At 37.1% G+C, this 70,695-nt stretch overlaps 6 protein-coding genes across 14 annotated transcripts; 4 read left to right on the top strand and 2 right to left on the bottom strand.

The window, feature by feature from the left end:
* Positions 1 to 9,347: 9,347 nt before the first annotated feature.
* On the top strand, positions 9,348 to 14,866 carry LOC110929715 (65-kDa microtubule-associated protein 1). The gene is made up of 10 exons (XM_022172893.2): positions 9,348 to 9,480; positions 9,868 to 9,916; positions 11,032 to 11,235; positions 11,355 to 11,603; positions 12,180 to 12,395; positions 12,545 to 12,700; positions 12,793 to 13,104; positions 13,926 to 14,013; positions 14,238 to 14,386; positions 14,462 to 14,866. The coding sequence occupies exons 2-10, from the start codon at positions 9,875 to 9,877 to the stop codon at positions 14,684 to 14,686; spliced, it is 1,641 nt and encodes a 546-aa protein (XP_022028585.1). The 5' UTR covers positions 9,348 to 9,480; positions 9,868 to 9,874; the 3' UTR covers positions 14,687 to 14,866.
* Positions 14,867 to 15,992: 1,126 nt separating this feature from the next.
* LOC110929716 (protein HOMOLOG OF MAMMALIAN LYST-INTERACTING PROTEIN 5) lies at positions 15,993 to 19,220 on the top strand. The gene is made up of 6 exons (XM_022172894.2): positions 15,993 to 16,190; positions 16,280 to 16,380; positions 17,155 to 17,264; positions 17,822 to 17,897; positions 18,014 to 18,145; positions 18,298 to 19,220. The coding sequence occupies exons 1-6, from the start codon at positions 16,097 to 16,099 to the stop codon at positions 19,069 to 19,071; spliced, it is 1,287 nt and encodes a 428-aa protein (XP_022028586.1). The 5' UTR covers positions 15,993 to 16,096; the 3' UTR covers positions 19,072 to 19,220.
* An 827-nt stretch (positions 19,221 to 20,047) lies between these two features.
* Positions 20,048 to 22,777, top strand: LOC110929717 (syntaxin-52). The gene is made up of 6 exons (XM_022172895.2): positions 20,048 to 20,242; positions 21,046 to 21,264; positions 21,739 to 21,944; positions 22,059 to 22,159; positions 22,251 to 22,295; positions 22,393 to 22,777. Exons 2-6 carry the CDS (start codon positions 21,050 to 21,052, stop codon positions 22,522 to 22,524), a joined length of 699 nt encoding a protein of 232 aa, XP_022028587.1. The 5' UTR covers positions 20,048 to 20,242; positions 21,046 to 21,049; the 3' UTR covers positions 22,525 to 22,777.
* A 341-nt stretch (positions 22,778 to 23,118) lies between these two features.
* LOC110929718 (V-type proton ATPase subunit e1) lies at positions 23,119 to 25,489 on the bottom strand. The gene is made up of 4 exons (XM_022172896.2): positions 25,367 to 25,489; positions 25,149 to 25,280; positions 24,147 to 24,194; positions 23,119 to 23,387 (listed from the first exon to the last, which is right to left on the bottom strand). The coding sequence occupies exons 2-4, from the start codon at positions 25,244 to 25,246 to the stop codon at positions 23,321 to 23,323; spliced, it is 213 nt and encodes a 70-aa protein (XP_022028588.1). The 5' UTR covers positions 25,247 to 25,280; positions 25,367 to 25,489; the 3' UTR covers positions 23,119 to 23,320.
* A 27,862-nt stretch (positions 25,490 to 53,351) lies between these two features.
* LOC110932076 (B3 domain-containing protein At2g31720) lies at positions 53,352 to 54,035 on the top strand. Its single transcript, XM_022175436.1, has one exon. It carries the CDS (start codon positions 53,352 to 53,354, stop codon positions 54,033 to 54,035), a length of 684 nt encoding a protein of 227 aa, XP_022031128.1.
* Positions 54,036 to 56,861: 2,826 nt separating this feature from the next.
* LOC110929719 (fimbrin-1) lies at positions 56,862 to 66,968 on the bottom strand. Of its 9 annotated transcripts, none has more exons than XM_022172903.2 (20): positions 66,796 to 66,967; positions 66,577 to 66,683; positions 66,053 to 66,091; positions 65,332 to 65,502; positions 64,775 to 64,794; positions 64,629 to 64,686; positions 62,984 to 63,150; positions 61,938 to 62,108; positions 61,617 to 61,855; positions 61,045 to 61,216; positions 60,924 to 60,962; positions 60,366 to 60,434; positions 60,158 to 60,274; positions 59,858 to 60,069; positions 59,101 to 59,256; positions 58,831 to 59,030; positions 57,822 to 57,979; positions 57,626 to 57,722; positions 57,420 to 57,511; positions 56,862 to 57,336 (listed from the first exon to the last, which is right to left on the bottom strand). In XM_022172903.2, exons 7-20 carry the CDS (start codon positions 63,071 to 63,073, stop codon positions 57,085 to 57,087), a joined length of 2,064 nt encoding a protein of 687 aa, XP_022028595.1. In that variant the 5' UTR covers positions 63,074 to 63,150; positions 64,629 to 64,686; positions 64,775 to 64,794; positions 65,332 to 65,502; positions 66,053 to 66,091; positions 66,577 to 66,683; positions 66,796 to 66,967; the 3' UTR covers positions 56,862 to 57,084. The 9 variants fall into 9 exon arrangements, 8 of the variants coding, with proteins under 8 accessions (XP_022028595.1, XP_022028593.1, XP_022028594.1 ...); XM_022172901.2 differs by having other exon boundaries at positions 62,984 to 63,154; XM_022172902.2 differs by having other exon boundaries at positions 65,326 to 65,502.
* Positions 66,969 to 70,695: the final 3,727 nt, after the last annotated feature.

A 70,695-nucleotide genomic window follows, 5' to 3' on the forward strand; every position in this document is an offset into this window, starting at 1 on the left:
CAAGTCAATTTTCGAAAAATAACTTGCCCCTTGTAACTGATCGAACAAATTGTCGATCCTCGGCAAGGGATATCTATTCTTTATCGTGACCTTATTAAGCTCGCGATAATCGATGCACAGACGCATCGATCCGTCCTTCTTCTTTACAAACATGACAGGTGCTCCCCAGGGAGACGAACTAGGTTTGATGAAACCTTTAGCTAGCAGTTCATCCAGCTGGGTCCTTAACTCCTTCATTTCGGTTGGTGCTAGCCTGTAAGGTGTTCTAGCAATAGGTGCTGCTCCAGGGATGATATCAATCCTGAATTCCACTTGTCTATCTGGTGGCAGACCAGGCAGATCTTCAGGGAAAACTTCTGGATATTCCGAAATGACGGGAATGTCTTCTATCTTCGGTTTAGGCTCTTCAATAATCACCTGTGCCATGTATTTGACACAACCTTTCTTTAGACATTTTGAAGCCTTGAGCATGATCACTTGCTCAGGCAATCCGTACTGGGTATCTCCCCGAATGGTAAGCGATTCACCAGACGGAGTCATTATCACCACTTGCTTTCTGTTGCAGACGATTTGGGCCGGGTTGTGAGATAACCAGTCCATACCCAATACTAGGTCAAAACCGGCCAATATAAAGGGAAGTAGAGATAGAGGAAAAGAGTGGTTCTTAATGGATATCACACATCCATCTAACACAGTGGAGACGGTTTCTATGGTGCCATCTGCTAGCTCTACCTCGTAATTCACATTTAAGGTTTTGACAGGCATATTCAGCAATTTGCAAAATTTATGATCTACGAAAGACTTATCAGCGCCCGAATCAAAAAGTACTCTTGCAAAGATATCATTTACGAGAAAAGTACATGTGAGCACGTTATCATCTAGCACTGCTTCTTTCGCCTCCATCCTGCAGACTCTTGCATTGGTCTTCTTGGCTTCTTCAGGCTTCTTGGCATATTTAGGGCAGTTGCTTTTAATGTGCCCTTTCTCGTTGCAGCCGTAGCAGGTTGCATCCTTTATCTTTTTGCAATCCACGGTCTTGTGGTCCTTGGACTTGCATAACCCGCAAGCATATGACTTCGACTGAGTCTGCGAGTTTGATTCGAGTCTACACTTTCCAAAGTGATGTCTTTTGCAATTCTTGCACTTGGGCTTTTCACCAGACTGTTGCCCATCCTTCCTTGACTCAGACCCTCTCTTGTTGTCACCGTTTCCACGGTGCTTCTTGCCCGACCTTCGTGAAGTATCATCTTCACGCTTTCTCTTCTCAGCCTCTTTGTTCCTCAGCGATCTTTGTCGGACCGCATCAAGAGTAAGGGACAAAGATATGTCGGCTACAGATCTAAAGGTTGCTGGCCGAGAGGCCTTCACGCTTGCCTTTATCTCGGGGGCTAACCCACCGATAAAACGAGCTATTCTCTTTGGCTCCGGGGTCACCAGATACGGAACCAACCGGGACATTGTGTTGAAGCTCGTGAGGTAAGCTTGACAGTCGAGGTTCGTCATAACCAACGATAGAAAGTCGGTCTCGATCTTTTCAACCTCATGTTGAGGGCAGTAATTCTCCTTGATGAGAGAAATGAATTCCTCCCATGTCATGCTGTATAGAACAGCCTTTCCCGAGGCCTGAACCAGCGACCTCCACCAAGCCAGGGCCTCGCCCTTGAATGATTGTGAAACAAACTTTACCACGTCCCTCTCTGCACAGCCACTGATGTCCACCACGGTGTCCATCTCGTCTAGCCACGTCATACAATCTACCGCGCCCTTCTCCCCGGTGAAATCTCGGGGTTTACAAGATACAAAATACTTGTAGGTACAGCCCCTGGCGCGAGATGCATCAGTATACACTCTTTCTGGACGGACACTGTTTTCATTGGATGAGTTATTATCATCGTCCTTTTTGGGCTTAGACGGTGGTTTGCTGTGAGATTTTGAGTGGGTTTTCGGCTTTGAGTGTGGTTTAGATATGGTTCTGCTCCGGGATTCAGTATACTCCTCGTATTGTCGATCCAGGGCTGCCTTAACAGCATTGTCGACAAAAGCTTTTAATTCTGCGCCCGTCAAATGAACCTGGGCGTTATCGTATTCGTCTTCTTTCGAATGACTATTCTCCCCACTAGGATCAGCCATGGTAACTTGAATCTGCTACAGAAGATAACGAAAAATTTTATTTAGGAGTTTATTATGGAATTGTCTTTTATGGCAATTCATTAACCATGGTAACAGAGACCATATCTGGTTAATTTGTTACTCACTTTTATTTAGGATTTGAACATACTTATCCTAATTACAAACAATATTGTTATCGGCATAAAAGCCTAGTCACGAGGACGTTTTTATAATATTAGCTGGGATTACAGAGAAACAAGGCATGAAGGTTTGAACCGTAGTTCTTTTACCTTTTCCGACAGGGAGTCATAGACTACCACTGCCTTTTGTCTTATATGACAATAATTATGGCCCGTAGGCACTACATCACTAATGGATGTTTAATAATTTGGCCCGTAGGCACTACACCGCTAATGGATGTTTTAATAATTTGGCCCGTAGGCACTACATCGCTAATGGATGTTTAATAAATGATCATCTTTATTGATGATTTAACCATGATTTATAAATCATTAATTTGGGCTTTGAAATCCTTAGAAGGATTCTTATACAAGAATGACGCGTGCGATTTTTAACGAATCACATCTGCCATGAACGTTAACATGATTACAGAGGTTAACTGGGAATCTGAATCTTTTAATCAGGTCTTACCATCTTGGCCGGATCTTATAAAGACACCTGGCTAGGTTTCACTCTTAAGATTCTTTATTTAGGCATATTTAAATTTAAAAGGAATGATTTTTTGTATTTCATATATAATAACAAAATTGAAATTCATAACATAACATTCCATAACTTTCAAATATGATTATACGCTGCCCTAAACGGGACTTTTTAAATAAATAATTACCTACGCAGAGGCTTATAGCAAAACGTATCCACGCAGGGACCAAATACAAGATAGATGTCCGCGCAGGGACTAAAAGATAAGTCCACGTAGGGACTAAAATACGATAAATGTCCACGCAGGGACTAAATTGTAAATACAATAATACATAAGGAGACTAATGATCTCGTTTCTTCCTCCCTTTTAGTAGGTTTGCTAGGCCCTTGAGAAATCCACGATTACTCTTACGTTCTTGTTCGAAGTCTCGTTCCACACGGTTTAAACGGTGGAGTATTTCTTCTTGCTCCGGTGGAGAAAAACGTGGCTGCTGCGACGGTTGCTGAACCGGAGGTCTAGGAGGTATTGGATACCCATGAGCTGAGTAATCTGGTCTCCAAGAGGTTCCATGGAGGGCATTATAATTTGCCGCTACCACATATGGATCGGCATCATAGTTATAGTTGTAGTGCGTGTGAGTCGGCTGTTCAAACGGATTGTATGCCGTGGAAGCGCCGTACGCTGGTATCGGATTGTCATATCCGAATGATGGCGGAGGTGGTGCAACTGGTGCAGAATTCACCTCTGCAGGGTGACCAGAAGGTTCCCCTAATTGCGGTTCTTCTTCAGGCACTGACGGAAAGTGGCTCGCACTCGAGTGGCGAGGGGTGCTGAAATGAAATTCCCCTCCTCGGGTAGACATCCGTGCGCCTGATCTTCTACGCCTTGGCGGATCTGGAATTACTGGTTGAACCGGTGGCGGTGGCGTAACTGCCACAAACCGCGAATCCTCAGAAGGATCCTGTTGTTGCTGTTGGTCATGAGGCGAGAAATGATGTGAATGTGTGAAGTACCAATTACATTGGTCAAACCTCGCCTGGTAGCTGTCGGGACCTTGATAGGGTGTTCCATGAAAGGACGACCCATCGGAGATCTCGATTGGATGATTGGGAGTACCCCTTGCAGGCTCGACGGGATCTGTATCCTCGTCCATATCCACGGCATTATCTTCAGAAAAGTGATCCTCTGGTCCTAAAGGGTTATACCCTATTGGCTCTTGGACATAATCTGCCGGGTTAAACTGTCCTATGAAGAAAGGTGAAGGATCGCCATAAGAACGGTGCGAAGCAGATCGCTGGAGAGGTATAAAGGATGGTTGAGGGTTATTGGGATTGTTTTCCGAATCTGGTCCAAATGAATGACGGTATGAGGGTGTTAAGCTATGCGAGGTAGAATGTCTCGCAGGTTCAAAGAGGTTTCTTCTTCGTCTCTGTGGTTCTTCACTCCTTGTACTGGAAGGAGCTCGCATGTTCGAAGGTCCAGCCTCGTGATCATTATGAGTAATGATCGTCCCTTTGCCTCTTCCTCCTCTTCCTCGTCTGATTGCTGGTGGCATATTTCCTGCTTTCAAAACTTTAAATAACAATAAAGAATAAAAAGACAAACTGGAATAACAATTCGAATTTGTCCTATGTTCTTGTCTAGACTCAAGTATGTGCAATTGTGTAACTGAGATTAAACACAAAGGCTAGTGTTTAATTCACTCAGTGTTGGCTCTGATACCAACCTGTCACACCCCAATTTCCACGTGTCTCACCGGTGGGCCCGGTGGGGGATTGCCGTGACGTAGTTGGCAACAATATAGTCAAACCACACAATTATGTGAATGCACAGCGGAAGCATAAAGATAAATATATTTCAACGTTAAATGTAATATCAGAGTATCACCATTGTTGAAATAAAATCCACAGGGGATCAATAATAATAATAAAGTATTGTTCAACAGACTTCAGGCATCTTAAGCTTGCGAGACTTCTAATGATGCTAAGGAGAAATCCCAGCCAATTACGCATAGTACCTGCATTTAGTCTTTTTGGGAAAATACGTCAGTTTACACTGGTAAATACATTCAACTGACACTTTTGTAAAATGTTTAATAAAATTGGTTTAAATGCACAATGCACAAACTCTTTATAACTTGGGATAATTTATAATTAAATCTTGTAAAGAATTACATGTTTGCTATGCGTTCGGTCGCCCGGGTCGTGCCGGGTTAAAGGTTAATAGACACGCCACAAAGCATAAAGCCGTGGCGGGAAAACCAACGGTTATACCTTTAATTAATATAGACACAATGCCGGGTGTACGCCTACACCCGGATGTCGAGGTAGTGGCCATTTCGTAAAATGATGCCAAGGATATCCGGGACATGGTCATTAAGCTCCCAAAGGCGTAAAGCCAACAAAACAAGTTTTTAAACGGGTCACATTGATAATACCCAACTACTAATGAGTTGGGGTCAATTGCCCGACCAAACGGTATTTTAAATACCGTAACCCAAGCCCGTATAACGGAAAATAAGTTAAAAGTATTTACCTTTGCAAGTATAAATCCTTAATCGAAATAAATTGCAGACAACTTTTACTGGTCTCCTATTCTGGAACGAAGGTTTAATATAACCTATTAGAATCCTAACGGGTCTTTAATCTAGCCGTAGCTTAGACCGGTCAGTTTCAAAGGATAGATACGGTTTAATCGCGTGAAAGGCGAAAACCGGGAATGGAATGTGATTTTGACCCAACAAGTTTGAAGACTTGTTTTATAGGGGTATAATAATCACACTCTGTATTTTGGGGTCAAAACAATATGGTTTGACCCGTTTCGGCTAGTTTATGTAAACTAGTTACATAAGCCGAACCGTGCGCGCAAAAGGCGCAACGGGTAACCGTAAGAGTCCTACACTGTTTTCTTAAGTCAATATGCTTTAAAGAGGTTGTGGTATCAGTAGGATACCTTCCATAATGCCCGTAACGAGTTTAAGTTTATATTATGCCCCGTAGGGGTATTTCGGTCTTTTTAAAGATTATAAAAGAGGTTTCAGAGTTCTACAGGAAATCTGAGTTTCCCGAATAGCTTATAAAGTCTAAAATACTTTATTTATTATTTAAAATCAGTAGCAACTAGAATCGGGTCAAAAGACCTTGTAGAACTCAAGTTATGGCCGAAAAGGGTATATTCGGTATTTACCGAACCGTTGCCATAACCGCAGGTTATGAGCAGGTTAAAAATAATTAAAAATCTTTAAAAATCCCAAAATATTATTTTACATCAGTGAGTAAAAGGTTTGGTGTCGAAATCCGGGTTTAGGTAGGCGTTATACTAATTGCGCTATTAAATTACTAAAGTTTCCGTAATTTGCGCTATTTAGCTTAACTCCTATTCTGGACCTCGGATTGACGTGAAATTTTAGGGACATGCTTAGAAATCAGTAACTAAGGTTAAGATTCTTTCACATGTCCGAAATTCTCGTTTTAATTTAAAAAGGGCGCTACGATCAACTTTTAAGCATTTAACGGAAATGTGTAAAAGACTCGGACAACCAACGAACCGGTCACAGAGGGTTATACCATTATGTAACTTGGTCCTAAGAGAGTCCTAAGGCATATCTAAAACAATCTTTATTGGGTCAGAACTGAAGTCAAAGCTTTTGCGACTTTCGGCTCCGAACCGGGTCAAAACAGTAAATGGTCGGATCAAACAAGCTTATACTAATTAATATACTTATTATCATGTTTTATAAGTGTTTAAACAGGTTACATATCATTTACATTACCGATTATGCAAGAAATCGCAAAATAGCATTTCTGTTGACTTTTTCTAAGCACGTTTGACTCGACATTCGGACTAGTTAGAGTGGGAATCAGAGGGTGCCCTTTTAGGGGTTTAAAGCCCACATGATTATCAACATATAACTATCTTTGATTCGACAAACCACTGGACCATTTGTGATTTATCGCAAAGTCAATCGTTAATTACGACGGATTAACTTTTAAGCTAAACTAAACAAAAACTAAGCCACAAAAGGGTAGACACACTTACAGAAGCTTGGTGCACGATTAAGGATGATAGAAGAGTGCTTTGGAGCTCCAGAAGTGAATTAGAATGCAGGTTTGAGGTGTGATTCAATTGTGTGCAATGTAGTGCCTTTTATAGTGAAAAATTGGGCTTAGGATCATTACAACTCACCCTACAGTGGATCATGGATGATCAGCAGGTGGCCCTGGGTGCTAGGGGTCATGTAGAGGGCGCCCATGCTTCATTAATTGCCTCAATGATCGTTCACAAGCTCAAACAGCAAGTCTGTCCAAGTATTCTGCATCTGGGACTCGTACGCGGCCCGCATTAGGATTCAAGCAACTCACACGCGGGCCGCCTGGATCCTAATGTCAGAAACCAAATCCACAGATGGCGCGCGGCCCGCATCAGCTCATGCATATCTTCAACGCGGCCCGCTTGAGGATTAAATTCCAAGATTTTCAAATCTTTTGTAATGATTAACCTGACCTTTCGGTTTCGAAGGGGTAACTTTGCGATTTGGCCCTCGATTATTTACAATGAAGGGCCTCGTGACTTTTACCCGTAATGTTAAGTCCCCGGTTAGTTTAATTACTACCCGAAAAGACTTAACTTTTATTGTTGACGCTTTTAACCCCTCGCATACGAATTTGATCATAACTTTCTCGTTTTAAAACGGAACTTCGCGAAATTTATATAGTATATTCTAGTGAGCGTATTTTACTGTTACAAAGCCTCGGGCTCGTCAAAGGGTCACTCAGAGGTATAAATTAAACATGTTGACACAATTAACCCCTGTAGCTTGTAATCTCTCACTTTCTCCCGCGTTTCGCTCCGTACGATCCATGATTTATTCGTTTGAAGGTACGAGCATCATTTAGGGTTACTATACAGTATATTTACCCTTCGTTGACATTTATAACCCTCGAATTTTCATACTTTCAAGGTTTGTCAACTTTAGTCCTTTATTTAATATTTAATGCCACGTGTAAATTCATGACACGTGTTAGCACATTATTGGACACAAAATTTCGAGGTGTTACAATAATCAAAATACTATTTGAGAAAGTGTAAAAAACATCTGAAAATCTTTTACAAATATATGGTTTTTTAAAAACGTCTATAATATATTTTTACGCTTTTGAATTTGTTTTGTAACAAAAAAGAATACTTTAAAAAAATATGACTTGTTTAGGGGGTAAATATGACAAGTTTAAATGTGATTTTATGGAAAGGGGTATAAAAAGTAACAAGTGGGGGTAGGTTTAGTAGCCCCTTTGGGTAAGGGGTTGGGTAATAGGCAAATTACATGACACAATTCAATTCGATTGGGGGAAACTTTGCCTAAAGGGATTAGACATGCACCCCTTACACTCTTATAACATACCATTATCATATCCTCTTTGTATTAGTTAACTTCTTTACTTTGAACTTATTAAATGTGACATAATAGTAACCAAGTTTTAAAAGTGTTCTAATTAGATTACTTGTATCGTTTTTGTCTCAATTAGATAACTTAACATTCAAATCGAGCTATGTCCTTTTTTCCATGTGTCAAGAAAAGAATGGCGCATAAGATGCTGGGGTCGGATTATTTTAATATATGAAATAATATTTATTAAAAATAAAAAACACTTTAATTACATTAAAAATAAAAAAAGCTAAAATCCACGTCATCACTCGACATTTGCATAAAAAAAGGGAAACTGGCTTGTAATAATCTCACCTAGACCTTATTGGCCATTAATAATCCCACCTCAGAATATTCCCCTCACTAGTCTCACCTTTCACCTATTTTTCCTACAATGGTCCCCCGTTAAAAAAATTTTCCAAATTACAAACGGATTTTTAGGGCTTTTAATCAGAACGACGATACGAGTCCATTGATGTAAAACTTGCATCGAAACGACGCTCCAAACGATGAAAACGGCGCTTAAATTCGGGTGTTTAAATTTTCAATTAACAAAAGTAAGTCACTTGGAGCACCATTTCGAAGTAAGTTTTACATCATTGGACTCGTATCGTCGTTCTGATCAAAAGCCCTAAAAAATCTGTTTGTAATTTCGAAAAAAGCTCAACTCCGTTAAGTTTTTTTAACGGGGGACCATTGTAGGAAAAATAGATGAAAGATGGACTGGTGGGGGAAATACTCTGAGGTGGGATTATTAATGGCCAATAAGGTCTAGGTGGGATTATTACAGACTAATTCCCCTTAAAAAAAGGGAAAAAAGAAACAAAGATCCACATTACCACGGTTACCTATGAAATGGAGAAAAATCCTGAATTTTAATGAAAAATAAATGTTGAGTGACTTGATTGAAACACTTTTGAAACTTGAGTGACCTAATTGAAACACTTTTAAAACTTAGTTAGTGTTCTACAAAGTTACCCCGAACTTATAAGTACATTATTTGGTGTATGATTTCTTAAATACTTTTATTACTCATAAAACTGGAAAGAAAAAAGAAAGCAAACAATTTTAATGATATTAAAACTTTATATGAAAAAAGAAAAAGAAAAAAAAAACAATAAAGACACCTATTATTACTGTACTACACATTCATTATTCACAATCACGCTGCATTTTCTTTCTTCTTAAATCTCCCTTTCTTTCTTTCGACACAAAAGCAGGGACACCCGAATAACTCTGACCTCAAAATTGCGCGAAAACCCTAAATCATCGTCCGATTGCTGTAAGTATACCTCAATTGGTTAATCATCTGTACAAATGTATCCATTTCTTGTGCAATTCTGATATGATCGCGTACTTACACTACACTCTGTTTTTTTATTTGATGCTTATTTCGAAATCGATGACGTTTATTTGCAAATTTACCGCTGTTTGGTCGTAATTTGACGTGCATTTTTGTTTAGCGATGAAATGATTTAGTGAAGAGTATTGATTAAGGATTTTTGTGGAGTGTAGATGAAGTAATTTAGATGCTGATTAATGTAGGGTTTTATTGATTTTATTAGTTTTATAGATTAGGTTGGTTTTCTGATTGTAGTATAGTATTTAGATTTTGGATTGTGATTGCTGTTAATCTTTTTTTATGAACATTTATATGTCTCATAAACAGATAGCAGATGGCAGAGCCAACTTGTGGATCTTTATTACTTCAGCTGCAGGTGAATTATTTTTAACTTTAGTTGTATGTTAATTTCATCATTAATGACATCTATGGGTGAGTATTGGCTGGTTCGGTTTTGGTTATTGGCTAAATCCGAACCTATAACCGATAATTTGGTTTTTATGTTTTGAATTAATTACTGTTTTCGTCCTTGCGGTTTGTCAGAAATCACTATTTCAGTACATTAGTTTAAAAATTATGATTTTAGTCCCTATGGTTTCACTTTCGTAACCATTTCAATCCATTTATTCTGTTAGTACAGGGACTGAAATGGTTACGAGGTGTACTGAAATGGTTACGGAAGTGAAACCACAGGGACTGAAATCGCAATTTTTAAACTAATGGATTGAAATAGTGATTTTTGACAAACCACAGGGACGAAAACAGTAATTAACTCTTATGTTTTTTGTGATAACCGATTAGTTTCGTTATAAATGGTTTGGTTGATTCAGTTAACTGCCGACATTAGGCATTGGTGGATTGACTGGACTCAAGCTAGTATTAGTTAATAAGGGGTGGGATCATGCACAAATGTAATTAACCTACTAAACGTACAAATAACTAGAGTAATACACCACAAAAAATCAAGTAGTGTAATAATAATACTCTAGTGTTAGCACTTAGCATAATGTTTGTATGTTTAGCACGTTAAATCTATTTGTATTTGATCCTAAAACTAGTTAATAAACTCAGTTATAGATTGGGCCGAATAAAACATTTGCAGTTCTTTTAATCTATAAATCTATAAAGGAGAATAAACAACAATTAATTTTAATTCATAAAACATAAAACAAAACTTTACCAACTATAACCTATAATTTATAAAAAATATAAATATAAATTAATATCAATATAAATGACGATTTTAACGTCTATTTGATTAGGTTAATTCCGTTATTTATACGTACATAACCATAACCAAACCATAAAATTCAGTTATTAAAAAACAATAATCGAACTATTGGTTTCTCAATGTTATTCCGGTTCGTTTTCTTTTTGTTATTTCGGTTATGGTTTGGTTATTCGGTTTGTCTGCTCATCCCTGTTGACATCATACACCACTTTCTTTCATAAATTCTTGTATAAAGTTTAGAACCTTTTGTGTTAATGCAGCACATTTGGGACGAAGTAGGTGAAAGTGATGAAGAAAGGGATAAGGCGCTTCTTCAAATAGAACAAGAGTGTCTAAATGTGTATAAGAGGAAAGTTGACCAGGCTGCAAAGTCAAAGGAACATCTTCTTCAAACACTTGAAGATGCTAAACTTGAATTCTCCACTCTTCTTGGATCCCTTGGAGAGAAATCATCTATTAACATTGTGAGTAACGGACCACCATCATTTTCAGAAATGATATGCTGGGACATTATGAAATGAATTGTAACATTTGTAATTTAGGACATTATTCATCTTTGTGTGGTTTAATACTTTAATTGCAGCCCGAGAAGACTTCGGGAACCATCAATGAACAACTTGCTTCTATCGCACCAGCTTTAGAACAATTGTGGAAGAAGAAGGAAGAGAGGATAAAAGAGTTTTCAGATGTGCAGGCACAGATTAAAAAAATATGCAGAGAAATTGCAGGGAGTAATGAACTGGCAGGAAGCATTACAGTTGATGTGTCTGATCTTTCGTTAAAAAAGTTGGAAGAATTTCATAATCGTCTTCAAGAACTTCAGAAAGAAAAGGTATATAATTTATCTCAAGTCTATACTATCTCTTGAGAGGTGGAAAAATGGTCGGGCCAGGTAATGGGTTAGGGTCAAATGGGCAATTTAAATATGGTTTGGGTTGTGTTGGGACAGGCCGGTCAGCAAGCACCTTTTGTTTTTGTCTTTTCCTGTTATGAATTGCATAACTTATCAATTTTTTTATGTGATTACAAAAGATTTATGTAAAAAGACCGAATACCCCTGAAAAAGACTGAATTGCCCTTTAAGTTGACGATAAAGACGGAAATACCCCTGAATAACAAAGAAAAATGAATGGAGTTAATAAGCCGGATGAAAATGGCAAGATTTCAAACCTTTTGGATCCAGATATGAAAAAACAAACCTTTGGACGGAAGTCACAAAACTGGCCAAACCTCAGGGACGAAAATGGCATTTTACTCTTGTATAAAACATTTGGGAAGGTTTTATACTTATTATGAATTTGAATACACTTTGAGCTACTAATGTCAACCTCTATTAACTCAATATCAAAGAATGTAATTACTATTATATATATGTCATGAGATGACTAATATCAAACTCTATTTGCAGAGTCAGCGATTGAACAAGGTTCATGAATTTGTGAGCACTTTACATGATATTTGTGGTGTTCTTGTGATTGACTTTTATAGTACAGTCAGCGATGTCCATCCTAGCTTGGTTGATGCCTCTAGTGCACAATCTAAAAGTATTAGCAATGATACACTTGCCAGGCTGGCAAAGAGTGTCATAGCTTTAGAAGAAGCTAAGAAGCAAAGGTTACACAAGGTATATACTTTCACATCTCTATATTTGATATTTAAGAAGCCTGTTAGTGCTATGTGGTAACTTATCATCTGTCGAAAAGAAAAAATCTTAGATTCCTTGTTACCTAAAAGTTCCATGATTTTTTTATATATGTATTTTGCCATTTTCAGCTTCAAGATTTAGCAGCTCAGCTAATCGAACTTTGGAATTTGATGGATACACCCGAAGAAGAAAGAAGTTTGTTTAATCATGTTACCTGTAATATCTCAGCGTCAGTTGATGAAGTGACCGTCCCAGGGGCTCTAGCCCTAAATTTGATCGAACAAGTACTTTAGACTTCAAACTTCATAAGAATTTATCGATATTATATCAAGTATAGTTATTATCAGATATTGATATTATCTGTTTTATTTTTAAGGCTAAGGAGGAAGTTGAAAGACTAGATCAGCTAAAAGCTAGCAAAATGAAGGAGATTGCTCTTAAGAAGCAAGAGGAGCTTGAAGAGATATTTGCACACGCGCACATACAGAATGACACAAAGGCCGCCAGGGAGAAAATTTTGGCGTTAATCGACTCTGGTAATGTCGAGCCTGCTGAGCTGTTAGCTGACATGGATGCAAAGGTCATCAAAGCAAAAGAAGAAGCTCTCAGTAGAAAAGATATCTTGGATAAAGTTGAAAAGTGGATGTCAGCCTGTGAAGAAGAGAGTTGGCTCGAGGATTACAACAGGGTCCGTTTCTAACTCCCTTACAGGTTAATGGGTCAAAATAGGTTCGAGTCAAAACGAGTAATAATCTTTCATACGAATTGGGTTCCACTGACCCACCACAATTTTGGTTTAAAGTTTAATGTTTGTTCATAAATAATTACTGGTTCAAATCATAGTTATTAAAGGCACTGGGCGCACTCAAGGCGCGTATGCCTCGCCTGGGGCCTAGGCGCAAGGCACAAAAAAGGCGAGAGCCTGAGGAAAAAAACACATAATGAAAAAAAATTAAACTATTTTATGTATTAGAGAATTAATACTATTCTTCAAATAAAATAAACAAAAGCTATTGTATAGCATTTAATATCATCTGTTAAGGACCAAAAGTTCTAAAATATTAGTGTAGAAAAGTAGTTATCTGTTTTCTGTAGATAAAAGTAGAAATCTGGCTGAAATCTTGCCGGAATTTAGAGAATTTGACCGAAACTCTCCGGAATCTAGGAATTTTGCCGAAATTTGTGCCTGAACCATCATCTGGAGAATTAAAGCGCAATTGCCTGACTTAAAGAGCAATGGCCTCGCCTAGCTTAGAAAATGGGCCTAGGTGCAAGAGGCGATAACTTTTAATAACTATGGTTCAAATATGATCACGTAAATATATTATTTTAACATTACTCTGATTTTTGAGGTAATCATTTTACTTTTCCTTTTTGACCCGTTACATAAAACATATTATTAAAGTTCTTGTGAAACAGTTGAAAGGCCACTTTTGTGTTTGTGTTAAAGTTGATATTCATTTTTGTAGAATTACATTTGTTCATAGTTTTAGGATATATTTGTGACAGGATCACAACAGGTACAATGGGAGCAGAGGTGCACACTTAAATCTCAAGCGGGCTGAAAAGGCTAGAGTTTTGGTCAGCAAAATTCCAGGTAATAAGAAAACGTTATTTACTTCGGTGTCTAAGAGAATTTTAAGACCATCTGGAACATAAATGTAGTTATTTAGGATGTTTTGTGCATTAAAAATACATTTTGGGCAATTGTCGACTAGTCTCTTTTTAAGCTATTATTTTTAAAATTTCCCGGTAGAGTTTAAACATGACCCGACTTGACCCATTTCATGTTTGGTGCATCCGTCATGGGTGTGTATGCAGGTATCGTTGACACATTGGTTGCCAAAACCCGAACATGGGAATCAGAACATGGAATGACTTTTGCTTATGACGGCGTTCCCCTACTTGCCATGCTGGACGAATATTCAGCGCTGAGGCATGACAAAGAAGAAGAAAAGAGAAGGATAAGGGTCAGTATCGTGATTTTACCCACTATGCTAAAACATTATTTAAACTCACTTTAACTTTAAACTTGTAACTGGCAGGATCAGAAGAAAGAGCAAGAAGCCATGTTTGGTACAAAACCAAGCCCAGCCAGGCCCCTTAGTAGCTCAAAAAAGACGACAGGCCCAAATGGAGCTCCTAATAGACGGTTATCTTTGAATCAAAACGGGGCTAGGTCGGCGAAGAGGGACAATATGAGACCCGTGGCTCCTTTGAACTATGTCGCCATATCGAAAGAGGATGCTGCTGCTGCTGTTACACCTTAAGTTGTCATAATAAGCTTTGAAGCATACAGTCATGGATGATCTTGGTTGTGAAATACCGGTATCTTGTAGTTTAGTTACTGCCTACATATGTAATGGTCTTTCTCATAGTTTACTATGTCCCAATTTAGAGGCGATTTAAAATCATTATCAGCTTATCACAAATATACACATATCTTCATATCTCTACTTAAATCGATCACACACAAGTCTAAATAGTAAATACCAATCAAGAAGAAGATAGGAAACGGGGCGAACACGTTAAACGCAGATCAAATGGTTTATTTTTAATCAAATTCTAACTTGTAAAACATGTAAAGGTATAGAATGTCATACATTTTTATCTCTCACTCTTGTTATCTTTCAAACATATACAACTATTTTCAATGTTAACAACCTTAACTTAGTTAAGTTAATATAATCTAGAATAAGGTGATGTATGCTTCAAAAGATTAGGAATGGGAGAATCAAACTCATAGTGGATGTTTGTTTTAAATTATTGAGCTCAATAAATCTAAATAAGGGTCTTAGAAAATGATAAATGATATATTCTCATAATAAAACTGTAAGATCGTCGTAATCTCATCAAACATAAAAAGACAAAGAAAAGAAATTCATAAGAAAGGTGGTCCAGGATGTGGCATTACTATGCCCAAGTGAGGAAGAAACAAAGAAGGATGTGGCATGATGGTAGGAGCGGAAACACCGCCTCCTCCATTGATGCTGCCCAAAAAAACACTCTTTGTTTCTTCTAACACACTTTCTCTCTCCTTCCGAACCCTAATCTAATAACTAAAAATATGACTTTAATTCTTCTACTCTCTTTCACTAGGTGTAATAATAGTATGATTGCTTTGTAGATTTGATGGATGGTTAATGGTTATTGGTGATGATATAGGTGAAACATTTGAAGACTATTATGAGATTTCGATGAGTTTCGCCAAAGAAGTGTAGTCGGCTAGTTGACTCAACATAATTGTTTGCTACATGAGTTAAGGATACCCAAAAGCACTCAGGCAGACCGCAACCGCTAGAATCCTACTTTCTTAATTTAGTTATAAAGTTAATTATAAAAGTTTGTCAAAAAATTTCAAAATTACTCATATAGTGTTAAATAATTAACATCCCTCTCTATGTTTTTATTTAAAAAGATCAATACCAAATCTTAACTTACTTTTTAAACAATTATTATTGCACATGTTCTCACTTTTTTTACAAGCCAAACGATGTCTTAAAATTATGAAAATAGTCTATGGACTAAACCTCCACATTCATATAACCTTCAGCCCAAAACTGTAACTTGATTTGAACACTGCAACACGACGTCGCGTTGGTCGATATCGTTATACGCGTAGAGTAAGCAACCCCATTATCCATCAAAACCTTTGTTTCGTGTGAACGTTGAACGTAAAAATGGCGAACGAGAACGAACCAGCAAAGTTACTGTTACCTTACCTTCAACGTGCCGATGAATTGCAAAAGCACGAGCCTCTCGTCGCTTACTACTGTACGGATTCTTCTTCATCTCTCAGTTTTGCTCTAAACCCTAACTTCTCTTCATGTCGGTTATTAATCTGTTTTAATTTTGATTTTTAGGTCGACTTTATGCCATAGAACGAGGTATGAAGATTCCTCAGAGTGAACGAACAAAAACCACAAGCGCTTTACTCCTCTCGCTTATGAAACAGCTTGAAAAGGTCCGATTTGTTTTCAATACTTATTTGGTTTGATGTTTTGATTCTATAGTTTAATTTTAATGTTGGTGATTTGATTTTACTCACTGTGATTTCAATATGTAGGATGTATTAAGTTTATTAGATTGTTGTCAATGGATCATAGATGATTATTAATTTATTATGTTGATTTTTTTTTAAATCGAGATATATAAGTCTATCTATGGGTTGAGTTGATAAGTTTATGAAAATATTGTATTTATCTGGCGGTCTTGGTTTTAAAAAGCGAAGCACCTCGAGGTCACAAGGTCTAAAACCGAAGCACAAAGTGCAAAAGTACACTGCTTTTTGTATGCGAGGCGCAAAGTGCTTATATAAGGTTTTTTATGTATCTTATAGATTTTTAGCATCCTCTACCTAAAATTTAGCTATAAATAAGTTTTATATATGATTTATTATGTAAATTGCCTGCATGTATAACCTAAAAAGCCTCTGCACAACATCCCGCTGGACAAAATATTCCATGTACATGAGGCGCGCGACGCCCCTTACCTGCGCTTTATGTACAAGTACAACATTCACCTTATGTAGCCTGAAGTGCAAGACCATGCGTGATGCGCCTGAGGTTGACTTGTGTCTCAAAACAATGCTGGCAGTAGCTATTGATAATTCTTTGTATATCTGTAATAACATAAAGTAATGTTATGTAGGCATTAGGGGTAATTTTGTTTTCTCTGTGTAGCAAGTCTTTTGTTATGTGGTCATCACTCATCATCTAGTTTGCCTGTTCAACTACAGGATAAGAAGTCACTACAGTTAGGGCCCGATGATCATCTCTATCTGGAAGGATTTGCATCAAATGTCTTTGCAAAGGCCGATAAGCAAGACCGAGCTGGGAGAGCTGACCTGTATGATAAGCTTTTCTTCATATGATATAGTTATCTTAACACTGGTTTGCTAAAGATTTCACACACTAAGAATGATTTATTGTGCTTAAAAGGGCTTCCAAAATCTATGCCAAGGACCAATACATCTGCGAAGCTCATATCTCTTTCTAGTAATGCCTCATGAAAAACAAACGCCATTGGTTGAAGTTAAATATTAGAGTTCGCAATGTTTTATATTCAGGGGTTTCTTGATCAATAGCTTTTCAGATGTATTTTTGCTAAGATACCATACAAATAGTAGGCTTTTATCAATGTTATATTATATATGGTATTGTATTTATGATTTGAAAAGGATTTGTTAAATTGAAAATTGCAATATGGATTTTTTTATAAAGGTTCTAATAGGTATTGGCAAATAGTGTTTATTTAAGAATTTGTAAACGTATGACTGTTGCTAAAAACTTTGGCCAATATTTATTTCCTCGATCTTTTTAACCAACCACTGCATATAACTGTAGTGATGGTTTGGTTATTGATTTAGATTTATAATATTAATACTTTATCTAAACTTGTCGCAGCAATACCGCAAAGACGTTTTATGCTGCCAGCATTTTCTTTGAGATACTTAACCAGTTCGGTGATGTTCAGCCTGATGTGAGTCCAATCTCTACAAACATAATCTTCTCCTTATTTTCTTTATTATCTTATAGTAGTTGAGAGAGGAGCAAAAGAAAAATTTCTGATCGATTATAATTGTTGTTTTCTAATAGCTTGAGCAGAAACAGAAGTACGCAGCATGGAAAGCCGCAGACATAAGAAAAGCTATAAAAGAAGGAAGGAAGCCTGTACCCGGCCCCCCTGGTGGTGATAAAGATCTTTTAGATATTTCAAACAATGGAGACGTAAGATCTTATTAAAAAAAGTCAGATTACTAATTACCATAATTAAGTCACTGTGTTTCTATTAAAAAGTATTAACTCACTGTTTTTCTATTAAAAAGTATTATTGGATAAAAAATGGGTTAACCCAACTTTGAATCTTTGAATCTTGACAGGACCTGGAACCTAGTGGGAGTGAGCCACCGCCAGCCACCAGAGATGCACCAGAATCCCATTCTTCATCCCGGTTTTACGACAGAAGTGATTCTGACCAGTTCACTAATAGTCTTCCATCACCGCCACGGGATATTCCACATCCATCATCTTCAAACATCCGACAACCACCACCACCTTCAAACGTCCAACAACCACCACCATCTTCAAACGTACAACAACCACCACCTTCAAATTTCCCACCACCAACTTATTCTTCTGACGAATATCCATCCAATAATTTTCAGCAGCACCCTTCTCAGACGTATCACCATCCATCATCTTATCCACAAGAACCTCAACATCACATTCCCCAAAATTACCCTTCTCAAGATCTCCCTTTCACATATCCCAACTTCCAAACTTACCCTAGTTTTTCTGAAACTACCCTTCCCGCAGCACCAGCTCATTACCCCTCATCGTACTATCAGGGTTCTGAACCACCTTACTCCCCTTCAGCTACTAGACCAGCAGAATATCCATCTGCAGCTCAGTACAAGCCAAATGCAACCAACGGGTCGGGTCCGGTTCAGGCTCCAGAACCTGCACCTGCGACGACATCTGCACAGTCGTATCAGTATGACAGTAATTACCAGCCTGCCCCTGAGAAAATTGCGGAGGCGCACAAGGCTGCAAGGTTTGCTGTTGGAGCGTTGGCGTTTGATGACGTTTTTGTTGCTGTAGATTTCCTTAAAAAATCTCTTGAACTGCTTACTAATCCATCTGCAAGTGTTTAAATTGCTGGTGGGTCTGTTAAAACTTGCATATCGACCTTTTGTTTTGGCGGTTTGTGCTGGTTTTGCGAAGGTGGTTGGATATATTCATATATTATGTATAAACGTTCCTGTGTATTTGAGTGAAAACATGGTATCTTAGAATTTGAGAACTTCACACTGTAGATAGTTCAGATAACTGCAACTATATCTAGGTTTCTGTCACAAAAGGCATCTGCAAATTTAGCATCAAATTTACAATTTATTTATCAACTGTTGTATATATGTATATATACCATTAAACCAAAACCACATCTTAAGTGGTTTACTACTGCTTAAGCACAAGATACAAGTACTTATTGCATCTACATGTGGTTTCTTCGTGCATCTACGCTTGGCATTTCGACTTTCCCTTACCCTATGTTGCCACCGTCTTGGTTCTGCAATTTTTTAACCACTGTCACTCGCTTTTCCAGATCGCTCTTTTTTCATCGCATCTCTTACCCATCTAAGCGACTTGGACAAATATATTAGACCGGCGTAGGCAGTGACTTTTACAAAAACAAATATATTAGACCGGTGATGTGGAGGGTCTGTGATCTTCTGCTGCTATTGCTCTCACAACACATAACAACCATTTATACATGTATAACAAAGTACTTTTAAAAAGTTACATATAATATATATATTTTTTATATTTTTAAAGCTACATGCAATTTGAATACATCTTAGGATAATTGACTTTAGTTTTCTTAATTTTATCTTTTCTACCCTGTTTAATATGTTATCCCTAAAAATATCTTTAGTTTTCTTAATTTTATCTTTTCTTCCCTGTTTAATATATTATCCCTAAAAATATCTTTGATTAATATATTGCTATGATCGTTCACTTTCAAAATTCATAAAATTCATAAAATCATAAAGAAAATAGTGACCCCACCCCAAGCCAACCAAGTCAAAACGGCATCGTTTCAAATTTAAGGGCAAAAAGAAACTTTATCAACCCAGTGCACATTATATCTCGTCAGATATAAAATTATTAAAGTAAATGCAGACGACGACGATCAGGAAAGACAATCTCGCCGGTTAACGGTGGCGACGTGTGTCTCATACTTTAATTACCATCTTTTCAATCAGGTTCTTCGATTAACAACTTCAATTTTGATCCATCAATCCGTATAGCCGTTTCGTTGAGGTAATGCTTTTCGATTTTCGTATATTTCGCAATTTATTGTTAGTTCTATCTGTTATGCATCAATTCATCACGATTCAATCAGCAAATATTCATCGATCGTGATCATGACATCATGTTTATCTCATAGAAACCGGTTATTTTCATCGATGACCTAATTTCTGAGAATTCGGAATTTTCTATTGATTTTAGCGAGATCCTCGTATATGTAATATTATGCTCTATTAGAATGACGTAGATGACCTAATTACATAGAGCCTGATGTTCTTGCTGCGATTTTAACGGTGTTGAGAATTTAATTTGCATAATTAGGTAGGTTTAGAATTTACCTAACTTTTTTGTGTACAACGGTTATAGTAATATTGAGATTTTTGTTGCAAGTTGTGAAGTTATAAAGTTACGGAGGAGACTGTGTAATTAGTGTTGATGATTGACGTGTTAGGATTTTTGTTGCTTCATCTGTAAATTGGCTATTTTCATCGATGACCTAATTTCTGAGGATTCGGAATTTTATATCGATTTTAGCAAGATCTTCGTATATGTAATATTATGTTGTATTAGAATGACGTAGATGACCTAATTGCATAGAGCCTGATGTTTTTGTAACGATTTAAACGGTTTTGAGAATTTAAATTGCAGTTGTAGTTGTAATTAAGTAGGTTTTGAATTTTAGTAACTTGTTTGTTTACAACGGTTATAGTAAGATTGATATTTTTGTAAAATACTGTGGAGTTATAAGGTTATGGAGGACTGTATAATTAGTTTTGATGATTGATGTGTAGGGGTTTTTGTTGTTTGTGTTACAGATAAATGGCGTCTTCGGCGGATCCATGGACGAGGGAATATAGTGAGGCTTCTAAACTTGCTGATGATATCACCAACATGATATCGGAGAGGAGTTCGTTTGGGACAGGGCCGGAAGCACAGCGGCATTCGTCCGCGATTCGGAGAAAAATCACGATATTAGGGACCAGGCTTGATAGCTTACAGTCTCTTTTGACGAAGCTTCCTGCTAAACAACCATTGTAAGTATGTTGTTCTGTTTTTTGATTGTAAATAAGAGAACCTCAAGTTGAGTCTTGCAGAACGATATCCTTGCCTATATTTGTAACACAGCAGCAACCCATCTGTACACCTTAGCCCTTAAGTAGCTCTGTGGTGTGTACCCTCCCCGAAGCACTCCCCGAGATCACTCCCTCCACCCTAAAATGTAGGGTTGAAAAATCAAAATATAATATAAATGGGTTAAACGGGTCAATCCGTCGGGTTCGACACAAACTCGACTCGTTTAGCTAAACGGGATCACGAGTTCAACATGAAACTGACTGGAACGCGTTTTATACTAAACCCAAACCTGCAAATTTCGTGTTAGGTTCGTGTCTTGTCAGAAATTCACACCCCTACTTCAGTTAATTATTTGTTGCTTTTGTTTGCCAATCGTTGTTGAAGCTGTAACAAAATCATCTAAATATGAACATATCTGTATCGATTTTTTGCAGAACAGAGAAAGAAATGAATAAACGCAGGGACATGCTTACAAATTTGAGAACAAAAGTAACACAGATGGCCTCTACATTGAACATGTCAAACTTTGCTAATAGAGACAGCTTGCTTGGGCCAGATATTAAGCCAGCTGATGCCATGACCAGAGTATCTGGTTTAGACAACTCTGGTATTGTTGGGCTTCAGAGACAAATTATGAGAGGCAAGCTTTTTCAATATCACAGCCCTTTATTTTGATATTTGCACTTGGAACAACGTTATTCTCTTTACAAGTTATATGTTTATAAATCATGTTGTTTTAATATTTCCATTATAGAACAAGATGAAGGGCTAGAGAAACTGGAGGAAACAGTGATAAGCACCAAACATATTGCTTTAGCGGTCAACGAGGAACTTGACCTGCACACTAGACTCATTGTATGCCATTCTTCTTATTAAATGTCGCAACTTACCACACCTTGTTGAAAGTGATTTAAAAGTTGTTTATTTGCTCTTTTCTGGTATGCAGGATGACCTGGATGAACACGTAGAAGTTACAGATTCCCGACTCAAGGTTACACTTAATATGCTTTTTTTACAAATCTTTTGACCGTTGCATATTATGAGGTGGTGTCTGACAATTTGTATTTTGGGTGTCTTTGGGAAAATAGAGAGTGCAGAAGAATTTGGCTATTCTGAACAAGCGAACCAAGGGCGGTTGCTCCTGTTTGTGCATGCTACTGTCGGTGATTGGGATTGTTGTCCTGGTTGTGGCTCTTTGGCTGATCATAAAGTACTTGTGAATGTGAAGTGTATCTACCTATGTTTTGTGTGAAAAATGGCTTCTTATGCTGGTGATTCGAGTGCTTTGCTTGTGTAGTTATTCATGTTCTGTTTAAAATGAAACAGCTTTTGAGTGCATATATGCTGGTTTCTTGAATGTTTGATGCTATTTCTACTGTGTTCGTGTTACCGAAAAACAAAATTTGAGTTGCTAAATCTTTGTTGTTTAGTCATTTATTGTGATAATTCAAGTTGCTGAATGTCTCGACTTTCTACCCTCTTTTCAACTTTTTGTAAACCAAATGATGAAATATGACGATGATTCTATATATGGCGATTGTTTAACTTAAGATAACAGGCATTAATTGCCGCTGTTTCATACGGTGACAACCTAAATGTTCAAATATGTGGTTTTCTAGTCACTATCCCATATCTTTTGGGAGTGACTTGGTGATTAAAAAAATGTGTCACAATCGCGTTCATTTCTCTACACCTTCATAGCCCGGGAGTCGAGGTTACTCCCCTGATCATAAGCGGTACAAAATGTTTAGTCCTCAGGGACCCGTTAGACGCTTGCGAGTTTGTGACACTAAGCTGCCGCTAAAGAGAACTCATTAAAAGTAACAACAGTCGATTTATTGCCTTTAAGAAATTGCTAGTGAAAACTGAGCCAGAAAGCCAACAGTTTATTAGAAACAAAACAAATGAACTCCATAAGGGTTACTGATTACATACAAAACTCACTAGTTCTTATAAATATCAACTATGTTCACCAATTTCCTCCATAAATGACAAATGCTCAGGCTGCGTAGGATCTCATTCTTCTTCACTTAGAATCGGAACAATGAGTGGATTCATCTGTGCAAGATAAACAATTGCCCACCTGCAACAACCCACAAACCATTTGAGTCCATTTGTATATTAAAGCTTCTAACGAAAATGGTCTACAACATCTGATTCTTTACACCAAAAATTGTTATTGGTATCGCTTCTTTCATGGTTCGATCATGTATGCACTATTTCTTTTAGAGAGAAAATTATGCCAAATTTTTGGCAAAAGTTGCCTATTTAACACTCAGAAGTTGTATGAAATCTTTTGTTCGTGGGACAGAGGGGATATTGGACTTCTTTAGAGAGCGGAGACCAAAATTTAACTTTTCAATTGGGAATAACAATAGAAAGTTTCTTTACATTCGTTTCAAACTACAAGAAAATGACAACGTTGGATACCCTTTATTAGAATTTATAAGTTATCTGAATGGTCAACAACCTACCCCCTCTAGTTCTGTCCTTGTTTTTAGATGTTTAATTGCAAAAGATAAATATCAATCCAATCATACAGAACTAGGGTTTACCGAAATTACCACGAGGGTTACCTAAAATCGGATAGAATCATAAAAGGCAGAAACTCCTACAGTGTTTAGGTTTGTGATTTTGCCCATCTAAAAGTCACATATTTTATAAAAAAGCCCCTAATTATACAGTAACTCAACATTTCATACTTCATAGATGGTCAAGCAAAGGACAAGTGTAGTTTATAGCCTTATAGGGTTCACATGTTTTCAGATTGATGCTCTAAATTAACAATAATTATCAATATTTTGTAACCAACTTCAGTTAATGATCAAGGAGAAAAACTTACATCATCCAACAGCATATAGTTGCAGTAATCACCAACGTAAGGTGGAACCTGCACCATATATATATATGTTAATGGTTCTCAAAGTCATGACATGAACATCAAACACACATCATAATTTACCAATATATATATTATCATAAAAGCAAGCGCCACCAGCCACACATTCTCCACATTCATGGCTAACATGTTTATGTGTTGGAATATAACTAACTCCAACCTTTTCGATTGAACCCTTTTCTATTCATTATTTATTAATGATTAAAAAAGCCATCCTAGCCATATGCAAAAGCCTACTATAGCTGGTCCAATTGATCAACCATGAACTGAAACTATCTGCATGCTGGATGTAGGCATGTAGCAAGACCACTTTTCATAAAATACTCAATACATAAATGATGCACTAAAGCCATGATCATGGTTTTAAAAGGCGTAAGGTTTTTAGGTCCCGAAGGTCGAGGCATGAGGCGAAAGCTTCATGTATATCCACAAACAAATAAGCTTTATGTACAACCAAAAGTTGTATCTCCCTCATCTCTTTTACGTATCAGACTTATAATCAAGTAAGCTGTTTATAATCTCTTCTTCTTTTTGGTCAATAGTTACATATCAGCCTCCACAGGACCCTATATTCGATCAACTATAACCCACATGTACATGAAACGCCACCTCAAGGCCCATGAGGCACCCCTTTTGAAACCAAGGCAGGACCAGAAATGTAATAAGTAACATTGATACCAAAGGATGCCTCCTAATTAAAGTTCAGGAAAGGGCTTTTACTGTATATATACAATCCAATATAATCAAATGCATATGTAATCAATTGAACACATAGCACACCTTTAGTTTACCTAATTCTATTAAATACATCAATTATTATTAGCAACTACGATAATAGTGACCTAATTTTAAATATACATCTATGAAAGGGTGGAAAAAAAAACATTCAAATCAAATAAAATAAAATCTGAGAGTAACTAAGGAAGTAAAATAGAAGGAGCATACAGATTAGCAGAAGGGCCTTTGTTGCAGCAGATTCGGGTGCAAAGGGATGCAATGAGTCCAATAGCAACGAAAATCAGAGTGGTAAAAATAAACCCCATCGCATTCGCCAATCAAATCAAATCAAATCAAATCCTGTTTACATACAAAAGATCCAATCCAATTACAACATAATAATAAAAATGAATGAAGCATAAATTTTGTGAAAACATAAAACAAACCGGATCTCTGGCTGGTGACCGGCAATCGCTTCCTGATCTGGCTGGCCTCAGAAATGTTTTTATCATGTGATCTACTAACTTCCAAAATTTCGACTCATATAACGGCTGCTGACGTCATTCAATTCGGCCCAACAACTTTGATTGGTTTTTAGTTTAAGCCCATTGATTAGTGAACACAAACATCTACTGTTTCATAACCAAACCGTTTTTTTATGGGTCAAACTGGTTCGGGTTACAAACCAACTTTTAGGTTAAAAAGCCCAACCCAATTAAACCGATTTGGGTCGGGTTTAAACGGGTTTGGAGCATTAAAACTAGTTCTTTTTAGATTGGGCCAAATCGATTTGGGTTGGAACCGGTTCACAATTGCCAAATCACCTGGTTGGGTTGGGGATTGGGCCGGATTGAAAACCAGTTCATTGGGCCCAAGCCGGTTTTTTGTACAACTCTAGATGGAGATCAGAGTTAGTCTTAACTGGCTACAAGCCCAAACTAGAAGAGGATTAATTGAAAATTTGTCGTAAGTTATTAGAAATATGAATATAGATGAAATTGACAATGTTTAAATCGTACAATACTACAATATGTCAAAGAAGAGTAAATTGCTAAAATAGTCCCTAACGTTTGTTCACATTTGCTAGATCCATCCAAAAAAAGATTTTTTCTCATATGAACCACTGAGGTTTCAAAAAAGTTGCTAAATCCATCCAAACTTCAGGGACGATTTTAGCAATTTAATAAAACAAACTTTTTTTGGATGGATTTAGCAAATGTGAACAAACGTCAGGGACGATTTTAGCAATTTACTCTATTTTTTTATTTTCATCTTTTTATTATATCTCTTAATTAACATAAAATCTATTTATTTTCATCTTTTTATTAAATTTCTTATTTAACATAAAATCTACTAGTTTTTTTTTCTTTGAACGACGAATTTCTACAACAGGCGATAGATTCGCACCTGCTTTTGCAGGCCCTCCACCCCAATCTGGCCAAGACTATGTTGTCTTAACCGGGCTCATGCTTGGTATCAGAGTTTGGCTTGGCGCTCCCCGACAAAATTTCCAGCCCACTGCCATATGCGAGTAGTTGCACCCTCCACAAGAGCCGAAAACTCTCTAGAGTAAATGCACTGTAATAGAAAACTCGGGTGTGCTCTGCGGGTTTCGAACCTGTGACCAGGCCTTCACCCACTTCATAATGAAGATTAATCATTTATATTTTACAATTATGAATACGGTTTTATATTTATAATCATCTAACCAAGTCTTTTAAAATGTAAACATTTTACTCATTACTAATCCTTTAATAAAGTTAATTATACGACAAAATGTTTTCAACGGTTTAATTTGTTACCTGTTTAGCAAGAACGTGTATTTTATTTTATAAACGAACAAAAAAATACTGGGTGAAGGCCTGGCCAAAGGTTCGAAACCCACGGAATACACCCGAGTTTTCTATTACAGTGCATTTACTCCAGAGAGTTTTCGGCTCTTGTGGAGGGTGCAACTACTCGCATATGGCAGTAGGCTGGAAATTTTGTCGGGGAGCGCCAAACCAAACTCTGATGCGAAGCGTAAGCCCGGTTAAGCAAACACAGTCTTGGCCAGAGTGGGGTGGAGGGCCTGCAAAAGCAGGTGCGAATCTATCATCTGTTGTAGAAATTCGTCGTTCAAAAAAAAAACTAGTAGATTTTATGTTAAATAAGAAATTTAATAAAAAGATGAAAATAAATAGATTTTATGTTAATTAAGAGATATAATAAAAAGATGAAAATAAAAAAAATAGAGTAAATTGCTAAAATCGTCCCTCACGTTTGTTCACATTTGCTAAATCCATCCAAAAAAAGTTTGTTTTATTAAATTGCTAAAATCGTCCTTGAAGTTTGGATGAATTTAGCAATTTTTTTTGAAACCTCAGTGGTTCATATGAGAAAAAATCTTTTTTTGGATGAATCTAGCAAATGTGAACAAACGTTAGGGACTATTTTAGCAATTTACTCGTCAAAGAAAAAAAACCTGAAAGTTTATATAATATAAATAAAAGTAATTTTGGATAAGAAAAGGTATCTTTATGGTAAAACTATTACCATATAATCTTCAAACCCAACAAAGTGATGAAAGTTTATTGGTTTTATACCACGATAATCTATAATAGTTAACATTACAGTGTTATTTGTTTTAACCTTTCTAACTTCTTCTCACTAAAATTTTACTTTAAAACTTTTAAGTTTATCCATTACATATTATAAACTAGTGTTTAACCCCCGCGTTGCGGGCGCAGGGGTCGTAAAACCATATTAAGCAAACGACGACCAAAACTGAAAAATCGTAAAATAAAAACACAAATTTATACGATCATGTGACATAAAACGTAGGCAAAACAAACTCAAACTTATATCACGAGCTGACATAAAATATAGACGAACTCAACTTTAGAGAGAAAAATAAATACCCAACTAAATACCCAAAGGAAAAAAAAGTAAATTATACTATAAGAAAAAACAAAAGAAAAAAAAAACCATCCAATACTCAGATCTTCTTGTTTGATGAAAAAAAAAGTTGATACTCAAATGGTACTTTGGTAAATATCTTTACAATGAAGGTTTAATTGGCTACTGTAGCCAAAATGCTACCTAAATTGTTAATATACTAGTGTTTAACCCTCGCGTTGCGGGTGTGAGGGTCGTAAGTAAGCAGGCGACGACTAAAACCGAGAAAAATCGTATAACAAAAACGCGAATTCTACCGCAACGTAACGTAAAATGTAAACAAAGACAAATGCGAACTTACACTGTAAACTGACATAAAATATAGACAAACTCCAATTTATAGCGAAAACTTTAATTTAAAGGCCCAAACAAAACTTTCAGGTCCAAAAAATAAGTTTACAAACCCGAGAGACTAAAATTATAAACCACACCAAAAAGACACGAGAAAAAAAACATCCAATCCTACCTCTTTCTTTGTTGCTGTGTGGTGAAAAATAAGATAGGAAATTAAAGAAATAGTACTATTGTAATTATCTCTAAAATGAGGGCATTTTTTTGTTAGTGTAGACAAGAGCATAGTTTAATTGTTATTATATTATATATATATATATATATATATATATATATATATATATATATATATATATATATATATATATATATATATATATATATAGGGAAGGACTCATGCGAGAACCACCCTTATTGTGAGAACCTTGAGAACCAATGTGAACACAACCTAAAATAGCTAAAAAAACCTAAAAAAACCTAACCCCCCCCCAAGCTAAATGCTAAAAATAACCTAAAAAAAAACCTAAAAAAAAACCTAACCCCGCCCCCCCCCCCCAAGCTAAAATGCTAAAAACTAAACCCCCAAAAAACCTAAAAAAACCTAAAAAAATCTAAATTTTTTTTTTGAATTTTTTATGTTAAAATCGCTACTTTTAGAAGCCAAAAAAAAAAAAATTTTAAAAAAAAAATTTAAAAAAAGTTTTGTTTTTTTTTTTGCTTCGAAAAGTAGCGATTTTTTTATAAAAAATATTAAAAAATTCAAAAAAAAATTTTTTGTGTGATTTTTAGCTATTTTTAGGCATTTTTGGTGTGTTCACATTGGTTCTCGCGGTTCTCACAATAAGAGGTGGTTCTCGCATGATCTTCTCCCTATATATATATATATATATATATATATAGGGGAGGGTTATCTTGAGAACGCTAAATATTGCGAGAACCGTGAGAACGAATGAAAAAACCAATCAAAACCGAATTTTTAATACAAACCTCATTGTAATAAAAATAGGAAAATTGGTATTTAATAAACCAATCTTTAACCAGTTGGTAAATAATAATCCAACCTACAGAATTGGTATATAATAATCCTACATATCAACATGTTGGTCCTCAATGAACTTCCGTTAATTTTTTTTAACTGAAGTTAGTTTTTAAGTTTTATTTACTACACAAATAGTCCCTGTAGTTGTAATTTACTAGTTTTAACTATTTTATGAAACAAAAAAACCACTCGAAAATCCTCCTTTTCCTCGATTTGAGGTTTATAAAATAGTTAAAACTTGTAAATTACAACTACAGGGACTGTTTGTGTAATAAATAAAACTTAAAAACTAACTTCAGTTAAAAAAAATTAACGGAAATTTATTGAGTACCAACATATTGATAGGTAGGATTATTATATACCAATTCTGTAGGTTGGATTATTATTTACCAACTGGTTAAAGGTTGGTTTATTAAATACCAATTTTCCAATAAAAATACAACATCAAAAAAGAATTTACAACATCAAATAATTCATTTCTCCTCTCAAAATCATTCTTACTAGATTTTTTACACATGTGTAAATATAACAAATTTACACATGTGTAAATATAACAAATTTACACATGTGTAAATGGCAAACTTACACATGTGTAAATTTTCTTTATTTACGAATTCATGAAAATTTAAACGTGTAAATTTAATTTCTAACATTGTATTCGAATAATAATGACAAGTGTAAAAAGAAATTTTGAATTTGAATTGTTTTTGACCAAGTTCTCGTGGTTTTTTCATTCGTTCTCATGGTTCTCGCGATATTTAGCGTTCTCATTTAAACCCTCCCCTATATATATATATAATATATATAGGGGAAGGATGTATAGAAAACCCACTTTAATTTAGAAAACCCGGGAAACTCAAAGCTCCCGATGTTTTTTTTTTTTTTGAAAAAATTTACACATGTTATATACATGTTTTTAATGGTTTTGGGCAAAAAAATCAAAAAAGCGCCGAATAGATATTTTTAAAAAAAATAAACAAGTTTTTGTGTAACACATGTTACATTCATCTGACGTATTTATAACATGTGTTACACCAAAACTTGTTTATTTTTTTAAAAAATATCTACTAGGCGCTTTTTTGATTTTTTTTTTTTTTTTGCCCAAAACCCTTAAAAACATGTATATAACATGTGTAAATTTTTTCAAAAAAAAAAAAAAAAACATCGGGAGCTTTGAGTTTCCCGGGTTTTCTAAATTAAAGTGGGTTTTCTATAGATACTTACATTATATATATATATATATATATTAATTAGCAACATATTAGTGCATAGAGGTGTTGTACCCTATGCTTTGGGTGGTTTTAAAAAAAAAAATTGACATTACACTTTTAACCCATAACTCTTTGACATTTTTACTTTCAACCAAAAGTTTTTATCTTTTTCAATTTAACCTCACAACTTTTTTACTTTCAACTTTGGTCCCCTATATTTTATATACTCCTCAAAACTTTCATTTTACGTTTCATTCTAAATTTTACGAGTTAACACGGCGTAACGTAAGTGTGTAGTTCAACGTTTTTACGCTTTGTTTTACACTACGCTCTAATTTTTGAGAGTTAACATGGTGCAACGGTGCGTATGGTTCAACGTTTTTACATCGTCTATTTTTCCTGTTTGATAGGTTTTGTCACAATGTGCGGGTACTAAATCGACTTAGTTATTATTTTCAATGTTTTACGTTTCAGACTAATTTCTTTGCATTCACATGCCGCAACTTCAATGTTGATAGTCACTGGTGGTGGTGTGACATTAATGCTATTTGTCCCGATTTTATGCCCCCGCCGCACCGCGGGGGACTTAATAATTAATACTAGTTAAAGTAAAATTTTATCTGTTCTCACGAGAATTTATTTTATTTTAAACAATAATAAGAGCTAACGGTTGTAATTACCCTATATATTAAATTTTGAAGTTAACAAATAGTCAAATGAAGAAATAGTATCGGTACCGGTATCGGTACCCGCTTTTATCAAATAGGGTGTATTTTCGGTACCGGTTCGGCACCGGTATTCACTGATTTTTACCCTTAAATACCGGTGCTGTACCAGTACCGACCAGTACCGAACCGTACCAGGTATATTCGGTACCAGTACATACTTTTGGGGATTTCGGTAACGGTATTTTCGGTACCGGTTGGTACCGAGCTCATCAAATCCTGTAGCAACGTAGCAATGCAAGTAATTGCACAGTTTAGATTACTTTTCATGCACACATTAAGTAAACTGTATTCGTTTGAATGAGGTTTTATATACACAACTTATTTTGCTTTATTTTTTGTCTTTTTTCTGTAATGAATGAATTGTAACATGTAAAATTAACTTGGATATTTAGATTATTGATGAGCAAATCGTATCAAATCCTCTAATCAAACCGATATCGGATTGGTACCAAATTTACTATACCAAATCATTTTCGGTACCAATTTGGTACCCACCTTTTTGCGTTTTCAGGATTGTTACTTTCGGTTCGACACCGGTCTAGCACCATACCTGTATTTATTGATTTTTGCCTTCTAGCACCATACCTGTATTTATTGATTTTTGCCTTCAAATACCATACCGTATTGTACCGAGCATTTTCAGTGCCGGTACCTAATTTTGATAATTTTCCGGATCGGTACTTTCGGTGCCGTTACAGGTACCGAGGTCATCCATATTTTAACGTGCTAGCACCGTAATAACTAAATTGAAAACTACCGAATTTTCAACGTGTAGGACGTGTGGGTCCTATTATTATATATTAGGTTATTTAAAATCGTTTTTTTAGGACGGAGTGACCATCCTTACAACGCCATTTTTATTTATGTTTTGATATTCGATATCTGCTGCTGATACGTGTTTTGCAGACATTAGGTCTCCGCCGCAACACGGGCGGAAAATCAACTAGTTGAAATAAAACCATTTGGTCCTTATATATAACACAAAATATATATTAGTTACAACTTAAAAGACTAAAAATATAAATATAAATTTCAAATTTTAAATCAAGAAGGCATAATAAATATTTTTTTGGAACGACTGCTATTTTATTCAAACGCATAAAATAAAATAAGGGGCCAGCAAGCAACTTAGGGACCCAAAACAGAAAGAAAATTACATTACAATGTCACGCATAATAAATATTTGAAAATATGATAACTAAACCAATATTTTCCAAAATTAATTAGACTCTTTATATCTGAAAATATGATAACTAAAATTAATTGAACTCTTTATATCTGAAAATATGATAACTAAACCAATAGTTTCCAAAATCAATTAGGATCTTATTGTAGATTTTCTTGTTATTTGAAAATATTTAATACGTGTTGATGCAACAAATACAAGACCAACGGTAGTAGCTGGGTTGGTTAGGCAAAAGGGTTGAAGGGTTCAACTTTGCCTAACGCAGGTCGCGGGGTCCCCCCACGTTTGCAAGACGTGGAAGGAGGTTTACTAGTTTGTTGTTGTATTTGCTGAAGATTCCTTCTCTGAAATGTACTCAGATTCGAAAGTGGGAGCAAATGGAATGTGTGTGGTGGATGTGAAAAGGAGTAACTTGTATGTAAGCAAGTACTCCACATGAATGACCAGAGATTAGAGAATCAGAGTTGGCCATGAGATGTTTTCTGAAGTAAATGAAGTGTCAATTTATAAGAGAAGACATCTCCCGAAGTAGAATGTGTTAGACTAGTAACCTTGCTTGCAGTGGAGGGTTTCCCCTTTTGGGGGTTAAAGGCTTTTGACCCCTGGATAATAGCGTGCATTGTGCAGACCTGCTTTGCTTTTGCGGCTATGGGTTGGTGAAGCGATCTCCGGATATGGCTGGCCACTGTTTCCGCCTCGCTTTTCTCATCTCACAGCTTTTCAACCATTGAACCGTTTAACCATTTGAACGTTTACATATTTAGTCATTTTATTTAGTCTTGGGCTACCCCCGTCATCAGCCCCCCAAGTCAGAGGTTTTTGGGTAATGAGCTCAAAGACTTCTGACTTTTATGCATGTATTTTATTGTCTGAAGGTTTCGAGGGTTCGTTGCTTGAAGGCTTGAAAGGTTGAAGGCAGTTAATATTTGAATTTGAATTTTAAATAACTGACAATTGATTTGATTGATGTATGGCAGTTGATAGGGTGGCGGTTTTGCAGAGGTTACTGTTTGCCATTATTACCCCTATTGTAGGTTCACATTTATTTTATATTTGCAAATCCTATCCATTTTAGTCATAATTTTTCCAAGTTTCTGCCATTTCCTTCCTTCTCTAAGGTTAGTTTCGGTTTCCTTTACACCTTGCATTCTTCATTTTCTGTTTTTCAAAAATGGGTGCTCGTAAGGACTTAGCAAAATCATTTTCTCGGTTAACACAAGAGGAGGTAGATTTATTTTGTAAGGAATATGGTATTGATAGAAAATTTAACCCAACTGCTCCTGCTTGTGATGTTCCTGTTGATAAACCGATCCCTGGTTCGATTGCCCTTTACTGCCGTCATTTTCAATGGTCGAATCTTCGTTATCCCTTTTCGTTTTTTGTTTTGAACTTGTTGGAGTATTATCGGGTTTCTTTTGGGCAAGTTCATCCGAAGGGGATGGCTAGGGTTTTGCATTTTGAGGTTTTATGTCGTGCTCTTGGATATGATCCTTCCTTGTTGCTCTTTCGGCGGTTTTTCCGTTTGGCCAAGAATGGCGACTGGTTCACCTTTGAAACATCAAAGGTTGATTCTTGCCTCATCTCGTCTATGGTTACAACACTTGGGACCTGGAAGGATCGCTTTTTCTGGGTTTCCGAGTCTATTATTCCTTTCAAGATGGTGTAGAGGCATCCGGATGCTGTTCTCAATGATCCGGAGCCCTCTGAATCTGAATTGAATGATGCTTTTCTTACAGCCATCCGGGGGTGCCCTTCGAGGGTTCGTCCCTTCCCTGAACATTTGTTAGTTCTTTTAGGGTTTAGTAACATTTGGGGGAAAGCCGATCGGGATCCGGTACTAATGAGAAATGGCGTGGGTATGCATTTTCCCTTTTTGCCCTTTTTGCATTTTTTCTGACTTATGACTTATTTGCTTTTGTTTTGTTTTTTGTAGTCATGTCTGCTTTGGATTTTATCAAAAGTGATGATACTTCTGATGTTGTATTTGGAGATGCTCCGTCTGTTCCTGGCGAGAATGTTGTGGTTAGAACTGTTGAGCAAAGGTTTGAGGGCACAGGTTATGTTAGTGTTGCCAATGTCAAGGGTTTTTCAAAGTCCAACGTTCCCAAGTCTTCGACCCGCCGATCTTCTCGTCGGTTGTTGAAAGCTGGTCCTCAATCCACTTCTACTGAACCAGTGTACTTGAGTGATGATATTGAAGTTTCGGAAGATCAAGGTGGTGAAGCAGGTGCTGAGAAGGATAAAGAATTAGTTGTTTATGGTAAAAAGGCTCCAGGCAAGAAGGTTGTTGCTACCCCTGTTCAGGAGTCTTCAAGCAGGGACGTTGAAGGGTTAGATCCGGAAGGGATTTATGTGCCTACTTGGTTAGTGAAGAATGATGACACCTTCAAAGATGCTGCTGTTTGTGAGGATGCTCTTAGTCACCTTGCTCCTCCTTCAGTGCACAAGACCATTGCTGGGATGGATGATGACTTGATGTTGTCTCGGATGGTTTTGAGTACTTGCAACCTTGCTGCTATGCTTCCTCAAGGTATTGCCCGTTTTCGTCAAAGGATGCAGGAATATGAAGAATTTTCCAAGAAGAAGGATAAGATGAAATCCTCCATTGCCTCGATGAAAAAGGAGATAGCTGGTTTTGCCGAGAAAGAAGCAGCATGGGAGAAGGAGGTTAGTGACTTGAAGAAGATGCATGAGATTGAGATGGGTGATTTGAAAAAGAGTTTTGAGGCTAACTTATTGAAGTTAAAAGCTGACCGGGAGACTTTGGCAGTTCAGCAACAGGCTTTTCATGAGGAGAAAGAGGGGTTGAAGGCTTCAGTTGCTCGTTCTACCGCTGACAATCAGTGGTTAATTGAGCAAGGTTTCCAGCAGGTTGTTACTTATCTTTTACATTCCAAGGAGTTCAATTCTGCCCTTGGCGATGTTTATACTAAGCTTCTCAACCTGGGGAAACACCAAGGCCTCATTGCTGGTTATAAGCTTCATGAATCCGGCCATCCTTTGGAGAAGTCACCTCTATTTCGTCCCGAGGCTTCTGACGTTTTTAAAGGCTCCGTTGAGCAAATGGAGAAACTGACCTATCCTTACATCCATCAAGTTTCTGCTTGTTTTGGTAAGCCTCTTACTGTGTTGCAGGACTTGAAACCGGAGGGCCTAAATGAAAAAGTTTGTGCCGAAATCTTGGGCTCTCTTTCAAGGAAGAGATCCTATTCGGGGGATAGTGATGATACCCTTTCAGGTCAGCCGGATGTTCCTAAGGATGCAAGCTTGGAGGCTTCAGCGGTGGGGGGTGATGGAGGTTTAAAGACTAAGAAGCTGAAGAAAACAAAGAAGACCAAGGGCGAAGGTTCTGGAGTTTCCAAGTCTGTTGATTCTTAATTCGTAGCTTTCTTAGCACTAAAAAAAATTTGTGGTTTGTGACCCTTAAACAATATTAGGTTTTCAGGGACCCTTAAGGTTCCTGTTGGTTGTGTTGAAGGCCTGTGTGGCCGTTTGAACAATTATTAGGTTTGCAAGTTACTAGGACTTGCCTTAACTTATGTTTGGAAGTCCTTTAGGGCTTTCTTTGATATGGTATGATGTCTTAACTTTCTTATTTATGTTATGTTTTTAGACTTGTGTCTGTTTTTGTTAAGGCAGTCTGTTTAGCTTTAACCTTCCAAGCCTTTTGGCTGTCTGTTAGTAGGTTGACGCCTTTAGGGTTTCGAGTTGTTGCTCGAGTGGCTTGAAGCCTTGAAGGCTTCTTAGACTTGTGGCCTGACTTGGTTTGTATCTTTGTGTTATTTGTCCAAGTGATTTTGTTCTTTCAGATTCTCTTTGTAACTTTGTCTTTGTCCAGTTTGTGCTGCCCTTATGTTTGTCATACCTAAAAGGGTTCAGTGGTGCAGACACTTAGCCTTGGTATTTTTAACAAGAAGATCTAGCACCTATCCTTTTTATTATTTCTTTGGTTTTCACTTGAATTTTTCAAGCCTTTTTGTTGATTATATTTTTAAGGCTTAGGGAACATTTGGTGTAGGCTGTTCACACCCGTCTATGAGACAATTTTAGGTTTTCTTAACAAGTCTCATGGAGTTGTATTGATTTAGGAACTCACCCCTTATATAGGTTCATTCAACCCTTGAACCTATTGAGCGATGTGGCCTGGGAGCTCATCCCCTTACATGGCCCTTGCCATGGAGTTTTTTGCTAGGTTCTCAACCTGATCTTAGGATAGAAAGACAAGTTTGATAAAGCAACTTCATTCATTTCAGCAATACTTTCTATTTACAAAAGATATTCATAATTCTGCTTGGAATACATTTTGATACAAACCAAACTTTCCTGTTTAAACATGGAACCTTTTCAGGGTTTTGCCGTTCCAATGCCTTGGAAGCCTTTTGCCTTCTGAGTCAGCCAGCTTGTAGGATCCACCTTTGGTGCTTCAAGGATGGTGTATGGGCCTTCCCATTTTGGGCCAAGCTTTCCTTGATTTTCTTTCTTGCTGGCTTCGTTGTTTCTGAGGACCAGGTCCCCTGGCTTGAAACGTTTGTTCTTGACTTTTTTGTTGTAGTAAGCTTCCATCTGTTGCTTGTATTTGGCCTCTTGAATTGCGGCTTGATCTCTTGCTTCCTCTAGGAGTTGTAAATTCAACATGATCTCTTTTTGGTTTGTTTCGGGATTCATGTTGACAAGTCTTTGGGTTACAACTCCTATCTCAGCGGGGATCACAGCTTCGGATCCGAATACCAAGCTATAAGGTGTTTTCTTGTGGCTTGTTTTTTCGGTTGTTCTAATTGCCCATAGTACACTAGGAAATTCTTCAAGCCAGTTGTTTTCGTATCTTCTCAATCTTGTCTTGATGCCTTCTACTATGCTTCTATTTGTTCTTTCCACCTGACCGTTTGATTGCGGATAAGCCACTGAGCTAAAAACCTGATCGATTTTGTATTCCTTGCACCAAGTGCTGAAAGGCTTCTCAGCAAATTGTCTTCCGTTGTCAGTGACAAGTACTCCCGGCAATCCATAACGGCAAATGATGTTTTCCCAAACAAAGTCAATGACCTGTTTTCCCGTGATTTTGGCAAGTGGTTTGACTTCAGGCCATTTGGTGAAATAATCTACTGCCACCAGTAAGAATTTTACTCCCCCTTTGCTTGGGGGAAATGGACCAACAATGTCCATCCCCCATTTATGGAATGGCCATGCCGAGGTTATTGGGACTAAGTCATGCTTGGGACTTCTTGGAATTGGTGCATGAATTTGACAAGCATCGCATTTCTTCAGTTCTTCGGTTGTATCGCGGAGCATTGATGGCCAGAAATATCCAAGGTTCATGAGCTTTGCAACCACCGACCTAGCTCCAAAGTGAGCTCCGCACACACCTTCATGAATTTCTTTGATCAAGTACTTGCTTTGCTCCGGGCCGACACATCTTAACAAGGGAGCAAGGTAACCCTTTTTGTAAAGGGTTTCTCCTTGTAGTACGTATTGCCTTGCCTTGATCTCAACCCTTTTAGCTTCTACTTGATCATTTGGCAATTTACCATTTTTAAGGAACTTTTTGATGGGAGTCATCCAGTTTGGATCTTCTTCGGTAACTACATCTTGAATTTCCAATTCATCGATTGATTGGGCCTTCAACACTTCTACCAGCACCTTCTTGGTAAGGTGGGCGAAAGTGAGAGATGCAAGCTTACTTAGGGCATCAACCTTTTTGTTTTGAGATCTGGGGATCTGTTTGATGTTGCATGCCTGGAAGGTACTCATCAGTTCCTTGGATTTTTCTCTGTATTTTTTCATGTTGGGTTCCTTAGCTATGTAGCTATCATTCACTTGGCTTGAGACCAGCAACGAATCTGTGAACACTTCAAGCTTTTCGATCTTCATCTCTTTAGCTAGCCTTAAGCCAGCTATTAGTGCCTCGTATTCAGCTTCGTTATTGGTGGTCTGAAAATTAAAACGGAGAGCATATGTGAATTCCAGCCCTTCTGGGTTGATCAAAATTAGCCCAGCCCCTGACCCTTCAACGCTTGAAGCCCCGTCGGTAAAAAGCTTCCAGGCTTCAGGGTTGGAGGGTTCAGTAGTGGTAGCGTTTACTTCAGTGATTGCCTGGTTTGGAACTTCCACAATGAAATCGGCCAAGACTTGTGCCTTGATAGCTTTTCTTGGGACATAGGTGATGTTATGCTCACCCAGTTCTATGGCCCATTTGGCTAATCGCCCCGAGTTTTCAGGTTTTTCAAGCACACTCTTAATAGGTTGGTCGGTGACCACTTGTATGGGGTGTGCTTGGAAATACCTTCGAAGCCTTCTAGCTGTTTGAACTAGGGCTAGGGCAAGTTTTTCAAGGGGAGGGTATTTTGTTTCAGCTAATTTTAAAGTTTTGCTGAAAAAATAAACGGGTACCTGTGCCTTGTCTCGCTCAATGGTGAGGACTGCACTGATGGCCTCGTCAGCAATTGAGAGGTACACCGATATTAACTCCCCGGTTTTTGGTGCCGCGATATCTGGTAGGGAAGCTAAATGTTGATTCATCTGGTTGAAAGCTTCTTCAGCTTCTTCAGTCCATTTGAAATCCTTCTTGTCTGAGCAGTTCTTGAGCGTTTTGTAGAAGGGCAGAGATCTTTCGGCCAACTTTGAGGTAAAAAGCTTCAAGGCTGCAAGCTTCCCGTTTAAGCTTTCAACCTCCTTCTTGGTTTTTGGTGGTTTGGCTTCGAGGACGGCTTTCACTTTGTTAGGGTTGGCTTTGATGCTTTGCTTTCCAACAATGTGACCCAAGAATTTATCTCCTCGAATCCAAATGAGCATTTTTCCGGATTAAGCTTCATGTTAACCTTCCTGAGGTTCTTGAAAGTTTCTTGAATATCGTCAAGCATTTGATGTTCCGTCTTGCTTTTAATCACCAAGTCGTCAACATATGCCTCCATGTTTTTGCCGATTTGGCTTTCGAAGGCTTTGTCAACGAGTCGTTGATAGGTAGCTCCTGCATTTTTGAGGCCGAAAGGCATCTTTTGATAACAAAAGATCCCTTTGTCCGTGTGAAAGACTGTTTTTTCCTCATCCTCTTTCTTCATGAGGATTTGGTGATAACCCTTGTATGCATCAAGAAAGCATTTGAACGAGTAACCTGTGAGGGAGTCAACCTTGAGATCAATTTCCGGTAGTGGGTAGCAATCTTTAGGACAAGCCTTGTTAAGATCCTTGAAATCTATGCACATCCTCCAAGAGTTGTCAGGTTTCTTGACCATAACCGGGTTTGCAACCCATGATTGGTACTTGACTTCTCGGAGAATACCGGTCGACACAAGCTTTTCAACCTCTTGGCAGGCTGCCAGACTTCTCTCGGGTGCCAGGCTTCTTTTCTTTTGGACCACCGGCTTGACATCCGGTGGTATTCTTAATTCATGCTCGGTAATGTTCCGAGGGATCCCGGTCATATCTTCTGGACACCAAGCGAATACATCGCTGTAATGTGTTAGCAATTTTTCAAGGTACGAAAGGGTCTCTTGAGAAAGGTTTGGATTGACCCTTATTCGTTGTTCAGGGTACCTAGGGTTTATGACCAACCTTTGCCTGTCTTCTTCGCTGTTTGAGTTTTCACCTTCAATCATGTAAGCTTCCTGAGAGGGTTGAAGGATTGCTATGCCCCTCTCGGTAGGAAATTTAACCGTGCCATGGCCAACAGACACTGCCATGTAAAATGCACACTGTCCTGGTCTTCCGATGATCACGTCATAGCTTGAGGGGATGTTGATAACCACAAAGGTTAATGGTTGGGTTCTTTCTTTTAAACCTTCGCTGAAACGAACATTAAGGGTCAGCTGCCCTAAGGGCTTGAGGGGTATGTCAGCGATACCTTTTATAGAGGTTCCAGAAGGTTGAAGCCTTGAACGTTCTTCATTGCTCAAACGGTTGAAGAATTTTTCGAACATGATCTCAGTGGCTGCCCCAGTATCTATGTATGCCTTACATGTTTGCAGCGTTCCCATGGTAGCTTCTACCACAAGAGGGCTAGAAAGAGGGTGTTTCTCCGTAGGGGGAAGCAGACACACTGAAGCTCCCAAGCTTCCAACCGCTGTCTTTTATGAGGAACCCTTCCATCAAAATTCACCATATGGACTTCCTTACCCTTTCCTTCGGCCATTTTGTCCCGGACTCCCTTTACCAAATGAGCGAGTTCTCCGGACTTAACAGCCTCTTCTATTCTTTTCTTGAGTTGGAAGCAATCATTGGTGTGGTGACCTTTTTCTTCGTGAAACTGACAGTATTGGGTGGAGTTCTCGTTTTTTCTGCTTTTGGGGAGAGGCCTAGGAGGCCGAAAGTTTTGTTTAACTTCTTCTGTTGCAAGGATTTCTTGAGGGGTCTTTGTGAGGGGTGTGAAACTTATGCCTTTTGATGTGTGTAAAATGCAACATATAAATCACATCAATTAAGGCATAAAACTAACCCTTTTTAAGTACTAATGTTGGAAAAAGAGTGTTTTTGTCTTCCTTTTGTATTTTCAGGATGAAATAAGCTCAAAATCACAAAAGAAGTAAAAAGACAACTAATTCTAGCATAAATACAAGAAAAGGAACAAAACTAGACTGCCCGGACCCTCAACGGCACCTCCCAAGGCAAAGAAGAAAAAACAGAGACTGAACACGCCCCGTGTCCAGCGAACACGGGGGCGTGCCCAGGAAGCAGCAGAAAAGACAAACCAGTAGAAGCTTCCATTGCCCACCACGGGGCCGTGTCCAGCGGGCACGGGGGCGTGGTGAAAGTACAGCAGGCGCATTAATTGTAATTGCGAATTACAATTAATGAAGAGAGAGAATGTCAGACGGGCACGGGGGCGTGTCCAGCGGACACGGGGCCGTGCCCAGCCTTCTGTTCAGCCTATAAATAGGGGTGCTTGGCTTCATTCCATCTCATCCCTTGGCACACCACCTCTCTCTCACTTCATCCACCACCCACCACCACCATAACACCATCATCCACCACCATCATCCATTGTCCATCGTAGAGTGTGTGAGTCGTCTCGGGATCCAAGATTGATCGTAAGAGTTCTTGACAATCAAGGCCATGTTTGCCTAAGTCTCTTACATCACTTGGTGAAGACAAGTGTTTAGTATAATACTTTTTATTTTTAATCTTTTGCACTTTTTATTTGGTTTTGTATTAATGACTTTAATAACTAGTTACTTATGTTGAAGGTGATCTTTCCTTATCGTTTGTCCGTGGTGTCTTGGCGTTATTTTACTGTCTATATAAAATAAAAGATTTTCACCATTCATATCTCCACGGTCTATATGGAGGTATGTTGGCTACCTGGTCGGGGGTTAAGGGAACGGTTTGGTAAGGGTCTTGCCCTTGTTCAGCGTTTAGAGGTCCTGCTTGGGACCTGGGTCAAATTTAGTAGGATCTCCTTCAATACCCATAGGTATTGGATGGCGGGGATCCAAACTCTTTGACCCCCTCATAAGTTAACTACTATTAATACTATAACCCGGCTATTTAGGACTATATCCCTGCTGACTCAGACTACTTAGCCGAGGGTAACGTCACCGCCGAAAGCGGGGCCTACCACAATTTGCATTAATAACTTAATTCATTATCTTTCAATAATCCGACCCTTTAGGATTGTATCCTTGCTGACTCAAACTACTGGGTTGAGGGTAACGTCGCCTTCAAAAGAGGGGCCTACTACAATAACTAAGATAATCTCTTAAACAAGTGCAAAAGTGCGAAAATAATCAAAGGTTATACTAATACACGTGTCGGATCCAAGTGATTCATCTTGTCTATCTGTTTTTATTTTATTTTATTTTTCAGCATTTAGTTAGTTTTTATTTTTCTTAGTTTAAAACATTTTTCTCACTTTTTGATTTGGTTAGACGTTGAGGATAAACCGGTATTAAAAGCTCTTGTGTCCTTGGACGACCTCGGTATCTTACCAACACTATACTACGTCCACGATGGGTGCACTTGCCCATATGTGTGTTTAGTGTTAGTAAATATCGTGTTTTATAAATTTAAAACTTGGCTAAAAGTGTAAAAAAAGGGGCTTAAATATATATAAAAATTATAACACACTTCACGCACATCAAGTTTTTGGCGCCGCTGCCGGGGACACAAGGATTTTAAGAAAGTTAGGAATCAGCGGCCTAATCATATTTTTATTTTTCTTTAATTTTTTTAGGATTTTTTCTTAGATTTTTAGCTTCTGCAGAGCTCAACACGGGGCCGTGCCTCCTGAACACGCCCCCGTGCTCAATCATTGGAACTGGCAATCCTGTTTTAAGTCAGAAAGTAAGCTGAACACGGGGCCGTGTCCACTCAACACGCCCCCGTGCCCAAGATTCAGTTACTGAAAACAGAACCGTTAGATCCCGGCGGTTGGTAATTTCTGACACAAACATGAGTGATAGTAATTCTTTTTACTTTCGGCACTCTTATGGTTTGTGGTGTCGATTACGTGGAGGCGAACATGAGGAATTAAAATGTTATTTTCTCAATTATAGGCCCCACTATATAGACCCACCGATTCCTTGTAACCTTAAGAGGGGCGAAAGTAAAAACAAGCACTATCTCTCCCTCGAATGCGCCCAGCCAGATATTCTAGGAGAAATGCTCCTTGACGAGTTATTTCAACTAGAAGAACTAATTCTCAATTGGTCAAAAGAACTTAGGAAGGATTTTATAGATCCATCCCAAGATGATGATCATGAGGAAATGTTGGAACCGCATTCCGACAACCTCGTTGCTCCCGAAAATACCTTCATACCTAGAAAAGACGTGGACGATAGTCGTCCCTGTGTCGATTGTGCCGTGAAGGACTCCCCATCGACTTCGTTCGGTGCATACATAGACCTGAGCGATTCGGCATACACCTTCTTTAACGAGAGCCCGGAAAAGGGTTGGACTTGTCCACCTAGAATGAAAATAGGAATTACCCTCACCGATAACCTCTTGCGTTCTCGCCTTAGTATAGGATAATTAAGGTATCTTAGGCACTTTGGGGTTGTTCCAACAAATCAAGAGACACCCGATATAAATTAACTCCTTAGTAAAAGACAAAACTTCATAAAACAGCTTTCCGACACGGGGCCGTGCTCGGCCAACACGCCCCCGTGTCCACCAAAAGATTCCCTTCTGATCAGAACGTCAGAATACGGACAAACTGTGTCAGAATTTCATCTGCACACGGGGCCGTGTCCAGCGGACACGGGGCCGTGTCCAGAAGGCTGTCGTTTTCTATAAATGCAGCCAAAAATCCTGCACATTTGGACCAACTTAGGACAGAGATTTGAAGGAATCTTCTCTCAAACAATCATAGGTAAGTCTAAAAGAAGTTTCCAACAACCCATCTTGTCCTTTCCTGTTCTAGACATTTCCTTCTTTTTCATCTTTCTTCAAGAACTACCATGAAAAGTTTGAATTATTCAACCTTTGTGGTAGGAAACAATGAGTTTTGATCATGGAATCTTGGTAAAAACATGTTGTGTAACATTGTTTAAAGTTATTTATTGCCGAAAAGTCTACATAAATTCAGGAAATAACTTAAAAACCCAAGATTCCTTGCTCCAAAATTCTGCAGAAAGATGAACACGGGGCCGTGCTCAATGAGCACGGGGCCGTGTCCAGAAACTGTTTCGTCATATAAACTGCTTTTGGTTTATTTTTCGTAGAATGGCGAGTGAGAACAGCGAAACATCATCCGTTCATTCCTCAAACAGCCGAAGGGGAAGAAGGCCCTCCGTTGAAGCTACACTTGTGCACTATGTGATAGCACTGAGGGAAGCTCTCGACGAAATGACGTCAGTAGAGGAGGTCCTCATTGACCGTATTAACGATCTTACGATGGGACTTGAAAGCAGCTTCCAAGAGATTAACCTTTTGCACCAAAGGTTAAACATTCTGGTAGCACCTCCTATGGAACCAGTCCTTCCACAACAAGACTGGAACTTGGCACTCGGGGTTAACAACCCTACCGGGTGGGAAGACTTTCCCGCAGAACCTCCCATGGAAAACCCACAAGAAATTCCAGCGGAAGTTGCAACTCCTCAAACTAATGCAAATGAGCCCTCTTTTCTCCTTCCAAGGGAGGTAGAGGAGTGGCTCGCCGACATATGAGGAGAACCACACCCGGAAGAAGGAGTTCTAAAAAGCCTTATCTAACCAAGATTAGTAGTTTCTTGGAAATTTTGCTAAATTAAAATAAAACATAGGGCTAGAACTCCATAGTTTAATATTTATGTACTTTCATTTTTAACTTTATATAATGTCTCTCTATGTTCGCAATGTTATGATGGTTTTTAAGATTGATGGTTGTTTTGCGAATAAAACACACCCATGGTGGTAATGGATGAAAAAGGGAACGGGAAAAATGGAACCATGCACGAAGAACAGAGCAACCCGACACAAATCTCCATCACAGAAGGCTCAACACGGGCCGTGCCCAACCAACACGGCCCCGTGCTGAGCCACCTGCAGGAAAACACCCAGTTCAGGTAACTGGACACGGGCCGTGTTCAGCGGACACGCCCCCGTGTCCAGGCTTCTGTTTCAATTCTCTAATTTTTGTTACTGGCACTTGACCACGGGGCCGTGCCCGGTCACCACGGGGCCGTGTCCAGGATGCCAGTAACATAAATCTTTGCTTTTTAACTTACTTTTACACATCCTAATCGACCAAAAACCTTATTTTTGGACACACTGAGGACAATGTGTAATTTAAATGTGGGGGGGGGATGCTAAAACCTTGAATTTTGCAAATCCTAAATACAAGCCTTACACAAAACTCTATTGGAACCACTAAACACCCCAAATTTTTTCAAAAACTTTTTCATTTTTTTTATTTACTTGCCTTAGTTTAAGTTGGGAATAACAAGATCTAAAAAGGTTATATTTTTACAAGTTTACAACCGATAGCGTCGTGATAACAAAGAACCAACATAAGAAAATTATGAAACGGCATAACAAGTCTAGTTACAAATTCGATTATATATACTTGATCACATTAAAAACCCATTCCCACAAAAGTGAGTTTTGAGCCTTTATTGAGCATAAAAATATACATATTTAGACTAAATGCTCATTTTTCGTTTCTTGTGTGAATAGCCGCTTGGTTCTTACAAATCTAGAACTTGCCACAACAATACATTCCCGGTCCTTACCAACTTAAACCCAAGTAAGTAAATGATGGAGGCATTAGGACTAACCATTTTTCTTTCAAAACCATTATTTTTCATTTTTTTTTATCACCTACCCAAAATCCCCCTAGATAGCCCCTTTGAGCCTAAACCTTTCATTTCATTACCCCAAAACCCTTTTCAACCACCAAAAACCATTTTTATTTTTCACCCTTTATTTTAGTAACAAGCTCGGTTTTCTTCGTAAACTCGCCTTTTTTATGTGATGAAAAAAAAATAAAAAAAAATTAATAAAAAAATAAAAAATGATGAAGTCAAAAACAAACAAATGCTATATAAAAGCTTGTTTGGAGAAATACTTCAAAATAAAAATCGCTAAAGACAAGGTATTTTATGAAAACCGACGCTTTTTACGATTTTCGCCCTTTTACTAACCACTAACCCAACCACCCACCTTTAACCCAAGCCTAACCCTTCACCCAAAAGTCCTCTTGATATTTACAAAGGTAAAAAGTTAAAAAGGAGGAGGATTGATTGCTTGGCAAGCCTATGGAAGGCGTAAGTTCCATGCCGCTCTCGAGTGATTCACTAAAAATATACACCTTCGGCCGAGTGTTGAGTGATCCCCCGTGAGGTATGTGAACTTGTATATAAATGGAATTTTAATAAGGCATGCTATGCCCAAATAAGTAATTTATCTTATGAAACGTTCAAAATAAATCATAACGAATAGGATTGTAAATAAATAAAAATAAAACTTACTAAGACCTTGGATTCCCGACACTCTAGGACAAGCTAAAAAAACTTTCTCTTCTACCTATTCCATTTGGAGTGTAAGCCACATTTAAAGAGTTTTGCTTGAGGACAAGCAAAAGTTCAAGTGTGGGGGTATTTGATGTGTGTAAAATGCAACATATAAATCACATCAATTAAGGCATAAAACTAACCCTTTTTAAGTACTAATGTTGGAAAAAGAGTGTTTTTGTCTTCCTTTTGTATTTTCAGGATGAAATGAGCTCAAAATCACAAAAGAAGCAAAAAGACAACTAATTCTAGCATAAATACAAGAAAAGGAACAAAAGTAGACTGCCCGGACCCTCAATGGCACCTCCCAAGGCAAAGAAGAAAAAACAGAGACTGAACACGCCTCGTGTCCAGCGAACACGGGGGCGTGCCCAGGAAGCAGCAGAAAAGACAAACCAGTAGAAGCTTCCATTGCCCACCACGGGGCCGTGTCCAACGGGCACGGGGGCGTGGTGAAAGTACAGCAGGCGCATTAATTGTAATTGCGAATTACAATTAATGAAGAGAGAGAATGTTAGACGGGCACGGGGGCGTGTCCAGCGGACACGGGGCCGTGCCCAGCCTTCTGTTCAGCCTATAAATAGGGGTGCTTGGCTTCATTCCATCTCATCCCTTGGCACACCACCTCTCTCACACTTCATCCACCACCCACCACCACCATAACACCATCATCCACCACCATCATCCATTGTCCATCGTAGAGTGTGTGAGTCGTCTCGGGATCCAAGATTGATCGTAAGAGTTCTTGACAATCAAGGCCATGTTTGCCTAAGTCTCTTACATCACTTGGTGAAGACAAGTGTTTAGTATAATACTTTTTATTTTTAATCTTTTGCACTTTTTATTTGGTTTTGTATTAATGACTTTAATAACTAGTTACTTATGTTGAAGGTGATCTTTCCTTATCGTTTGTCCGTGGTGTCTTGGCGTTATTTTACTGTCTATATAAAATAAAAGATTTTCACCATTCATATCTCCACGGTCTATATGGAGGTATGTTGGCTACCTGGTCGGGGGTTAAGGGAACGGTTTGGTAAGGGTCTTGCCCTTGTTCAGCGTTTAGAGGTCCTGCTTGGGACCTGGGTCAAATTTAGTAGGATCTCCTTCAATACCCATAGGTATTGGATGGCGGGGATCCAAACTCTTTGACCCCCTCATAAGTTAACTACTATTAATACTATAACCCGGCTATTTAGGACTGTATCCCTGCTGACTCAGACTACTTAGCCAAGGGTAACGTCACCGCCGAAAGCGGGGCCTACCACAATTTGCATTAATAACTTAATTCATTATCTTTCAATAATCCGACCCTTTAGGATTGTATCCTTGCTGACTCAAACTACTGGGTTGAGGGTAACGTCGCCTTCAAAAGAGGGGCCTACTACAATAACTAAGATAATCTCTTAAACAAGTGCAAAAGTGCGAAAATAATCAAAGGTTATACTAATACACGTGTCGGATCCAAGTGATTCATCTTGTCTATCTGTTTTTATTTTATTTTATTTTTCAGCATTTAGTTAGTTTTTATTTTTCTTAGTTTAAAACATTTTTCTCACTTTTTGATTTGGTTAGACGTTGAGGGATAAACCGGTATTAAAAGCTCTTGTGTCCTTGGACGACCTCGGTATCTTACCAACACTATACTACGTCCACGATGGGTGCACTTGCCCATATGTGTGTTTAGTGTTAGTAAATATCGTGTTTTATAAATTTAAAACTTGGCTAAAAGTGTAAAAAAAGGGGCTTAAATATATATAAAAATTATAACACACTTCACGCACATCACCTTTCTCCCTGCTTGAAGGGTTCCGGCCTTCAGACCTTCGAGGGTCTGAACCCTTTGGCCGCCTGTCATAGGATTGAAGTTCCCCCTTTTTCTAGCTGGGCTATTGCTTCGCTAGCCGGATCCTCTTTTCCTTTGTTCTTTAATGTCTACAGCCTCCTCTCCCCGGATGTGAGCTTCGGCCCTTTCAAGAGCCTCTTCCAGGGTCTTGGGCAGGGATTGTTGAAATCTCTTGTGAGATATTTAGAGGTGATGGCATTCATGAAACCAGCCACTCTCATTTTCTCGTCCGCCCCTACATAAGTCAGACCTTCCTTTTTGTATCGTTCAATGAACGCACGAAGACTTTCATCATCTCGTTGTTTTATCTGGAAGATCACTGTTGCGTCTTTGACATATCGCCTTTGTTGGGAGAAATTCGCCAGAAAACCCTTGCTTAGGTCGTCAAAGCTTCGAATGCTTTGAGCAGGTAGATCGTTGAACCAGATTCTGGCGGATCCCACAAGAGTTTGCATGAACATCAGGCAGCATTCAGCGTTTGACCATTTCTCTATCCGGGCTGCACCAGTGAAGATCTGAAGATGGTCCTCAGGATCTTCAGTCCCATCATACGTTCTGATGTGGGACGGCATCTTAATCTTTGATTGGAAATCATAATCGGCTATCTGCCTTGAAAAGCATGAAAGGTTACTTGGCTTGTAAGGTTTAGCCAAGTCTTCTTCAGCCCTTGCATCCACATTGTTGCCATTGCCGTAATTCCCCTGAGTGGCTAGCACTTGATTAATGAAGTGTTGCCACGGGAAGTTGGCCATCATCTGGGTCATCATATTGGGCATGAGGTTGAAGCCTTGAAGGCTTCCTGAACCAACCGAGCAGTTTATTCCGAGAGGGGTGCTCATAACAGCGCTTCGTGCTAAAGGGAGCACAGACAGAGCTTGCTCCCACGTGGTTGTTACAGATGCTGGATAGCTTGTTACTGGGGACTGTAGGAGCTGGTCAAGTGTTAGCTCATGTCCCAAAGGAGCACCACTAGTAATTGGTTGGGAAGAGAAGATAGGATGCACCGTAGGATTTGTCATAGTGGACAGATAAGGGTGAGGATTTGAAGGATTACTGGGACCAACCTCACTTCTTGTAGTAAAAGGAGGTAGAGGTGGTCTGGGAGACAGTGTTGGTTCAGGTTCATCATAGTCTAAACGAATCCTCACTCCTTTTTCTCTTTCTTTACTCACATGCTGGTTGAGAAGTGACCTTAATTAAAGGAAGTTGTTTGCAACCCCCTCGGGGGTAAGTTCAACACGTGCTGGGGTGTCAGAGACACCGATATTGGGAGATGGGACCCCGGATCTGGACGGAGTCGGTGTGTTGAAGGTGAGGAACTCGGGTGTGCTCCCCGGAGTTGAGAAAGATGTTGGTATAGCCACGTGAGCTTGGCTACTACCCGGGGTAGAAGTGTTTGGAATCTGATTTACTTCTCCCGGAGATCCACTTTCAGACATGGTGATTTTAAGTGAAGAGAGCTACACTACTAGGTCTTTTTTGAGAAGAAATAGCGGCGTAGCCCCACAGTGGGCGCCAACTTGTTGATGCAACAAATACAAGACCAACGGTAGTAGCTGGGTTGGTTAGGCAAAAGGGTTGAAGGGTTCAACTTTGCCTAACGCAGGTCGCGGGGTCCCCCCACGTTTGCAAGACGTGGAAGGAGGTTTACTAGTTTGTTGTTGTTATTTGCTGAAGATTCCTTCTCTGAAATGTACTCAGATTCGGAAGTGGGAGCAAATGGAATGTGTGTGGTGGATGTGAAAAGGAGTGACTTGTATGTAAGCAAGTACTCCACACGAATGACCAGAGATTAGAGAATCAGAGCTGGCCAGGAGATGTTTTCTGAAGTAAATGAAGTGTCAATTTATAAGAGAAGACATCTCCCGAAGTAGAATGTGTTAGACTAGTAACCTTGCTTGCAGTGGAGGGTTTCCCCTTTTGGGGGTTAAAGGCTTTTGACCCCTGGATAATAGCGTGCATTGTGCAGACCTGCTTTGCTTTTGCGGCTATGGGTTGGTGAAGCGATCTCCGGATGTGACTGGCCACTGTTTCCGCCTCGCTTTTCCCATCTCATAGCTTTTCAACCATTGAACCGTTTAACCATTTGAACGTTTACATATTTAGTCATTTTATTTAGTCTTGGGCTACCCCCGTCATCAATACGTAATTTTTTTTGAAAGGTAATTTAATACGTAAATTTGACTGACTAAAGTGACATTAAACCATTTGGTCCGGATATAATACAAAATATACTGTACATACTAAGGGTGAGAGGGGCACTCCTCTCTTAGGGGAATCCCCTCTCTTACACACGGCCAATCAGCACGCGCCACGTCAACTTCCCTCTTAACTCCCCTCACACCCTCAATTTGATGGCGGCACTTCTCTCTTAGGGGACTTGATTTTTTATTTTTTTTATTTGTTGTAATTATGCATGTTTATAAATTAAACAAATATTAATAAAAATTAAATAAAATTTAATAAAAGACATTTCATTAAATTAAAAATAAAAATTACATTCAAACTAGAAAAATAAAAAACAAACTACTCGTCGTCGGAACTCACTTCAAGGTAAGGTAGATCTAAACGTCTAAGATGCTCAATGAGATCGTGTTTTAGTCTCCAATGCGTTTCTTCGTCAATGAGCTCGCTATATGCTGTATCATCGAAGACGGGTTTGACTGGAGGATCTTGAATGTGTACCGGTGCTATCGCCCTTCCGTCGTCTTTTATAATCATGTTATGTAAAATAATGCACGTATACACGATGGACCTTATCTTTTTCACCGTTTTGGAACGCATTGGACGATTTAGTATTCCCCACTTCGCCTTTAACACACCAAACGCACGTTCCATATCTTTTCTTGCAGCCTCGTGTTGCCTCTTGAACTTTTTTTCATTCGGGATGTGAGGATACGGAAAAGACTTCACAAACACGGACCAGCTAGGGTAGATCCCATTAGTAAGATAATACCCGCGTTTATATAAGTGGTCGTTCACCTGAAATGGACAATTTGGCGTCGTTCCGTTTCGTTGAGTAAGAAATAACGGAGATTGTTGGAGCACGTTGATGTCGTTTTGTGAACCCGCCGGGCCACAAAAAGCATGCCAAACCCACAAATCTTGAGACGCCACCGCCTCTAACATAACTGTTGGGTATTGATGATCGCCTCTCATATATTGTCCACGCAATTCTGTGGGGCACATTCTCCAGACGAAGTGTGTACAATCCAGACTACCCAATATACCAGGTAGGTGATGTCTCTCCTCATGAGCCTGATACAATAGCGCAACGTCGTGGCTTGTTGGTCTACGTAAGAATTCACCGGCATACATTGTACAGACCGTCTCGTAGAAATATTCAAGGCACTCACGAGAGGTCCTTTCAGCCATATTTAAATACTCGTCGTTTTCGTCTGGTGGGTTACCGGTTGCAAGTTGTTTAATCGCAGAAGTAACCTTTTGCAACGCCGTGAAACTTTTCTTCATTCTCCCGTCCAAGCCCTCTTGAAACCACTCGTTATTCGCTTCCACGTCACTAACAATTTTTAGGAACAAAGACTTGGACATACGAAACCTCTGACGAAAAATATCGGCACTAAATTTCGGATTTTCAACAAAATAATCGGCCATGAGTGTTTCGTGGCCTCCCACACGATCTCGACGGACAATTTTTTTTTACTAGACGATGCCGTGTCTAGTAGCTCCGCTTGTTGGATGAGATTTTGGAAGAAAATTAAGCTACCATCGCTTGACGATGAATCTTCATCATCGGGAAAGTCGGGCAGGGGAGAAAAAAAAACGGGAACTTGGAATCCAACTTTTTAAAGATTGGTTAAAAAAATTAGATGAGTTGAATGGGTGAGAGTTGTTTTGGGTTTGAAAAATAAAAAGATTAAAGAGGTAGTATTTATAGAGGTTAGGAATTTTTTTTTAAATGTATAACGGCTATATAGCCGTTTAAACCTCGATCCCCTCATCGGTGAATACACACCGATCCTGCTCACCGATTTCGCTCCCCGCGGTGATGGCGGCGGTGTTCCCGCTCGGGGACTGGGGTCACCGCACCACTCCCCACATAGTGCCCCGTATACCCTAACAATTTGGACTTTGGAGAGGGATGACGATTGGTGCATGGCGAGTTGTCCATCTTTTAAGTTTTTTTTTGGTGTACCTATTGGTACACCCAAATGCTTATATGAACACTAAAAAGGGTTTTTTTGTCATATATGCACACCCTGCAGTGTTGAGTTGTGGCTAAAGCGTGACGTTTTGGTCCAGTCAACCAGACAAAAGACTGACGGGTGTCTGACGGGTCTGTTTACCGGATCAAATCGCCGAGCTTTGGCCGCGTTTTGGTCCGGTCAACCAGACAAAAGACTGACCGGGTGTCTGATTGACAAGACCAAAACGCGGCCAAAACTCGGCGTTTTGGTCCGGTCAACAGACCCGTCAGACACCCGTCAGTCTTTGTCTGATTGACCGGACCAAAACGTTATGCTTTGACCACAACTCGACACTACAGGGTGTGCATATAGGACAAAAAAACCCTTTTTGGACTGACTATCTACACGCCAAGTGTGCAAATAGTCTCCCCTTTTTTCTTTTAAGTAAGTTTTTGTTTATTTTTAGTCTTTATCCTTTAACATTTTGTATTGTCATTTATAACCCTTTAACTTTTTAAAAACTTTTTTTTCTTTTAGTAAGTTTTGTTTATTTTGGAAAATATTGTTTATCTAACTTTTAATTAGACTAATTGTGGTTGACAAAAATACCCCTCATTTATTTTCTTGTTTTACACATGTTAATCTTATTCCTTTTTTACCCTTTCTACCCAAACCAAACTTTCTATTTCCTATTTGATCCTAACATCCTGATAACTAAACCTATAGTTTCCAAAATCAATTAGAATTGGAATCGTTATATTTGAAATTTGAAAATATGATAATTGATAACTAAACCTCTAGTTTCCAAAATCAATTAGAATCTTATTATTAAATTTTTTTCGTAAATTTGGCCGAACAAAATTGAAATTAACCATTTGGTCCGGATATAATACAAAATATTAGTTACAATTTAAAGATAAAAAATAATAAAACTAAATTCAAATTTTAAATAAAGACGTTATAATAAATACAACATATAGTTTCCATAATAAACTACAATCTCTTTCTCATATTTTCTTGTTAAGATCTTTAAACTTAGCCAACAAGGATCAAACTCGTATCTATATATATAACCACAATCACCCATATTATACACACATTCTGCATATACGAAAAAATTAACAGAACAATGAATACTCTTCTGTCCCTTAATGTTCGTGCTCCATTCGCCGCACCATCATCGTTCTCGTTCTATGATCATAGTTTACAGTTGGAAGAGGAAGATGGTCATGATCATCGTGAGGACGCGTTAGCAGCCGACAAAGTTATGATCAAGAAACGAAAATCATGTTTGTTGTTGGAGAATGACAGTAACAAGAAAAAGATAAGGAAGATGTCAAAGAAGATGAAGTGTGGGCCGGTTGTGAACGACGACTCAATCGTGCGGTTGAAGCGGTTCATCACGGGTGAGATGTATGGTTTAGACATGAAGCTTGTGATCCAGAAGGTTTTGTATGAAAGTGATATGAAAAAGGATCAAAACAGATTAAACATGCCGATTAAGCAACTGGTGACGAAACCTCACGAGTTCTTGACGGATGATGAGATACGAATGGTTGATAAAGATGGTATTGAGGTTAGAGTTGTGGGTTCGATGATGCAAATGTACGCGAGACCGCTGTGGTTGAAGAAGTGGCCTATGAAAAAGAGTGACAACTATGTGTTGAAGACAAACTGGAACAACTTTGTGGTTGATAATGAGGGTTTGAAGAAAGATACAATGATTCAAGTGTGGGCGTTTCGTAAAGACCGACAGTTATGCTTTGCGATTGTGCCGGTGGAGAGAACCGATGCTGTGAACGACGCTGCTTGATGAGTTAACAAGTTGTTGTATTCAATTCTCGTTGAAGTAGAAAGTTTCTTGTGTTAGATTTCGTTAATTAGCTAATTGGATGATGATATTGATTTTGTATAGATTTGATTAATTTGAATATATGGATGATAATTTTTGCTGGTATCTCTTTTTCAAACATAACATAATATTGGTGATTTCGTCTGTAGTGTAGTTTACATTTGTTTCAGTTATTTCTATAAGCAAAAGGTTTACATTCGTGTGAGAACTGGGAAGTACTAAATCAATATCATGGGACAATGCAGACGTATATCCGGTATGAATAATATTTTTTTTCCTTTAAAAAGGTATCTCGGGTCAAAACGGGTCAGGTTTGACCAAAATGGGTTGCGTTTGATACGGGTCGTTTTAAGAAGTATCAAAAATGGGTTCATGCGCTATATTGTTTTAGACGGAGAAAATTGAGCTTTAGACTGAGAAAGGAATTAAAAAAGTGAAACAAATTTATGGAATGAAAATCATATGAACAATAAATTTAAAAAAATAAATTTATTTCTATGATATTTTTTATGAATATATGATATTTTTTTATGAATGAGCTCGGCAAGTAAATTATTATTTCTAATGACATTGTAATTTTATTGTGTGTTTTCTAATAGTCATGTATTATTATGTATGATATCGTATTTTATTATGTTTCCTGACCCGACCCGGCCTTAAAATTCTAATATTTAGTTGGGAAAAGTCTAAAAAAAAAAAAAAAAAAAGCAAACCTCATAGGAATAAAATCCTGGCACTGAAAATTGGTGGTGGCAGCAAACAATGGTTATCAATAATGCTAGCACATTTGGGCCCATTTTAAGATTGCAAATTTTATAATAAAGGTGCCCAATTTTAGCCCTTTATATAATTTAAGATGATATAAATTTACCTGTTCCCTAAATCAACCCTTCTAGTCTTTCTTTTTTTTTTTTAATAACCATCAGAGTTAATTACATAGTTAGTCCCTGTGGTTTGTACAAAGTAACATACATAGGTACTAATAGTTTAAAATCACATTCTAAGGTATTAACTTTTCATTTTGTAACATTTGGAGGTATTAACGTTATTTGTAGGTTTAAAATCACATTCTATTAGTACTTAAGTATGTTATTTTATGCAAACCATAGGGACTAACTATGTTAATACCCAAGAAGTTAATACCTCCAAACGTTACAAAATGAAAAGTTAGTACCCTAAAAGGTGATTTTAAACTATTAGTACCTAAGTATGTTATTTTGTGCAAACCACGGGGACTAACTATGTAATTAACTCTAACCATTAATAAGTCCTTGTTGCTGCGACGGGTGGAACAAAACACAATATAATTATAAACATGATTATTTTATATACATTTTGTAGTTTTCTCGTGAATTTAAAGTTTTAAGAGAATTATTATTACTATTATTACTATATTATTACTAATCAAGATGAAATGAACAGAGATGATTTAAATATATTATAATAATATACTAGGTTAGTTCCCCGTATGTTACACGGGTTGAACAATTTAAACTATATAATAACAGGGTCGGCCCAAGCCCAAGTATTTTGAGGCTTGGGCCTCAGGCCACCAAATGTATAGGGCCTCAAGATTTAAAAAAAAAATTATACTATATGGGTATTTTAATTAAGATTGTATTAATAGTTTTGTGATTACATTAGGATTCTAATACGCCTTAATTCTCTCATATTTTAATAAATAAATAGCACATCAAAGTTTGTTTTTTCAAACCATATCTTAATGATTATAAGTGTAATTTATTCAACCCGTGTAATGCAATACATGTGGTTTTTAAAGATATAACTTTTTTATTATATATTTCGTAGATAAAAGAACATGTATTCAACCCGTGTAATACACGGGGTTGGGAAAACCAAGAAATAGACGTCTCCAATGAATGACACGTGTCACACATTGGTTTACTTTATTATATGTATAGATTAATATTATAATAAAAATTATTATTTTCTTTACTTTCTAAGTTGGATAACTTGGTATCAACCAATATTGGTATCGAGAATACGGATACGGTCCGGTTCATTATTAGTACATGAAGGTAAAAATCGGCACCAGCCTGATACAGAAAACGCCAAAAGTAGGTACCGGATTGAGTTTGAAAATCTTTTAGTTCGGGAAATTCGGTACTGCTACACGGTACCATTTGCTCATCCCTGATCACGGGTGCCGTACAAACAACAATGGTATCGTAAAACTTTTTCTTGCTGATTTTTTTCAACTTTTAATGATTTCTTCTTTTAGTTTCAGGGGTAGGGATAAGCTCGGTGGCAACCGATACCGAAAATACCGGTTACGGTACCGGTATATGAAGGTAAAATTCGGTAGCGAACCGGTACTAGGAACGCCAAAAGTCGGTACCGAATTGGTACTTAGGATCCTTCGGTTCGGGAAATTCGGTACTGGTACCGGGTATTATTTGCTCATCTCTGACCACGGGTTTCATACGAACATCATTAACATACAAATTTTTTGGTTGATTTTCTTTCGATTATTTTTTACGGTTTTTTACATTTTCTTTTTATTTTTGTTAGTGATTCCGTGTGCAACGCGCTCATAGTGATTTCAAAACACATGTAAACACAGACTAAATAACAAAAGAAGTTCGCCGCAACGCGGCTAGGGTGATAAACCTAGTTAATTTAAAACATAATATGAGACATTAGCAATTCTTTTGATGTGAAATTCAAAATATTAGCAAAACATGAAGCTTGAAATTAACAAATATGGAGTCTGAACTATTATTATTAATAAACTAACAAAACATAACCAACCGACCCAATTGAAAGTAGTTCAAGAGTACTCAACTAGACTGGTTATGTAGGGTTTCCCTATCGCATTCCAAAAAGGCAAAAACAGTCCTATATCAATGGCTAAAATCTAAATAACTACCAAATAATAAATGTGCAGGAAACCGGACCTTGTTTTTTTTCTTTTTTTTTTTGTATAATATCTAACCTTTTTCCTTTCCATGTTCTTCTATCCAAAGTTTGTACAAACCAAAACATATTATTACAAGGAAGTGTCATCTTGTCCTATGGTCGGTGTAACCGGAGTATCAGATGCTACATCATCATCGATCGACAATTTGGATATCTCAGGACGTCCCACAGGGCTATCATCATCCCCGTTAAGGGAAGCTTCCGGAGATCCTTCAGGAGTCTCGGCAACCGATGAAGGAGATGATTCAGCCTCCTCCTTAGACTGCTGCAGGCTCCAATACATAAGGCTGGCTGTAAGCATAAGTATCATTTTTTGGTTCACCTGTAATTAAATGCATGGTTCAATTCCCAACGTTAGATCGTATGTACATAATGCTAAGACTTGTAACAAGCTACCCGAATTACCTCCATGATGTCTTCGGGTAACAAGAATATCGAGCACCCAAGCTTCCGGGCAACACTGATTATGTAAGTTGCATTCAGCTTCTTTTCCTCATCTAGCAACCACCAACAATATACCCAGGCTTAATGGAAATGCTTCTAAAAGATGCTGAAATCAAATCAATTATGATTATATCGACATAATCTTGAAGTTATGAGGAAGCATATACCGCTTTTGCCCTTGGTTACAAGGTTCCAGTTGACAACTCTAGGCTCAATTGCGCTCAGAAGCTGAAGGAAGAATATTCCACTCGAAAGGCTCTTATCCTGCACAAATAATACAGCAAAGAAACAGATCATCACTACTGCACAACAAAATGACAGCTGCTGATAAAGAAATAACACAACAATAACATTGTATCCAACCTTAAAACTCTCCATCTGAGACGCTCTGCCTGTTATCTTCACTTTTTTGTTTGCCCATTTCAAAATATCTGCGTCGGTTATCTCCTTCCCTTGAGATCGCGATCTTAAGTTCTTTAAAAGTTGAAGCATATGAAATCTCATCAACTGCCACAAGAAAGCTGACAAGAATGTAAATTCAAAATGAGTTCTATCATCGTTACTTGCCAAGTAGATGAGTCACCATCAATCGGTTTACTTAAGAACCGGTTGATTTGGGCTATCTTTTATCTTGGACGGGTCAAAGTTATTGGTCAAACAGGTTGAAAGTCGCTTAGAGTCTATTTAGTTGGATACACAATCCTAATTTCTTCTATTCAGAGATTCAAAATTTTGTTGTAATAATAGTGTTTTGTAATTATAATTCGAGCATAAGTTATTTATAGAGTAAAGTACACAAATGGTCCCTGTGGTTAACCAAAATTTTGGATTTAGTCCCTAGCTTTCCAAAAGTACACGTATGGTCCCTGTGGTTAACCAAAATTTTGGATTTAGTCCCTAGCTTTCCAAAAGTACACGTATGGTCCCTGTGGTTTGTATTTTGTAACGCATTTAGTCCCAACTTTTGCCAAAAGTACATGAAAGTTCCCCGTGGTTTGCACTTTGTAACGCATTTAGTCACTAAAAGTTGGGGACTAAACGCGTTACAAAGTGCAAACCACAAGGACCATCCGTGTACTTTTGGCAAAAGCCGAGGACCAAATGCGTTATAAAGTGCAAACAATAGGGACCATCCGTGTACTTTTGGAAAGCTAGGTACTAAATCCAAAATTTTGGTTAACCATAGGGACTATCTGTGTACTTTACTCTTATTTATAAAAAAAATGGACAAAAAAATGTTTTGTGACTCGACCAAAAACATCCCATTCCATCTTAACCCTTGCTAAAAAAAAAACTTGTTTTCCCATTGGACATTCGGACCCACCCATCTTGCCAGCTATAGTGCTATAAAATAACTTGAAAAGCGTGTTACCGAGTATGAGTTTCTTGTTCCCTTGAACGAAATCATTTCCCGCCAAATTCACAACTGAAAATTTCAACTGCTTTCCTAATTTAATAACTTGATTGCAATTCTCAACTTTTCTAAACGGCATCTTAATCGGAGGTTTAGTTGCTTGCTTCCAGTTAACCGAACCCGGAGAAACCTTATCAAGAACTTCAAGAAGTACCCATCTGTATAAACAAGATACTCTAAGCACTGCTTAAAGAAACAAATCTATGATTTTATTAAATAAAAATGTACCCGTTTCTAACATCCTCGAACAAATTGTTGACATAAGAAGATGTTCCAAGACTGTTGATCCAGAGTCTGAAACACCTTTCTTCTCTGGACATTTGTGCATCGTCTGTCATCATCTCGGCAAAAGAGATATTTTTGCTATCAGCAGACAGACCATTTCTGCAAGACGTTTTCAACCCGAAGAGGAAAAGAACACCATTATCACATACCATAATCAAATCATATAAGGTGTAATATAACATCCTATAAAATGGAACGGAAAATCACGAAATTAAACATTTGACTCACCAACTTTACCAAAATGAACATGGATTGAGTATGGGGTAGACGCAATCCTTGATCTTTGCGTCTGGCAATAGAAACTTGACACGTGTCATCATCCTTAGTTTTTTTTACTATTTCCACCACAATTTTTAAACGAGCATAACTTTTTCATACGTTAATATCTTTTAAAAAGTCTACAACAAATTAAAGAGAATTTTATTATCTTTAATTTGGTGTGTTTTTTTTTTTTTTTTTTATAAAAGACTACTATTGTATGAAAAAGTATGCTCGTTTAAAAATCGTGGTGGAAAAGAAAAAAAGTAGGCGCGGAAACCCATGGCACAATCTCAGACGCAAACTTTGAGTCTTAGACGCAATAGTCAGGGATCACATCTACCACAGACGTGATCGATGTTCATTTTGGTAAAGTTGATTGGTCAATGTCCATTTTGGTGATTTTCCCATGGATAATTAGATCAGCTTGGTCATCTTTAACCTTTGGTGGAATATTTGTGCAAGAAATGCGAGATTTAGATTTGCGGAGCCTTCAACAATGTCGGTTGGAGTTAAATATCTTTTGCAATCCATTTTTTCCGCATGTGAAAGTACCAAATCAGCCCTTTCAACAGGATCTTTGGCATCAAGAGTGGCCGGGCTTCCATATTCCGGTGCAAGAACATTAAGCAGGTATGCATAAGCTTCCCCGTCCTATACAACGTAACAAATAACATTTATAGTTATGAAAATACTATAACAATATGTTGCAAGCTTGAATAAAAGAGAGAGATTAAATTACCTTAAGATCGGATGAGAAATTTGTTACGGGTTTCTTGTAGCCTGCTTTCTTAAGATTAAAGTTCATCCATTTGAGTAAGAGTTTTTCAGGTGCTAATCCCATGAGCTCCTCAACATCCTGCAAAGTGATATATAGCAACATCGCGTGTAGATAAATAATTATGTATAAATGATGAAAAATAGAAAAAATATTTAACAAAAAGAAGTACATTGTTGTCCTCCACTAATTCCAGTAGCTGTGGTGTCTTCCTAAGGTTTAGATCCGCCAAAAGTTGTATCTGCAAGTGTTTCAATTGCAAGAAGCAAGCGCTAAGATTTGAAGAACAAAAACCTCTTTAAATATATAGTAAAATGCCATTTTCATCCGGCTCGTTAACTCCATCCATTTTTCTCCGTTAAGTCAAGGGTATTTTCATAACTTAAAGGGCATTTCGGTTATTTCACTTTATGTAAAAAGACCGAATTGCCCTTTAAGTTAACAAAAAAGACGGAAATGCCCCTCACTTAACGGAGAAAAATGGACGGAGGTAATGAGCTGGATGAATATGGCAAGATTTCAAACCTTTTGGATCCAGATGCGAAAAAACAAACTTTTGGACTAAAGTCACAAAACTAGCCAAACCTCAGGGATGAAAATGGCATTTTACTCTTAAACATATTATTTTCTCTCTAAAGTGTTTGTTCACAAATGTTTGCTATGAAGTACCTAACGTGTTTCCGTAACAAGATTTTTACTTTCTTTAACAAGATAAATACATCAATCTCACCTTTATGATTTGAGAAATTAGGCCAAGTACCAGATGAGGCTGCAAAACAAAATTGTTAAATATAATATTGTCAAAACGTAAACTATCAAAATTTAATATAATTTTATGCCAAATATCTTACTCTTCCTTCAACAAGATCCTGTGTGCCAATATTGACCACTGTACACCCGATAGCCTTAGCAGAATTGAGGCAAAGTGTATGATTTTCATTTCTTTCCCAAGGGTTAAGTATTCTCTTTGTGTTGATAGCCCGTTCATCTATCGTATTTGGTACAGCAACATTGATAAGTTTACTGCATTATACCATTATAACACATTAGAAAAACCACCACAGACTATAGGTTCTTGTAGAGCTGGTGATTTCGAACCATTTACTTACGAATGGTTGATTTGGATCTAATTTTATCTCAAATGGGTCAAGTTCAAACATTGGTTTAAAACGAAAATGAGTCAAACGGGTTGAACAGATCAAAGCAGACCAAAGTGTATATACATGCATACGTGATACGACCTCCTTAATAGCTTTATAAAAATTTTGGTTATTATTGTTGTGGGTCAAACTGATCAGTTTGACTTGCACAATAGATTTATTCATTGCCCAACCCGTCTGACATGTCTAATGCACCCCTTTGGTTGAAAAATACCGGACCCGATACATAGTAGAGCATGATTGAGCAGACCGTGTTTAAATACCATAGAAGGACTCCATCTCTAGCAAGTTCAAACAACTCATTAGTAGCGGGATCTATAGGAAGAAACTGCTTCATAAATGGATCTTCTCTGAGATAACTATTGATATGAGCAACATAAGACTTTTTTTCTGATTCATGGATGGTGTGAAGTAGTGTTGTCGTAGTTGCATTCAGAAACGAAGTTGGGCTCTTCAAATCACCGGATTTTGTTGCAGCTTGTGTTTCTAAAGTCACATAAGTCTGTCCATGCAATGAACTTAACGGTTAACCGTTATCGCAAATTTTACTTAATCGATTTAAGACATGTTGAGCCAGTGACTACCTTAAGGAATTGTTCGAAATCGACTTCGTTACTTGTATCAAAACCAGATGCACGTAATATCTCCGTTATTTCATCCTCGTTAAACGTCTCGCTGAAAGGCTTTAGTTTCACAAGCAAGGCTGGTATGTCCCCAACAAGAACTTGCCCATTTTGGTTCTTTAATGCTGTAAACTATAAAACCATAAACAAAAGATCATCATACAAACTGTTGATAATCAGATTTAGTGAAGTGTGCAACACGACGTAAGAAAACTCATTTACTAAGGTAAATGTCAAATTACATGCCTATACTGGTTTTAATCAACTTGTTACTAGATTTTAATTATTGAAGCAATGTAGGTCAAAATAATCAGTTCTAAACGCACATCCTAACGCCCGTCAAATATTACAGAAATTTATACTAGCTCCTCTAAATCTTGTTATTTTGACCATAAACAATAACTGTAACCATAATCACTTTGACCAAACATTGAGAATTGGATATTCAGCTTTCGGGTCCTAATGATCCTTTTCAAACGTGTATCCAAACACCCCTACATTTAGAATAAAGGATAGCTCAGCTTTTTTTAACACCAACCTCCTACATGATTCTCAAATATTATTATTTTGACCCAAACATTCAAAACAAATTATCTTGATTCTGAGTGTAACATTCGGACTCTGTACCAACAATATTGTCCGTTTTGCCCTAAAGGAGCTCACAATTTTGTTTTTGGTTGCCCGAGTGGAGACTTCTAGGGAGGTCACGCATCCTATTACTACTCTCACCTAAGCACGCTTACCTGTGGAGTCTTTCTATCATCCACAACCATTGCGTCGTCCAAAACGCTCTGGTGATATTCAAGGCCCGGTATTCCTTATGAACACATCTCTCTAGGCGGATGTGGAATTTGCATACGGTGTTACATTAAGCGTTAAAATTCAATCAAAAAACTCATCCAAACACCCCTTAATTTTCAACAACCAACTCAAAACAAAACAACAATGTAATGAGCAACAAACTAATATCAATTATTAATTAATAGAACAAAATTAACATTAATCACCTTCGATTTGAGACTACGAAGCTGAACTTGAGTGAACTGACTTTGAAGCCAATGATCAGACACAACAACTCCTTCAAATTTAGACATCATTTTCTTCCCCAAATTTCACAAAACACAACTGCCTACTTAACCTCTTCCAATTAAATAATCTTCAAAACCCCCAATCCCTACCTAAATAAAAAAAAAAAAAAATCATCATCATCAAAGTCAATATCACCCGTCAAATCAATAAAGTAATAACCCAAACGAAAAATCAAACAGTACTACATAATAAATAAATTATTAAAACAACCAAACGCGCAAAAACAAAACACATTACGGCCGATGGTCGGTAGTCCGTAAGTAACCACACACAAATTGAACTAACAGTTTAATATCAATTACAAAATTGAAGCAGAAAACAATACAAATATAAACCTGTCTGTGATGATAACTATTTAATCAACTGATTTCGACTTTTCAACAGCTTAATATGTATGAACTAATTATCAACACTTGTGTGTGATTTTGCTTCAAAATAATGTTGTTACGAAATTGAAGCAGAAAACGATACAAACCTGCTTGCGATGATAACCGTTTGAATTAACTGAATTCTAACTTTTCAACAGTTGATTACAGGTTTAAATATGTATGAAGCAATTATGAACGGTTTGATTTTGTTAATTTTGGAAGGTGAGATGAGTTGTAGCATGAAGAAAGCATGGAGAAGACGCCAGTTAAGAAACGGCTGTGGGCGCTATTCAATTCCATTTTAACATATTTCTAGATTTTTTTAATTATGTGAATTTAATGAGCGTTGTCCCTACTCGCGCGTGTATAACCGATCGGTACACGCGTCTCGTTCGGTGAATGGTTTCGCACCCATAATATCCACATCATCACCTTTGCCTCTATTGATTCATGTGAGGATGAGCTCAACAGACATTTTTGGATATTGTCGGGTTTTGAGTAGGAAAAAAACTACAACTATTTTTAGATATAAATTATGATATTTGATTTGATAAATAGTTAAGTTTTATGGTTTCTTTTTAGAGTTAACTAGGTTAGAGCCCGCGTGTACACGCGGTTTAACAAATAAAAATACTTTAAATTTGTTTAAATTAAATTAAGATTAAATGGAAATAAATTTAATATAAATAAAGTACACTTAAAAACACACATGATAGGTAAAAAAAAATACAACCAATGATTCAAATTTCACTAAAAAAGTCCTTATACACCCCATTGGTTGTCTTGTTTTTAAGATTGCCCTCATTATCTAATATAAGTAACACAAGGTTTTAACACATAACAATACTATGACATTTTAAGGGTCTTGATTCAAACTAAAAGTAAAAGTGTAAAACATAAAGTTAAATATATTACATAAGTCTAATGACAAAGTGAAACTACAAATATAATCCAGATAATATAAAAAACGTTGACATGTTTTGATCTTAAATATGTCGAGCAATAGTTTTCCATTTTTGCATCAGAAAATGACCCGTTGTAACTTTTTTTTAATGAAAACGCTTCGACTCTAACATATATATGAATTGAGAGTCTTAGCTCGTTTGTTGCTCAGTTGTCGCATCCCTTTCCCATATGAAATTCAATTATAAATGATTAATTTATAAGAATAACTAACAATAAAAAAATAAAATACCTTCTAAACAAAAGAATCCCATGGGGAGTACGCCTACCAACTTTATCAAATTTGGCTCCTGGTTATTCACATTCCAAACATCGACAAAAATAACTTTCAGTGCTCCTATACTGTCAACTTTAATATTTACAACTTGCAAATTTAACCTCTTTGTATTAAGATCCACCTGCAAACAACAAAAGAAAAATATAAAGATATAGTACTTTCTTGGCATATGAGTAGAGTGTAGAATGATCATATAGCAAAGTGTCACATTCTAGAAATTCACACACAAAGTAGAAATTAATGTTAAAATAAATGACTCGAAAAATAAGTTCTCGTGTATTACACGTGGTTGAATAATAAAAACGCTATAACTATAAAACATATCCTAAAAAACTTACTTTAATTTTGAAAACACTTAATAGATCATGTAACACTTTTAACAGTTTAAAAGCAAATACTATAGTTGTTATTAATTTTAAAAAGCGTACAAAGATAGAAAACAATAAATTTTGAAAATCTTGTTTGGTGACACCGATGAATTCAACAAACACATTAAAAACTCAAGCTTGATAAGACCTTTGGGATACCTGTATGTGTGGGTTAACAAATTAAAATGCCAGTTTTAGTTTCATGGTTATTTCAGCAAAAATATTGTTGCTATAATACATTTAAACTCCTATTTATTTGGTATGCACTTAAGGCAATACATTACCATCACCTACAAACTTGATTTTTTGTCGTTCTTCGATCCACATTTTCCCTCTTTAGATTTTGAATTTGTGTCGTTCTTCGAGTGTTTCGGTTGTGTTTATGTACAACATCCGTCTTGTGTTATGGTATGCATATACGCTTATAAGCAGCTCATGAACACGTGAGTAGCAATTTTGTCCTGTAAAACCATTGTTCAAAAACAAATGCGAAATGAGTTGAACTGATTAGTTCAGATCAAAATGGACATGGTTAAAATTATGCTATATCAATAATAATTTGATCTTTTAATAAAACTATTAGCAAGTTTTGTAACTTCTAAGTTAATTCTTTTCTTTATAAAACATAATCCAAATCAACGAATTCATAATAGTATGATACATGGGTTAAAAAGTAACAATTACCTTGAATAAAATTAGGTAGCAAAAACCACTTTGATGATGTTCCTTTTAAATTTTCGCATCCAATGCATCCACAGATATTCAATTTCAGTTGCAAATTTACAATTGTAGAAAGCTAGCAAAAGTCTAATTTGTTTCATAGGAACTTATAAACCATTTTACCCAAAGAATTAATGTTCTTTTTTTTTATCATATTTCACATATTAAACTATCATTAAAAGATGGACAAAGAATATATAAGTTGAACGAAAACATGAACAGCTTCAAAATGGGTCAAAAGCGTATGAGAATACTGATATATGTCCTTAGCCGGCTATATATAATTCTTACCAAAATCTTATATTGTCTCTTTTCCCATCAAGTGCTCACCTGCCAAAACAAAAAAACAACATAATCATGAGTTGATCCCAGCCATGGTAAAGGGCTAAGATAAAACAAAAATCAGACATACTGATGCTTCCAATATCTAAACATTCAAGTTAAGTCCTGATTCTTCTTCTTAAATTGATTTCGCAAGTAATCTGAATATTATCAAAAACTCACCACTTAATAACCAAGAACTCAAATAATATAATAATGAACCATTATCCTAAAATAAAGCAGAGCTACAATCAAACAAACTTTCAAATAAAGGAAGAAAGTCAAATGTTATAAAAAGAACCAAACTCATCAAGTAACACTAAGTTCACAGTATATCTCAATCAAATTATATGCCGTCACCATATTCTCTTCCCTAATTACATGTTCAACCTAATAAAATATTAAACATAATGATTATAATGACAAATTAATCTAATAAATATGGTAATTATCAATAAGGTGAACAATCATATTCAGAAAATAAAACAACATACCCGAATTTGTGCAGTATGGTCCTGGCTAGTCTCAAGCAACTGAGCCAGTTCTCTTTCATCTGATTAATCTGTACTCCTTTTTTTCATCAACTTAATCCGAGATGTAGCTAAATTCATCGTTGTTTTATTGAATCAATCAAATAACGAAAACATAAGCAAGTAAAGTAAAAATCGAAACTGTAAAAATACGATTTCCATAAATCGGATATAAATGTTTACCATTTGGCGAACTTAAATCGTTTGTAAAGCATTGCTGTAGACGTGTATGAACTGCTAGATCGACGATGCGTATGGTGAAAAGAGTAATTAGGGTTTTGTGTGTTGGTGACCTGGGAAACGGCGGTGGAGAAGATTGTTTGTGGGGTGGAGAAGATTAGGGTTTTGAATAATACGATTAATGAGTTTAGTTTTGAATGAGATACGGGTCATGGATCACCGTATGACCCGGTTACATAACCCGGTTCCAGCATTGAGCGGGTAAAAGAGTCAAAGAAGCCCTTATTGAGTGACACGTGTCCCAAATCAGGTTTCTTTTATTATATGTATAGATTATAGTGTTTATGATTTGTAAAAAGTAACATACTTAGGTATTAATAGTTTAAAATCACCTTCTAGAGTATTAACTTTTCATTTTTTAACGTTTGAAGATATTAACTTCTAGGGTATTAACATAGTTAGTACTTGTGGTTTGCACAAAATAACATACTTAGATGCTAAGAATGTGATTTTAAACCTACAAATAACGTTAATACCTCCAAACGTTACAGAATGAAAAGTTAATACCCTAGAATGTGATTTTAAACTATTAGTACATTACTATATTACTCTGTGCAAATCACAGGACTAACTATGTAATTAACTCTTTTTTTTTATCATTGTATATATAGGTGAAGGCTTAAATACAAAGGGTTGTTAATGTATAAAATATAAAAAAAGTTATAGGTTGTGTAATTTTAATTTTCTTTATACGTAAATTTAACGTGTTATTTTCTTTATGGGTAATTTTGATTTCCATCCACACTAAATCACAACACTTACCTTTTTCTAAGGTTCCTGCCTGGGAACCACCCGCGTACACGCAACAACGACAAACTCACATAAGTATATCTAGTACAGGTGTCATCAGCCTGCAACCAATCAGCGTGCGTCAGACTCTGCCCAGACAATCCCCACGATAGACAATCGTGCAGGAGACAAACGATACAATGGACAGTGACGTATAGCCAATCAGCGTGCGCCATTCACTGTTTCATGATATCTACTCACAGCTGATGACAGACTCGACAATAAGTACACTCGGTAGGCGACGTGGCACTAATCATCATGCGCCAACGTCCATCCACCACTGCAAACACTACCTGTCGTGTCAGGGGGGAAAAGAGGATATTCATTAAAGCAATACTTATTCTCACGTCAAAACTCATCAGCCCATCGCCTTCTCCAAAACTCATCGGCTATAATACGAACCCTAAATCATAGGTTTAAAGATCGGAATTCTCTCACTCTCACTCTTAACACAAATTTGCTTTATTCTTCTTAAAGCAGTACTTATTCTCACGTCAAAGGATGGTTACAAGAATAACCATCCACCTCTCCTTCTCGTAACGAGGTCATGGTGTTATGTTTTACAGATTAGCTCTCAAGACTACATTGGTTGTTTGATCTAAAAGTGATTAAGAATTAACCCGTATTGAGACTACCACCTTATGTTCTATCCCCCAATGAATTAGAACTGGTGTTTCTTCATTTATACTTAATTTTCAATTGTTATCTCCTCCACACGTAATTTTAAGTTACTTTATACGTAATTATTTTTTACACTTTATATGTTAAGTATTTTTTACACTTTAGATGTTGTATACATTACAAATGTACTCTTTACAATAAATAACTTACCCCTATACCAATGGGGTGGTGGTCCATTGGCAAAGACAATGCCTTTAAAACACATTGGGAGAAGGAGGTCTTGGGTTCAAGTCCCACATAAGACAGGAATAAAGAAATTTACCGTTCAAAAAAATAATAATAATAATAACTTACCCCTATATGTATAAAACTTTACTGTATTATATTTTTGAAAAGCTTTATTATAAATAAAACAAGTTTATCCCAACCCGTGATATTAAAAAAATACTAAAGTTAAAAAGTAAAGAAAATAATTATTATTATAATATTAATAAAATAATAAAATTACTATTCATTAGCTTCTATTTTTAAGATATATATATAACATAATTTTTAATATATATATATATAATATAATGGCACGTGCCTATTATTTTTATAAATTAATTTACTTTTATTTCCAACATAATCTTTTATTCATAATTGTCAAGTTACATCAAAATAGAAGGTAGACAAACAACAAGCATTCTTCCTGAATTACAAACTCTAATCTAACAAAGACAAAACTCTGCCCCCTGAGACAGGGTTGAGAAAAACAACCAACTTATTACTCGAAATGAGCTTGGATTGACTCGTGCACGGAACCGACGGTTCAGGGAAATAACATAACTAACATTTTGTATGGATTCGGTTCAATTAAAAACCACCACGAGTTGTTAGAATCATGAGAACTCTTACGTTCCGTAAGTTGGGTCACTATTTTTTGCACAAGTAGATGAAAATGTTATAAATGCATATGTAAAAAAAAAAGAAAAAAAATGTCTAAACGTTAGTTATGCCTAATGTAAATTTTGTTTATGGAACGAGGATATCACCAATAATTTTTTTACATCGATGTAAATTTTTGCATACGGTATTTTTTTTTCTGGAACAAGTGATTTTAAGATTTTTGTTTTTTTTTTTTTTTTTAAATACCTTTTGAAAGACTTAGTTCTTATGGTTCTCACAACTCATAGTGATCTACTCTCTTCACATCCTATATTCCCATATAATCAAAATAATTAAACTGTTTGTAATTTAAACTGATCAATTATATAAAACAAATATGAAGGTTAAAGGGGTAAATTTTGAAAGAGAGAAAAACAAAATTTTAAATTTAAGCTTAGTTATCAGTTTGATCCGTTGGTTGAACCGGGTCAGTTCAAACATAGACGGTTTATTGTGTAGATAGTTTCCTTTCCATTTCGATCTTTCAGTACAGTTCTAAAAACACAGTTAAAAGCAAATATAATTTGGAGTTGAAATTGACATCATTAAAGCCAAATCTTTTTTAATCTCAAATATTGCCACTCTACATCCATAATTATTGTAATCGCTTTGTCGAAACTAAACTGAACGTAAGTTAAGTAATTATTTCCCAATGTGCATTATTTAAAATAAGATTTGACATAAAACATGTGGTTTGTTTTTCCATGCAATCATCTTACATTATTGGACCGAAACGAAAGAAGAATTAATGAAATGGACAAATTAATAATGAATTACACATTGAAATTGAATGATCCTTTTTGTTTTCATTGTCATTGCTTAGTTTGAGAGAATAGAAAATAATTTCATGTATGTTGTCTGATGTGTGTTACTTTTACTTGGTACATAATTTAGAGAAAATTTCTGGAAAAAAATATAGTTTTCGAAAAATATTACAAAAGTTTAAGAAATAAATAGAGAAGAATCCAGTTGAGTTGTAAAATAAAAATATGTTGATTAGAATTATTAACTTCAGAAAATGGTGTTATTATAAATGTTTTGTAATAAATTTGTTAGAGTAAATTGCCAAAAATGGTCCCTGAGGTTTGGTCACTTTTGTCACTTTAGTCCAAAACTTAAACCTTTTAAATCTGGATTCCTGTGGTTTCAATTTTGTTGTCATTTTCATCCAAAAGCAAAATCTGGTCAGATTTTTCAGTAACATCCAACTTTTTTGTCTTTTTCCTCCATTTAATAAAGGCAAAATGGTCAGATTTTTTTAGTTTGTTATAATAAAACGTTAAAAGACTATTTATTGTGACACATTCCAACTTCTTCACCTAATCTACTATGAACTTTTTACGATGATCTTACAGTCTGAAATCACATATTAGACGTGTTTAGTGATTTGTAATATTATACGATAACAAAACCACTAAAATGTCAACAGATTAATGAGATGCGCTCACAACTACAATAGTAAAGTTAGAAAAACACACGGATATGTGATTATGCTTCACATAGCCA

Source organism: Helianthus annuus, chromosome 3, assembly GCF_002127325.2.
Source record: "Helianthus annuus cultivar XRQ/B chromosome 3, HanXRQr2.0-SUNRISE, whole genome shotgun sequence".
Classification (NCBI taxonomy): domain Eukaryota; kingdom Viridiplantae; phylum Streptophyta; class Magnoliopsida; order Asterales; family Asteraceae; genus Helianthus; species Helianthus annuus.

Bases quoted from the DNA above. Each gene is read 5' to 3' on its own strand.
- LOC110929719 (XM_022172903.2), bottom strand. From the start codon at position 63,073: ATGATGTCTAAATTTGAAGGAGTTGTTGTGTCTGATCATTGGCTTCAA. The intron at 60,435-60,923 runs GTGAGATTGATG...AAACACTTGCAG, and splicing joins TAATTTCTCAAATCATAAAG to ATACAACTTTTGGCGGATCT. The intron at 57,512-57,625 runs GTATATGCTTCC...GGTGGTTGCTAG, and splicing joins TGTAACCAAGGGCAAAAGCG to ATGAGGAAAAGAAGCTGAAT.
- LOC110929717 (XM_022172895.2), top strand. From the start codon at position 21,050: ATGGCGTCTTCGGCGGATCCATGGACGAGGGAATATAGTGAGGCTTCT. The intron at 21,265-21,738 runs GTAAGTATGTTG...GATTTTTTGCAG, and splicing joins CTTCCTGCTAAACAACCATT to AACAGAGAAAGAAATGAATA. The intron at 21,945-22,058 runs GCAAGCTTTTTC...TTTCCATTATAG, and splicing joins TCAGAGACAAATTATGAGAG to AACAAGATGAAGGGCTAGAG.
- LOC110929718 (XM_022172896.2), bottom strand. From the start codon at position 25,246: ATGGGGTTTATTTTTACCACTCTGATTTTCGTTGCTATTGGACTCATT. The intron at 24,195-25,148 runs GTATGCTCCTTC...TATATGGTGCAG, and splicing joins AAAGGCCCTTCTGCTAATCT to GTTCCACCTTACGTTGGTGA. The intron at 23,388-24,146 runs GTAAGTTTTTCT...GGGTTGTTGCAG, and splicing joins ACTATATGCTGTTGGATGAT to GTGGGCAATTGTTTATCTTG.
- LOC110929715 (XM_022172893.2), top strand. From the start codon at position 9,875: ATGGCAGAGCCAACTTGTGGATCTTTATTACTTCAGCTGCAG. The intron at 12,396-12,544 runs GTATATACTTTC...TGCCATTTTCAG, and splicing joins AGAAGCAAAGGTTACACAAG to CTTCAAGATTTAGCAGCTCA. The intron at 12,701-12,792 runs GTACTTTAGACT...TTTATTTTTAAG, and splicing joins CCCTAAATTTGATCGAACAA to GCTAAGGAGGAAGTTGAAAG.
- LOC110929716 (XM_022172894.2), top strand. From the start codon at position 16,097: ATGGCGAACGAGAACGAACCAGCAAAGTTACTGTTACCTTACCTTCAA. The intron at 17,898-18,013 runs GTGAGTCCAATC...GTTTTCTAATAG, and splicing joins TCGGTGATGTTCAGCCTGAT to CTTGAGCAGAAACAGAAGTA. The intron at 18,146-18,297 runs GTAAGATCTTAT...GAATCTTGACAG, and splicing joins ATATTTCAAACAATGGAGAC to GACCTGGAACCTAGTGGGAG.
- LOC110932076 (XM_022175436.1), top strand. From the start codon at position 53,352: ATGAATACTCTTCTGTCCCTTAATGTTCGTGCTCCATTCGCCGCACCA.